Here is a 72,089-nt window from a genome sequence, read left to right as displayed (position 1 = left end):
AACACCAGAGGGTTAAACAGGTAAAACAGAGCGAACAAAATTTTCCAGCATGGGCCGCACGTGTAGCTGTGAGCCCCGCACGTGCGGCAGTGGTTCCCGCACGTGCGGCTGTGAAGCCCCGCACGTGCCTTTTTTCCAGTAGCCAAAGACCGAATATCCTCTGTTTTCCGCACGTTTGGTCAAGACTTCTGTACGTGCGGCAATGCTCCCATACGTGCAGCCATGACCCTCGCACGTGCGGCGATTCTGCCCTGTTTTGGGCAGTCGAATTCAACCCAAAATTCAGCAAAACCAACACATTTTATGTACAAAATAAAGGTAAGTAATTCAGTAGGTTAACTCAACATCCTCATAACATGAATCACAATTATGATATCACAAAATAGACATGATTAGAAGCTTAATTGGGTCACAACTCTTCCTAATTTCATCTACAAAATCCAATTTCCTTGTGTTCATAAAATATACACAATACATATGTATAATTACATGGGTTGGGCATGAAAACCAAAGTTTAAAGTGTAATTCCTACACAACACTTAAATTAAGTCTCAAAACAACCAAATAATGAGAACAACTTTTCAATCAAGCATGAATCACACATGACCCTCAATCACAAACCCTTCCTCAAGTCCAAGTGAGGGTTAATTAAGATGGATTGAGCCTATCTTGAGCTTAAATCCCACAACTCTCTTCAATTTGCCAATCTTCCCTTGTTGAACTTCTTCTCCCCTGGTTCTTTTTCTCTACACTCTCTCTTTTCTCTCCCAGGAGATATTTGAGTTAAAGTTCATAAGTCAAATGTCTAGGGAAGCAAGTATATATAAAAAGTGAATAAAGACGAAATCCAATCAGTTTAATCATTCCAAATCAAATTTTTACAAAAATGCATATTATAAACTAAAAATCATGCTGATCACATGTATAAAGTCTATTTCAGCTAATCAAGCTTCTAAGCCTTCAATTTCTGATCTAAACATCTCAATTGTAACAAATTTTCCTCCTAGGTAACAGATATAGTTCCATAACCATATTTTTCACACAATTAAGTTTAAGCTCACACGGGATTCCACATTAGCCAGATAAATACACAATATAAGGGACAGAAGGTATACCAGGAAACATATAGAGGGTCGGGTTATTAAAGCAATAATGGAAAAGCATGCAAATAAGTGTAAACACATGCAAAGTTGTGCGGTGCACAAGAAAGAATTTTAACAATGTACCAACTAGTAATGAAAACATTAAAACTAATAATTGTAAAAGTGGCATAGTTATCTTGGATGATAACTTCAATGTATTCAGCAATTGCTTTGTTTTAGAAACTAGTCCCCAAAGCAAAATTTTGCATTATAAATCATAAAATAGTACAGGATTAAGGGAAAAAAAATTATTACACGATGTACCGCTTGCATTTTTGCCCACCTATGGTCAGGAGCTGTGAACAAACCCGTCTCTTGGTCATACCCAAGTCCTGTCAAGCCTTGGCTGGCATTCTCTAGCTTCTTCCACGCAACCCAATCTTTCTTCAAGTTGTCATACTTGTTTTTCATTTGTTTGGCTGAATATAAAAGGCCGGTTTTGTCCAAGAACTTGTTCGCAACGTTCTTATACCCACTCATCGACAATCCGCACGGTTGTCGGTTACCCGCGTCCATTTCTGCTATGATGAGTTGTAGAAATAGCTTTGTATTGTCATTGTCAAACTGGCATTTGTGGACTAGTTGTTGTTCGGTTGATGTAACTGCCTTACCTCTGTTCTTCGAAGGGGTATGGGGTGACACACGGTTCATTGCCATGGCAAGTGGGAATGGTGTAGTTAGAGTTATGAGAACTGCAATCCTGCTTGTACAATTAATGATGTATCAGTTTAACAAAATTGGAGTGTATGTTTTTCATGTCCACATCAGAAACCCAAGTCCATAGAAAATTAAATAAGTTCTACATTTACTAGTACAAAACCCCAACAGCGAACGATAGTCTTTATAACACTGGGGTAAAATATTATGCCATAAAGGAAGAACATAGTACTGAAAACAACAACATAGGTTATACAAAACAAAACGTACATGTCACAACATCCATGACAAGGCATCACATACAAAACAGTGACACAAAAACAACGACACACAAAACACCCACGACAGTCCTAAGCATACGTAGGCTCTGATCTATGCGAATAACGTCCACCCATAACCCCATATCGACAACATTAGGTGGGTGGTCAGCAGCAAAACGTTCACTGCGAAACTCGTCACACCAACCAACCCACGCAACACATCGCTATCGCACAAAAGTGAAAATACATAGTTAGACTGCATGATATGCGCCATAATAACAAATGAACAAGCACATGACTACTTGCATAAGAGAGGGACAACACAAATGCACCGTAGGACTAGGGCAAACATAGTACGCATGCCCTGGGTTTTTAGCAGATCTGGAAATCTTGACAACGTAATGTCCAAAGCCACATGCACACATTATTCGTGGCTATGACGAAGTGGCAGTTGACATAGAGGACGGCATCTCCGTAATCTTAGTTTTTATGTTGCCGACCAGTCAATCTATTTTTAGCTGCAAAATAGTATCAATGGTTAGGTCCAAGGTGTTTTGTAAGGGTGGTTTGCTTATTTTCATTTATTTGTGACACTCAGGTTCATTACTTTCATTCGTTGTGTTTCTTGGGTATTAGTTGAAAACCATTGTACAGTGAATAGTGTGGGTAATTCTGTAGTAGTTCTATCCCAAAATGTGAATTTAAAATTTTTTAGGTACAAACAGTTCACCCTTGGTGTACAATTTTATGTAAAGAATTCATGTCATATATTAGAGTCAACTACCACGTTGTGTATGAGGTTAAATAAGCTTCTCGTCTAACGAACAACTATAAACACAAATACACGCACTCAGTAATAGAGGCTACGTCATTATTTTGTTCTAAAGTGTGGACAAAGTGAACACTTGCAAATCCACACCATTTGACGTACGAGATAATGTCCGGAAATTAGGGATTAAAATTATGTGCCATGAATCTCTGGAGAATGGTCTTCGTATAAGTCAATGAATTAGTTTCAAAGGTAAAACCACTATATATCATTGTAGGTTGTGTAGTTTGAAATGTACACAATATTTTTAAAACAATTTCACTTTAAATGTAAACTCGAACAATTAATCTATCTATTATGCTGATGTGTCTTATCCTAATTTTTATTTTAAAAAGATTAAGAAAAACATACATAACAAATGTTCCTTATGAGCCTGTAATTATAGTGACATTGCAAGTACAACACTATTGCATGAGATCAACATTCATGTAAGTGAACAGATCATCAAGATAATTGATTACAACCTAGGTTAAACACACACATGCTAAGACCTTATGATTGGAGGGGCAAACATGTGAAACAACTAAGCACAAGAGAGCTTTAACAAAAGAAAAAAACAACAAAACCAAAAATGAAACTTATAACCATGTCTGTCTAGCTTCTACAAAACCCACATAGGGACTGCTCCACTCTAACTACACATCAATGTAAATCTACACATTATAAATGAATTACAGAAAATTATGAAAGTATGTAGATGTTGAAGGCTTAATTGAGCTAGAAGCAAAACACACAAAGCTCACAAGAACATGAGATAAAATGGTTTTCATACATAACAAAATAAATCTGGCGTTAAAGGCATTGTAATAAAAATAATGTTGTTGTACTTTGGGGATGAACCACTCCATCTTCTCTTCTCTTCTCTTCTCTTCTCTTCTCTCTCCACACTGCAATAACCATTGTGTTCCTCTTTGTCTCCTCATTGATTGCTTTTATTTTTACTAGTTGGCTGTATTGGTGGAGTAATGGGCACCCAGATAATTAAGCAAAGCGATTGAATTTATAGTCGAGTTTCATTGGAGTGCTGGTTTCTACATCCTTTGATGAAGTTTTGACAGATTAATGGCTGCTCATAACTTAATTCATTTGGTTTGTTCTTTAGTTTATTGAAGATGAAGATCAACTTTTTAGTGTATTCATTTGGTTTGTTATAACCCCCAAATATGCTACTCTCATAGAACTTCCAGTTTATTTTATTTTATTTTATTTTATTTTATTTTTCCAGACCTTTTTTTTTTTCTTTCCGTGTGTAACAGAAAGAAAAATCGAACTACAGCTATAGGGGAAGAACAGAGTACCACAAATGAAGAGGTACCTTTGTGTTGTTGTTAGGTCGTATAAACAGAACACGGACGACATATAACTCCGAAATAGAACATGATAGAGGTGGTGAGGGGTGAAGAGGAAGCCAAAAGCCTCAACAATAACGACATTCAATTGATGAAGAAAACAGAGGTGTAAGAGATTGCCGAATACAGTAACAAAATAATTTTGAACCAAAAAAAATGACACATGGGTTCCGTGCTTACTTGATGCTGCAGATCTACCGACGGTGATGACGATGAAGATGACTCCAGAGGAAGCTTCGGCGGTGGATACTTTCGTCTCCGATCATTAGACAGTTCGACAGTAACGGTGAGAAGAAGAACTGATGCTCAAAACAGCGGTACAAATGAGATGTTTTTGCCCTAGGATACAATTTCTAACCACGGAGGGTAGTAGCGTCATTTCACAGCTCACGTTCTGCAAAAGTTGCAAATGGTGTTCTGCGTTTTTAGTCGTTCATGTTGCGTTTTTCGAATGGGCTGAACACAGCGTTCTACTTGTGTCCCAAAAGACCATACAATCACATAAGCATGTTATCACATAGTGTACTATACATACAAATGTCTCTATCAAGCGAGACAAACCATTGTGGTAATAACCACTTGCCACATACCCAAGTATTCAAACTCGGTATGCTCTGATATCAAGTTGTAATGCCTCGAAATAAAGACAATATACCCCTCTCATAACAACCAATAAATAACAACATAAATGAATTGATAAGCTTTCATTAATCAGAGTTTGATATACAAAGAGTGACACATGATATATACATTCATAAATAGTACATCCTAAATCTACAGCATGTGTTATAAGATAGTGAAAAGAAATGAAAGCTAAATAGATAATCATACACCCTAAAGGCTTACATTTTCCAAGACAATGCTTTGGTAGATCAAAAGTGAGTATTAAGCTCAATACAGATAAAGCCCTAGGCTTATACAAAATTAAATACAAAATAACAACACTGAGCCTTCAGCTTCACAATCTTCCCAAGCTAAGCCCTTGGTAGAGGCATATCACTAGCACCTGAAAATGGTTTTTCCCACATAGGGTGAGCCAAAGCTTAGTAGAAATACTACAACACAATGTATAAATCTTAACAAAGCCATAAGGTTTTATGCATATGCAATGCCAGTACGAAGACATTTATAACCTTTTTTTCAAAAGCCGTGCTACACTAGGTTTATATCACAATTCTAAAAACCATGCCCTTTACAATAGAAAGAATGGGGAAATCTCAAACTAGTACAACCTTTCACAGATATTTGGTCTGCGAGAAACCATCAAACAACACCCATGTAAACGTAGCCTATACAAGCGCTACTATTGCCATTTTACAAATATTTCGTCCGGGGGAAACCGTCAAACGGCACCCTTGTAAGCATAGCCTATATAAGCGCTATTATTGCCATTTTACAAATACTTCGTCCGTGGGAGCCAGCACCCATGTATATACACGTTTATGGAGACTTTCACCCTGAACATACAAGCCAACTTAACGTGGTGATACACACTTCTTTCTAATGTTCATTCTTTTTTCTCAAAATCATATACATTTTGAATGTATTAAATAAGCAACAATGTTTAATGCAAATGGATGAGAAATTAGTATTAGTTCACCTAATTTTCATGTAATTTCTACAACACTCATAGCTATCCTCCCCCGATAGCCCAAAATAGATATCTCTAAACAGAGAAATAAATTTCATTAAAGATGCACTATTTCAAAATCTCAAGATGGGAGTGATAATACATATCCAACTCCACCATCATCATCAACATTACTTCAATTTCATAATTCTCAACATCAATTCCAATGTCTCTTTACAATCTCAAACATTCACATTTTAGGGCAAAACCCATTCTCTTTGAAAATCAATTTCAATGTAGGAAATACCTCATATCAACATATTTCAATTCCAATTTCATACCCACAAGCTTTTCCAAGAAACCATTTGAAAACCCCTCTTTTTGATTTCCAACCAAAACCCTAGATTTTTCCAAAATCTCCAAAACTCACAATATTGTTTTAGAAATATCAAATAACTAAATTCAAAATCATAAGAGGGTGCAGAGAATCCCTACCTCAAACTTAGAAAAGGAAGAAGGAAGAAAAGTCCAAAAGTTGACGGTGATGAAACAACGATTTGCTCCTATCAAAATGAAGCCCTTGACAAGCTCTACACTTAATGTCAAAGGAGCAAGGTAAGGAGATGCTTCTAAGTGAGTAGATTTGAAAATCTTTAAGCGAAAAAGTGAGCCTAGAGAGAGAGAGAGAGAGAGGGAGAGAGAGAGAAGAGTGACTCACGGTTTAGAGAGGGAAAAAAGAAGATAAAGTGAAGAAAAGGGCAAGTAAGGGCCCTGTTTGTAGTGCTAGGTTAAAGTGAAATAAAGTCCCAAAGTCAACCCAAAAGAACAAGTCAAAATCCCCAAGAAGTAGGGCCTAAAACTAAACTACAATCTTGAAAAAAAAAACTCACAGGGGTCGACCCCTGTGTAGGTGGTGTCAACCCTTCGGAAGAATTGACGAAAATTGACAATGTTGGTAGTAAACAAGGTGTCAACCCTAGTACCAGAGGTGTCGATATTAAATTCCAGCACCTAAACCTAGATTCTACAGTAGGCAAGGGTCGACCCTTCCCAGACTAGTGCCGACCCTTGAGGCCAACAACAAAAGACAAGTGTTGACACCACCAAGGCTAGTGTTGACCCTAAATTTCAGTAGCTATACCAAGAACATAGCAGTAAGATGGTGTTGACCCTAGGAGCGGAACAAGACAAACAAAATGAGGCAATGTCGACACCAACTAGGATGGTGTCGACCCCTGAAACCTAAACCAAACATAAAGGGAAAGGAATGACCATCACGAATATGGTTTCCCATATTCAAAAGTAATAAATGGGTTGGGTATAAACCAGAATCACTATATTTAGAGATTGTTTAACTAACTTGATCATCCAAATGCCCTTGGGTGGACGAACCACTGTAGTATTCTCATTTTCTTGCTAGCAGGTGGTTGGCTCAATCTATTCTGAAGCGTGCTCTCGAGTGAAGTTTCCTGTTTGGTTGTGTGGTCGAAAATCAACACCCACAATTTGGCACCACCTGTGGGAATTTAGTTAGAATAGATGGCCATTATCGTACAAGATCAACGTGTTTGCAACGACGAGTTCAGCGAAGATGGAGAATGTGTCAACATTCACAAAATTAAGATCCTTCCAAAAGTGATGAATGCAAAAATAAGGGGTCATGAGCGCTCCCGAGGAGATGAAGATGACCTTTAGGTAAAAAAGACATTGGCCTAGGTAAAGTAGATCCAAGATAGAAGATCATGGCCTAGGTGAAGGAAATCCAAGATGGAAGAGCATGGCCTAGGGGAAGCAGATCCCGGATGGAAGAGCATGACCTAGGTAAAGCAGATCCAAGATAGAAAAGCATGGTCTAAGTGAAGCATATCCTAAAAGACAAGATCTCGGCCTAGATGAGTAAGTCTGAGAAGACAAGAGCTCAGCCAAAGTGAGCAGCAAGTCCCAGATCCCAGAAGACAAGATCTTGGCCTAGATAAGTAGGGTCGAGAAGACAAGAGCTTAGCCTATGTGAGCAAATCCCAGATCCTAGAAGACAAGATCTATGCCTAGATGAGTAGGTCTGAGAAGACAAGAGCTCAACCTAAGTGAGTAGATCCCAGATCCAAAAGACAAGACCTCAGCCTATATGAGTAGGTCCAAGAAGACAAGAGCTCAGCCTAAGTGAGCAGATCCTAGAAGACAAGATCTCGACCTAGATAAATACGTCTGAGAAGCCAAGAGCATAGCCTAGGTGAGCAAATCCTAGATCCCAAAAGACAAGATCTCAGCCTATATTATTAGGTTCGAAAAGACCAGAGCTCAGCCTAAGTGAGCAGATCCTAGATCCAAAAGACAAGATCTTGACCTAGATGAGTAGATCTGAGAAGACAGGAATTCGACCTAGGTGAACAATTTTGAAAAGTTTAGAACTTATCGGAGGCGAACAGAGTTGAAATAAAACAAAGCTTACCTTACTTGAGATTAGAAGATCTTGATGGTAAGAAATTGTTGAGGCCTTGGAATGTAGCATAACGAAATTTAGAGCTCAGATTTAATGGTGTCAATAACATCAACCGAAGTATTAATAAAATATTAGTATCGACTTTGTTCATTACAAAATGTTACTTATGATTGTAAGATAAGACTGAAAAAGTCTTAAGGCAATGTTCCCATGGTGAACAAGGCGATTAATTTAGACTTGCCATGATGGCAGAGTTGAACTAAGTATAAGGCAATGCTCCTATGATGAACAAGGCGATTAACTTAGATTTGCCATGATGGCAGAGTTGAACTAAGTATAAGGCAATGTTCCGGTGGTGAACAATGCGATTAACTTAGACTTGTCATGATAGCAGAGTTGAAGTAAGTATAAGGCGATGTTCCCGTCAAAAAGAAGGCGATTAACTTAGACTTGCCATGATGACAGAGTTGAACTAAGTACAAAGCAATGTTCCTGTGGTGAACAAGGCGATTATCTTAGACTTGCCATGATGGTAGAGTTGAACTAAGTATAAGGCGATGTTTCAGTATGAAACAAGGCGAAACTTGCCATATTTTGGTTGGTTTGTGCGAAAAGTTGAGGTAGATAGTACTCTCGGTACACTAAGGTCAAGCCTCAAGTGTTTAATTTGGGCGAGCCAAACGCGATGACCTCGGTCATGGATGTGTAAGTTAGACAAGAATCAGGTGATGCATCCCATGGTGAATAAGACGATTAACTTAGACTGGCCATATTGGTAGAGTTGAACTAAATATAAGGCGATGTTTTAATGTGAAAAAAAGGTGAAACCAGTCATGTTTTGGTCGATTTGTGCAAAAAGCCAAAGTAGATAGTACTCTCGGTATACTAAGGTCAAGCCTTAAGTGTTTAGTTTGGGCGAGCCAAATGGATGTCTAAGTTAGATTTAGGCAAGAATCAGGCGATGCATCCTTAATGTGAACATAAGGGACCCTTAGGTTCACATTGGGGGGGTAGGAAGTATGAATGAGTATAACACTTGTGAAAATTTTTGGAAAAATATAACAAGTTGAAGTTATCCAAGATGATAGACAGAAGTTCTATCCGAGGCATGATAATCTGAGATGATTAATTATCCGAAGTGTTCTCAAATGAGATGATTCATTACTATCTGAAGTGTTTTAGCCCGAGACAAATGTTCAAATTATGCAACTTAGAAAGACGACAAAAAGTCCAAGTATGAAAACATACAAGGCATAAAGAAAAGGCCGTAAGCATATAGAAGCAGCATTCAACACTTAGACAAAAAGAGGAATTGCATTAAAGAAAGAACTTGTTCCATTACAAAAGAAGGCACAACGGCTCGACATGTTAGAAATTGTTCTACAAAAAGGATTACAACTGTTCAAAGGAAAATAAAAAGTACAAATGGAAAGAAAAAAATTCCTAAGTATCAGGAGCATTGTTCTTTGACTGATTGACCTCGACATTTGGCATTGTATCGGCCATGGTGATCAATGCATTCTTTTCAACTGCTATCTCAATGTCAATTTGTAGCATGTTGACCCTTGAGTGGGGAACAACCGCTGAGTGAGTTAACTTGGGCTTGCCAAGAAGGTAGAACTAAAACTAAGTTTTAATGATGTTCTAACGAGGAACTATGCATTTAACTTAGGCTTGTCGGGAAGACAGAGCTAAACTAAGTTAAAGAGATGTTTCAGAAAGAAACAAGGAGAAACCAACTATGATCTGGCTAGTTTGTGCAAAAAGCCAAGGGGGCAGAAAGGAGAGATGAGTTAATGAAGACTAAGTCAGTGATTTAAAAGTGATACTTGGTGAAATTTTCAAAAAAAAAAATTAATAAATAAGTCTTGGCCTTCTTGATAGGCCTTAGCGTCTACTCCTTGCTAGTTACTGCCTTTGCTAGTTTCTTCTCAACTTTGACAGCTTTCTTTTTAGCGACCTTAGTAATGGTCTCGGCTTTGGCAACAGTAACTTGGTCCTTTTGCTTCATTTGCTTCTCTTCTGAGATGTTGAGTTGCTAGAGGCATGAGCATGTTGGATTGACTATACGGAGATGGAGTGTATTGTATAGTTATGACATCAGGGATGTCAACAAGGTCTTCTATGACAAGAGTGCGAGACATGTCGGCATTGGTTATGGCAATGGTTACTTGCAGATAGGGGGATTGCAGGATTATCAAGGTCTAAGGTTGGGAGCTTATGACCTCGGTCTTTCCTGTTCCTAGTTCTAGCTGCAAGATTGTCGCTATGTCGGTGTTTGCACTGCCATTGAGATGGAGGGTTGATGCATGGAATAGCTAATTAAGTGCTTGGCTACTAGTCTTCAGCTGGTAGAGTTTGAATCTCAGGCACGAATAGAGTATTCATAGTAATGAATGCTTCTAGAACAACGATGATGGTTTGCAGAGGCTAAGAGAGAGAGAGTCTTGGGACACAAAGAAAGACGAAATCGGAAAGTGAAAAAGTTTTGCTAGAATGGAAAGAGGTAACAAATTGTAATGATTCAAGTTTCTTGGGAGACGTGTGATGGCTGATGTTAGGTGGCGTCTAATTGGGCGGTGTGTGTCAAATATGGGACGTATTGGGAACCAATGATGAGGTGACACGTCATGATGTTGGTATGACGATTGAGATAACATATTTTGAATCTTCATGTTTTTCAACTATCGAGTTATGACCTTAGCTAGTAATGCGATCTTGGTTGAGAAGTGTGATCTCGGTTGAGATGATGATTTCAGTTGAGAAATGCGATCTTGGTTGAGAAGTGCGATCTTGGTTGAGATGATGATCTCAGTTGAGATGTTGATCTTGGTTGAGATGTTGAATTTGGATGGGACAGAACTTGTTTATTCTTGGTTCCTAATGAGTTAATACTGCATGATCTCTGCTAGTAGTGCGATCTCTGTCGAGATGTTGGACTTGGATCAGATAGAACATGATGGTTCTTGGTTCTTGGTTCTTGGTTCTTGATTCTTAATGAGTGGACATGATTTTGGTCGGAAAAGTATCTCTAGAATGTTGTTTAGCCGACATGTTGAAAGATGAAACGATGTAGGTTCCATCACCTCAGATTGCCGAGATAATAGAACCTAGGGGTAGTTGTGGGGACATATTTTTTGGGTTGTCCATGTGGCCGAGATTGTTGGCCGAGGTGCCACGTGGATGGACCAAGTCGCCGAAATATGATGTGATCATATCTGAATCCGAGATATTCGGATAGAGGACAAGAGTCCTAGATGACATTAAGCTACTTGTTTGGATAGAGATGGGACTCTTGAGGAAGTCCATCTAATCTAAGTAGTGTGAGTTATGATAGATGTTATCCTTGTAAAGGATAGAGTCCCATGAAGTAAGACTTCTAGGAGAAGTTGGACACTGACTGTTATAAAAGTGAGGCACCCCGTGGGTCTAAGTTATGCTTTTATTTGTGACGCTTTTATTTGTGCATTGAGTATTTGTGTGAGATTTTTGAGAGATTGTTTCATTAACTTGATTGTCAGAGTGCCCCCGGGTGGACGAACCACCGCGATATTCTCATTTCCTTGTTAGCAGGTGGTTGACTCAATCTATTCTATCACGTACTCTCCAGGTAAGTTTCCTGTTTGGTTGTATGGTCGGAAACCAACACCCAACATAAAATAGTAGTAAAAAAGTTAAAAGTCATTAAAAATGTCAAAAAGTCAAATAATTATACAAAAAGTTCAAATTTTATTTCTTTTCTCTATTTACACGTTTTTTCGAAAAAAAGTCAAAATATCATCTCATACATACTAATTTTTTTTAGGAGTTTTCTTAAGTGTGCAAGTGCACACCATGTGCCACTTACACAAAAAGTGTAAGTGTAAGGTGTAAGTATAAGTATAAGGTGTAAGTGTAAGGTGTAAGGTGTAAGTAGGTTGCACATGGTGTGCAACCTCAAAAAAGGTGTAAGTGTAAGGTTTAATTTTTTACAAAAGGTGTAAGTGTAAGGTGTAAGTGTAAGGTATAAGGTGTAAGGTGTAAGTTGCACACCATAACCAAACCCTTTTTTTTAACTCATATTTTAGCCAAAAAGTCAAAAATTCTATTTCTTCTCTACTTTTTACACGTTTTATCGAAAAAAGTCAAAAAAATCATTGTAAACATATTAATTTTTTTCAATTCATATTTTGACCAAAAAGGCACAGAGTTACTAAAATAGTTAATATTACAAAAAGTTATGTTGCTTTAAACATTGGGCACAATATTCTGTCTCTAAAATTTTTATTTTTATATTTTAATAAACTCTAAACAATATTATTATGTTCTGAAAATTTTATATTTTGAGATTTTCATCACATCAAGTAGTTGAGAGTGCAATAGAAGATAAATGAATATAAATTTCAAAGACAATCTTAACATTGGCAAGTAAATCAATATGACCTCAAGTTGTCTTACAAATGTGTACACTAAGAAAAAGATTCATACTATAACTAGCATTTTTTTTTTTAATAATTTTTTTCCTCCATAAATCTCAATATCCAAACAACATATAAATAAATCTTGAGACCACGTAAGAAATAGTTATACCATTCAAAAAGAAAAAATAATATTAATAAAAAGAGAGCCCGAATCTTTTAGCCAACTACACTATTTTTTGTCCCATTCTCAATTTTATTTTGGTTGCATTACAGTAGTTCCCTTGTCTTTTACATAATGTTCAAAATTGGTAACTCTCAATAATAATAAAAAAAGGGGCATTGTTGTAATTCCATTGAGTTAAATAAGAAAAAGGCAAAAAGTAGAGTGCTAAAAAGGGTGTGTAATAACTGAAGGGGTTGGAGAGAGAAAAATGACCGTTGGTGAGATCCTGAGTTCCAGTGAGGCCCGGCATGACCATGGATGTTCCAAAGAAGAGAAAGATCATCTAGTTCGAAGCACTAAGAAGATCAAAAGTATATCTGATTTAGTTGATGATGGTATGGAGGTACAGAGCTCGGTGGATGATACTCAGGGGAAGGCGAACCCTACCCTTTCGATACCTGAGGAACCTATGTTGGAGGCCCCCCTGAGCCAGCAAAGGGAAATTAGCCTGAAGCTCCAGCTTCTCCCATGGAAGGGCATTCAGACCAAGTTCGATCGTTCAAACAAGCTTTGCTGCGATCTCGATTTAATGAATGTGGAAATGAAAAAAAATTTAACTGTGATGTTGAGACACTCTCTTCGGATGAAGATGATTTGGCCAACGACATAATTCCTGAGGGCCACATGGAGATCAATGAAGAAAATAGGATAGGTATTCCTAAAGTTACCATACCAGCAAATCTACTAAAAAAAATTAGGGATCCTTGGAAAAAAATGTTTAATTGTAAGGTTGCTAGGGAAGAAAATAGGGTAGAAACTGTTTATGATCAAAATGACAAAGATCTGGGGCCTTCAAGCTGACTTTGAAGCCCTGGACATTGGAAATGGTTTTTTTATTGTCAAGTTTGATGTGATGGAAGATTATACAAAAGTGTTCACAGGTGGCCCATGGGTTGTTCTAGATCACTATGTGACGGTGAGAAAATGGCAACAAGATTTCAAATCTGATGAGCCTGAAGAAGATACCACTGCCATCTGGGTGCATTTTCCTAATCTGCCGATTGAGTATTATGATGAGAAAGTTCTTTATCATATCGTGAAGATCCTGGGGGTGCCTCTGAAGGTGGATATAAATACGACCATGGCAGCTAGGGGGAAATATGCTAGAGTTTGAGTGGAAATTGATCTTTGAAAACCACTGATTTCTCAGTTTTCTATAGGTAAGTATACATATGTTATAGAATATGAACACTTACATACTCTCTGTTTTTCTTGTGGCAGGGTGGGACATCGTAAAGAAAGTTGCAGCGATAATTTTTCACTGGTGACCCCCATCCCTAAGCATGACCCCACCGGAGAAGACAACCTCAGGAAGGAGGCTACTATAAATGGGCTGGACTCACATAATGGAAGAGATAAAGAAGGGCCAGAGACTGATAAATATGGGCCTTGGATGAAGGCCACCACAACGAGAAGAATGAAAGGCCCAAAAAATTCTAAACGGCCCAATGCCCATGTACATAATAGATTTGAAGCTCTGAGTAACGTAGAAGCCCTACCACGGATGATAGAAGCCCAAAATCCTTCAAGATCAATTCCTACAAGGCCAGACCAATCTGATTTGGGATTAAAACACAAAGACCATTCTGCCAAGCCAACAGACAATATGCTTAATTTGGGTTCATCAAGTGAATTGGACATGGATAACCGGAGAGAAGAGATTAGACAAGGCAAATAGAAGAGTTACACTACTGTAACAAGTTTTCAGAAGTCAGAACAGGAAGTAAGGAGGTCTATGTCATCCATCCTAGTCCCCAACAGCCCCAGGACTTTTTAACAAACTAAAGGAAACCTTAAGGTAAAGTTTAGAGAACCACCAGATCGTAATGGAGGAAGAATGAGAGAATTATCCAACAGAGAAGCATATTCTGAACATGCACAGAGTCTTGTTAATGCTTGCACCAGACAAAGAAGTGTTTCACCTTGTCACCTCAGAATGGTGGATAGAGGGAGCAAAGCTGAGAATCCAACCTTAGAGATAGATCGAAGCCAGCCAGGAGTGGCACTTCATAGCATTAACACCAACATTGTCAATGGAGGACAACCAGAGTAAAGCTAAGGGTTTTCTGGGCTTGTCTAACCAGAACACTCTCCCTACCCTTAACCAGTCATCTATGAATCTGTTGGTTTGGAATTGTAAAGGTGCAGGCAACAAGAAGTTTCATAGGAATATGAGGAAATTAGTCCAGATTAACAAACCTGATACGCTAATCCTTATGGAAACTAAGGTCGAGTTCAACTCTATGGGCATGTTCTTTAATATGATGGGTTTCACTACATCTTCTCATGTGGATCCCATTGGCAGAAGTGGGGGTATTTGGTTAGTTTGGAACCCCATCCTAGTGAATGTGAGAGTCACTGAGGCCAGTTCCCAGTTGATCACTGCCACCATTTCGAGGCAAGACTATCCTATTGGATTTTATCTGCTATATATGCTAGTCTTATTAGTCAAAAAAGGATGAGCTGTGGAATAATTTGGAAAGAACTTCCCAAACTATCACTGATCCTTGGCTCTTAGCTGGGGATTTTAATGATTTTACTTCTCTAGATGAAAAAAAGAACCATGTCTGGAAGCCAAAACCAAAGTCAAAACCAAAGTCAAGACCAAAGGAGAGCTCGGAAATTTACTGAGAGGGTGAACAATTGTAACCTGATGGACTTGGGATGTACAGGTCCTAAGCTCACTTGGTCTAACAATAGAAAGGGGTGGGCCAATACTATGGTGCGACTTGATAGAGCCATGTGCAACATTGAATGGAGGACGAGCTTCCCTGATGGTTTGGTCCAGAATCTCCCTCGTACATACTCTGATCATTCTCCTTTGATGATCTTCACTCAAGGTAAGCACTCTTTTAACCATGTTTGTAAACCCTTTAAATATGAAGTTGCTTCATCTCTCATGAAGAGTTCCAGTCAGTAGTGGATTCTAATTAGAAGTCCCCCTCTTCATCCTTGTTGGATAAGCTTGATAACCTTACTAGTAAAATCACTGTTTGGAACAAAGAGGTGTTTGGTAACATATTTCGAAAAAAAAGATGGTTACTTGGTATAATTGAAGGAATTCGAAAATCCCAACTGTGTAAATTTTCCCATAACCTCCATCTCTTGGAGTTGGATTTGGTGGAACAATATAACAAAATCTTGTACCAAGAGGAGCTCCTTTGGTTTCAAAAATTGAGGTCTAGATGGCTTACCCTGGGGGAAAGAAACACTAAATTTTTTCATCTTTTTGCTTTAGCTAAGAGGAGGAGGTGTAAAATTGTCATGCTCAAGAATGATGCAGGGACTTGGATTAATCAAACTGAGAGCCTTAAAACTCTGGTTATTGAGTATTTCAAGAACCTATTTTGTTTCTCTTCTACTGTTGGTTTGGCTCATTGGAATAATCACATTGCTTGTAAAGTTGATGTTACTGATAATCATTCTCTCACTAAGTCTGTGACTAATGAGGAAATCTGGCAGATTGTTAAACAAATCCAGGCTTTCAAAGCTCCTAGGAGAGATGGCTTCCAAGCTATTTTCTACAGTACTTATTGGCCTATTGTTGGGCCTGATGTCTGTGCATTTGTTCAAAATTGTTTTGTCAACAAGTGTATCCCTCCTGTTATCAATAGAACATTTGTGGCCCTGATTCCCAAAACTGAGAATCCTGAGACTATTAAACAATTTAGGCCTATTAGTCTTTGCAATGTGACTTATAAAATTATTGCCAAAATCATTGTTAGTAGAATCAAACCCCTTTTATCTAAACTTGTCAGTCCTTACCAGAGCAGTTTTGTTCATGGGAGAACTACCAATGATAATATTATCATTGCCCAAGAAATTATCCATACCTTGAACCAGAGAACAGGTAGGAATGGAGGGATGATTCTTAAAATTGACCTTGAAAAAGCCTTTGATCTTGTTTCTTGGGATTTTTTAGAACAAACTCTGGTGGAATTCAATTTTGAGGCTAATTTTATTGTGCTCATTATAAGCTGCGTGACTTCTGTGCAAACTGGCATTCTCTGGAATGGTGAACCTCTTCAAGAATTCAAACCTAGAAAAGGTTTGAGGCAAGGAGATCCCCTCTCCCCATATCTTTTTGTTTTGTGCATGGAAAGACTCTCTAGTATGATCATTGCCACCTCTGAAGGCAATCATTGGAAAGGCATTAAGACCTCCAAGTATGGTCCCTGTCTCACTCATCTGTTCTTTGCTGATGATCTAATGTTGTTTGCTAAGGCTGACTTGGCTCATTGCAATATTATCATGAGGATCATGTCTGAGTTTTGTGATTTATCTGGTCTTAAGATTAATGCCCTTAAGTCCAAGATATTTGTTTCTCCTAATGTTGATAGACATAAGGCAAAAGATTTGAGTGACAAGTGTGGCATTCCTTTAACTTCTGATTTAGGGAAATATTTGCGAGTTCCTCTCATTCATGGCAGAGTGAGTTGGAGACACTATAATGGCATTCTAAATAAAATGCAAATGAACTTGCTAGGTGGAAAACTAGTGTTTTATCACTAGCTGGCAGAACTACTTTAATCCAATCTGTTAGCTCTGCTCTTCCTGCTTATACTATGCAGACTGTGGCTCTTTCTAAAAAGGTTTGCAATGATATTGATAAAATGAATAGAAATTTTCTCTGGGGTGATACCCTAGAGAAGAAAAAAATTCACTTGGTCAAGTGGGATGTTATCTGTCAGCCAAAAAGGAATGGTGGGCTTGGCACTAAGAAAGCCAAGGATCAAAATCTTGCCTTGCTATCTAAACTTGGCTGGAAAATGATTAGTCATGAGGATGGTCTTTGGAAAGAGGTTCCTAAGTGTAAGTATATGAGGAACAATTGTCTTCAAGCTTGTTCTAGAGGTAAGAAAGCTTCTCATATCTGGAGAGGCATTCTTAACTCTAGAGCCATCTTGAGGAAAAGGGGTTAAATGGAGAGTTGGTAATGGTGCCACTATTAATTGTTGGAAGGACTGGTGGTATGGAGATAAGGCTTTTGAGGATCTTACCCTTAGTAGCTCTCAGTCTGCTCCCTTTTGGGAGAGTGATGTTAATGTGAACAACCTGCTATCTGAGCAAGGAAGTTGGAATGAAACTGTTATCTGTGTTATGTTGCCTCCTGCATTAGCATCTATCATTCTGAACAGGCCTTCTCCAACCTCTCTTGAACCTGATGAACCTAACTGGAAAGGCTCAGTAGATGGGATTTTCTCATCTGCTAGTGCCTATGTTCTGGTGAGTGGTAATCAGCCCCAAGGTGAGGATTGGCAATGGCTCTGGAAGTTACGGATTCCTCATAAACTGAAAGGGTTCTTGTGGTGTTGTATCCATGGGAAACTCCTCACAAATAAGCATCGTTTGAAAAGGGGTTTATCTTTGAAGGCCACTTGCCCCCATTGCTATAAAGAGGAGGATATGAATCACCTCCTAAGAGACTGCTTTAAAGCAAAAGAAGTGTGGTTTGCTATTTTTGGAAGGCATTGGTATTTGAATATGAGTAGCAAGCCTTGGAAGGACTGGCTTATTTGCAATTCAAAAAATAAAATCATTTTAATGATAATCTTACTGTCTGCACTGTTTTTATTGTTACTCTTTGGGCTATTTGGAAGAATAGGAACCACAAAGTCTTTAACAATAGTGTAACTGATATTCTTGACAGTGGCAGGTTCATCATGAATTACTCTAATGATATTCATCAAGCTTTTGTTATGTCTATTGTTAATCCAAAACCTGCTTTTAGACTCATTTCATGGTCTCTCCCACTTGCAGGTAGACTGAAGTTAAACACAGATGGTTGTAGAAGAATGGGAGGTAAAGGTGGATTCGGAGGTCTAATTCGCGATGAAAGGGGGACATGGGTGTGTGGCTATTATAGGGAGCTTCACAGTGGCACTAGCTTGGAGGCTGAACTATGGGCGATCTACAAAGGGGTCACGACGATTCTACAAAAGGGAATGAACAATGTAACCAATGAGACAGATTGTGAGCAAGCAATGAAGCTGCTAAAAGAGGAACCAGATGCTAAATGCCCATTCAAAGGACTGGTGGAGGATGCTCGTATCATCATGAAAGGTTGTGAATGTACTGTGCAACATGTGTATAAAGAAGGCAACCACCTTTGTGCTGATGCTCTAGCCAAATTTGGTGTTGCTCAACCTGAAGAGATCTTAGTGGTTAATGAACCACCAGCTGTTATTAGGGAGTTCCTAGTAGCAGACATGATTGGCATGTCTTGTGAAAGGGGTTAGGCCTGTGTTTTCTTTTTTATTTCCGTTGTACCTAAAAAAAAAATAACTAAAGGGGTTGTGACATTTTGATAAGATTTTAGAATATAAATTTTGGGATAGATTTTTTTAATATTTTTGACTTTTGTAAAAATATAAAATGATTATGGATTAAGTATGATATTTTATCTTATTTAACTAAAATAATTTATTTTATTTTATATGATTATTTTACTCCAAATGAACATTCCAAATAAGGTTTAAATGTGGGAAGAATGGAACAAGGAATTTAAAGGGTCAGTGTCATTAATAAATGTATGTTTATGATCTGACTGACAGGACAACGGAGTTTCAACTACCTCTGAGAAGCAACAAATTTATCACACTTTCTTATTTTTTTGTTTTTGTTTTTATGGAAATGGCGAAGCTGATGCATAGCGATGACTATTGTACGGTTAATAGGGTTTATCATGAGTTTTAAATGAGTTTTAATTTGGTGATTCAAATAAATTTATTTTTTTAAAATTTATTGATTAAAATATATTTGAAAAAAATTAAATTGATTAAATATTAATAGTCATTTCATAAAATTACATTTGTATTAAAAAAATGAATGGTAAGCATAATGTTAAATATAAAATTAAATGCAAATATAATTTAATGAAATGATTATTGTTATCTAATCAACTTAATCTTTTTATTGGTATGTTTTTATTCAATATATCTTAAAAAATAACTGATTTAAATTATCAAAATAAAATTTAAAATGAGTCTCATTGACTGCACAATAATGACGATTATACATATCCCATTTTCCTTTACCATTTTTATAATTGTTGTGCTGTGTATAAATTTCAAAATTAATAATACTATACTTATCATATATATATATATATATATATGTCAGAATTATTTTATTTATTAATATATTTCTCTAATGCAATGTTAATAACTAAACTTTTGAGAACGTTAATAACTAAGCTGAGCAATCAAATGATAAGAAAAGGCGATTGAAATAAATGATAATTATAATATTATTGTAAAATAAAAATAAAAAATGTTAGTGTGACATTAGCGTTATAAAATATCTATTGACTTAGCAGAGATGGAGATTCATAATCTATATATCGTGATGTTTGGACAATGCACTATTAAATTTATCTTAAATTATTAACAGAGATTAGCTTTGGAGAATCGACATTTTTTTTATTTTTTTTAATATGAAGATGTGACATTGCAATTGCTATTAGAGTAGATGAGATGTCTTATCATTTTGCACTTATTTAAACCAAAGTTGTTGGAATCAATTTCTCACCCGATTTGAATTGGCCTATAAAAATTATCATTTATTTTAATTTTGTTTCATGCATGATCTATATCAATATCTGTTAAGAAAAATAAATGATTTCCTACAAGTAAATCAGTCAATAGGAATAAAAACTAATGCGGAAAAATTAAATCAATAACGACACAAAAATTTTTACGTGTTCCCTCAATGCGAGATACGTTCATGGGATCGAAATCCGATTCCACTATCAATCAAAAAGTTTCCAAACGATTACAACTGAGACACGAATGGTCCCACAAATCACCCTTAGGTGAATTTCAAATAATCACAAATAATCAAGAGGAAAAATCCCATCAAATAGATGAACAAAAGTCTTCGAAACAGAATTGAAAAAGACCCAAAATAATAATCAAAATCAACTTCACCGAACCATCCAAAGATGCACTAAAACAGAGAACCCTTCGAAGCCAAACCGTCAGATTTTGACCATGCACTGTTGAAACTAATTTTTTTGCAACCAAACAAAACACCATCCCAATTGATCAAAAACTGTCGTAGCACACCCACAGCAAAAACAAACCAATATTGATCAAATGTTGTTAATTCTTAGGTTTTATATCAAAATCCCAGTTGCCACCAAATAGATTATTAATTACCTATTGAGTCTCCAAAAGTTAGATATAATATATTGAAAATATATTATAACCAACACCAAATCAAATCAAATTCTTTTAATAAACCAATTGGGTCCTATACTCCAATAAGAAGGAATACCCAACAATTTTCCCCCTACCGACTTAGGTAGAGACATCAACCATACTCGTCAAAGTTCGACACTTCAGATGTTTGTCCCTTGACAAAGTCTTAGTCAACATATCCGAAATATTATCATCCATGTGAACCTTTTCAAGTTGTAACAATTTTGAATCTAATACATCACGAATCCAATGGCATATCACATCAATGTGTTTCGATCTCGAATGAAAAGTGGAATTTTCACTCAAATGAATAGCACTTTGACTATCACAATAAAGAACATACCTTTCTTGCTTTAAACCCAATTCTTGTAAAAATTTCTTCAACCATAACTCTTCTTTGCAAGCTTCCGTAATGGGAATAAATTCAGCTTCGATAGTTGAGAGAGCAGCACATTTTTGTAATCTACCCCAAAGTAGATTTCCTAGAATTAACATCATCGGCCATGTCAGAATCTGTGAACCCATCAAGCATTGGCTTTCCATTCCCAAAACACAAACACACCTTCGATGTCCCTTGAAGATACCTTAGAATCCATTTCACCGCTGCCTAATGTTCTTTATCCAAATTAGAGAGAAAACAACTCACGACACCAACAGAGTAAGCAATATCTGGCCTTGTACAAACCATGGCATACATCAAAGAACCAACTGTTGAAGTATAAGGAATTTTCAACATCTCTTCTCTGTCTTTCTCACTTGTAGGACATTAATTCGAACTAGGCTTGAAGTGACCTGCAAGTGAACAACCAATCGACTTTGCTTTATCCATGTTGAACCTCTCAAGAACTTTTTCAATATAACTTTCTTGAGACAATCAAATTAGCCCATTTTTACAATCACGAACAATTTTCATACCAAGTATTTGTTTTGCCGGCCCCAAATCTTTCATAGCAAAAGACTTGCTCAACTTTAATTTAAACCTGTTAATCATAATGTAATCTTGACTCACAATTAACATGTCATCTACATAAAGTAAAAGAATAATAAATTTACCATCCGAAATTTTTTTCACAAATACACAATGGTCTGAAGTGGTTTTAGAAAAACCATTATTTATCATGAAAGAGTCAAATTTTTTGTACTATTGTCGTGAGACTTGCTTGAGGCCATACAAACTTTTCTTTAATTTGCAAACAAATTTCTTTTTCCCTTTCTCTACAAAACCATCCTGTTGCTCCATGTAAATTTCTTCTTCAAGGTCACCATGAAGAAATACAGTCTTCACATCAAGTTGCCCAACTTCAAGATTCATACTTGCGGTCATGTTGCCCAACTTCAAGATTCATACTTGCGGTCATGCCAAGTTCAACCCAAATAGAAGACATTTTCACAACCGGCGAAAAAATCTCATCAAAGTCAATACCTTTCTTTTGCCCAAAGCCTTTCACAACAAGACGTGCCTTGTACCTCAAATTCTTTCCATCATTCTTTAATTTGAAAACCCACTTATTTTTTAGAATTTTCCTCTCCTTAGTCAACTTCACTAAATCATAAGTGTGATTTTCAAGTAAGGAATTCATCTCCTCTTCTATGGCCTTTTTCCAATCATCTTTCTTTGTATGCTCAATTACTTCTTGGCAGCTCTCAGACTCCCCTTGATCGGATATCAACACAAATTCATTGGGGGATACTTTTTCAAAGGTTGTCAGTCCCTTATAGATTTCCTCAACTCAAGTTGTGGTGATGATTTTTGAGTTGGATGTTCTTCCTCAATTTCTGGCTCAACTTCATTTGGACTAGCATCATCATCTACATCTTCAAGAGGTGGCTGTACATCTCCCCCATTTTCATCATCAACTAAAGATGAAGGAGATTGATCAATGTCAATGAGATCACTAGTTTTTGGCTCTAGTTGATAACCTTTGCCAAAGTCTTCAATTGTTTGGTCTTCAAGAAACACAACATCACGACTTTGAATGACTTTCTTATCGACTAGATCCCATAATCTATAACTAAATTCATCATGCCCATAGTCAATAAAAAACATTGTCTTGACTTGCTATCAAGCTTGAACCTCTCATCCTTTGGAATGTGAACAAAGGCTTTGTAACCAAACACTCTCAAGTGCTCATAAGACCATCTTTGCTGGTCCAAACTCTTTCAGGAACATCACCATTTAAAGGCTAGGAATGAGACAAATTGATCACATAAACCATTGTCTCCATTGCCTTACCCCAAAAGGATCTTGGCAATTTAGCATGTAAAAGCAAACACCTTGTTCTTTCCACAATGGTGTGGTTCATCCTCTCAGCAATGTCATTTTGTTGAGGAGTCTTCTTAACTGTGTTTTGATGCCGAATACCTTGGCTGCGACAATACTCATCAAATGGCCCAATGTATTCATTACCATTGTCTATTCGAATGCACTTCAATTTCTGCCATGTTTCTCTTTCAACCCTGTCTTGAAAATGCTTAAATACATCTGTAGCTTGCTTTTCGTGCTCCTTTTGGATACGACTAGCCCTAGAGTTCGGACTCCCGTGGTTTTGAATCTGATTCCACAAGTGTAATGTGAAATAGATACACACAAATGAGTCCAAATCCGGCAATTCTTTTGGAAAATCAATTTTGAATCAAAATGCCAAAAATAGAGTGCTTTTCTAGATACAGAGTCGCCACCTAAATATTTTTAAAAAATTTAGGAAGCCCGTGACTCGCACCAAAGGCCACGTGTTCGTCATCACCAAGATTATCTCGGCTCGGGAACTTAGGTACGAGAGAGAAAGGTCATACAGTAAGCACCTCACTCGTCCGATCAAAGATTGGCCTCTACTAATCATGATGTGATTCTTATTTACATTATATGCTCTTGTTCCGATTATTTAGGCTAGCATTACTATGTGACGCACACAAGTATAGATTAATTTGCAAAATTGGAACACTTTGATTTCATATTTGTTTGAAAATTGTTTTGAATATGCGTCACTTGAAAAAGTGAGTTTGCATGTACATTAATCAATTTATTCCAATTCAAGCAATTAGCCTTCATCCACCATCATTCAAACAGATATAACTTAAGCACTTAGCCTTATAGAATCATGTTTTGATGACATGGAAACAATCACACGCATGCGGTATACTAAAGCAATTAACTGCTCACCTAGTACTTCGGGGCAAGCCAAAAAGATAAAAAAGTTAGAAAAAAAAATGTGTGATCCTAACTAATGCAATATGACTAATACAACACATACAATTATGCAATTAATGGGCTCGGCTACTAACATGGTATTTGAAGTAATTTGATAGTATACAGTCTAAACACGTATTCAAAGAATTTAAGCAATAACAATGCTTGGTTAGAATGATGAACCGAGCTTTTATGTATGCAAGATGAGTGGATGCTTTAGACATGGAAAATGCTAATTTAAAACGTGATGCTCTATTCTACCATCATAAGCAGAGAAATAAAAGGGAGAAAGAAATGGGGTTGGAAGACATACACACTTATTACAATTTTGCTCTCATGCAAGAGGGTCCGAATGAATGTCCAAGTGCTCGAAATAAACTAACTATTACAAAACCAAACGAATGAATAAATAACTAATTAGCTAAGTTATTACAACAAAGGTCAATAATGAGTAGTAAACTAGCTACCTAATTTAACTAGCTATAACAATTACAAATAAGCCAGTACTACAACAATACTAATTACAACAAGAATAATTTACAACAATAAGGATTACAATAATAATAATTAATTGCATCAATAATGAATTAAAGCAATGCATGCAAAATCTGTCATGTTTCAGAAGCCACTCTGTCTACCTCCTTGGGAATCTGCCCAGTTTCACCTTCAGCCACTGCCCTCTGTTTCTGTAAAAACATATTGTTTACCAAACATTGGAGCCCGGCCAGCCCCCAATGAGGCCTGGCCGGGCCCAAACAAGGTCGGTCGTGCCTTGATTTCATGCAAAAGTCTGCTCTATGCTCTAAGGTGAAAACAGTGCAGATAGAGTTTTTTCTGAGCTCTGTTTGTCCCTTCTTCTCTTCTCTGTCATGGAACTTCAAGAGAAGAACGGATTTGGTTCTAAAATCACGAACAAGAAATTAATGAATTTGGACAAAAAATTAATGATGGCTTGATGATTTCGAACAGAATTTGGACAAAAAATTAATGAATGCAATTAAAATGACCAACCCTTCCTCGCATCATGGGAGCTCAAAGAGGGAGACAAACATGCCACAAATTTCACCAACACATCATGAATTGACGACTCTTGACAACGGCCGAATCCAAGCAATCTAACTCATTTTCTTTATATCAGTTTCATTGGTTCAAAGCCCATTTTATTAGTCCTTTCCATTCTTTAATCAATATGTCCAAAGTGATAGTTAAGTCCACTACATGAGAAGAAATGTCAAACGAGAAGTGATCTGAAGCATGAAAGAGGGACTACGCCTTGACGATGAACCTCCGAAAAGGTTAAGCCATTGAGCATGGGTCTCTTTCTCATGCCTTGAATAACCATCAATCTTTTGAAACAACTCTCAAACAAAAGAAAAGAAGAAAAGAGGGAGGTTGCAGACATGATTGCGAGATTGATTATTAGAATGAGACTCTTGACATAAAAACCAAGCAAAGGAAACCAAAGGATAATCAAAGCATGGACAACACAACATGTGGGAGCCGAATATGGGTTCATGGAGGAAAGCCAAATGAATTTGAAGAAAATTAGGACATATACACTATTCGGCTCCACGGCTCCATCCTGGGAGATCCTGAAGCCGAATACTCAAATCCTGAAGCCGAGTACGAATAGGCACAAGACCAAATGGCCGAGTGAGCAATCGTGCGCTGGATTGAAAGTGGTCCCAACTCCCGAGATTATGAAAAAGTATAAAAGACAGGAGCATCAACCAAATAGTGGTATGTGAGAATAGACTAAAGGAACTTAAGACACAAGCATACAAGTGACATATACTAACTTGTCCATTGGAGTGCTAATTCCGGCACCCCCGACCGAAGTGTTAATCCTTTTTTCCGATGGCAATCAAAGGATCAGGAACGTCCTTCAGGATTTGAGTGTATTTCCAAACCACCTCACCACAATTGGCGCCGTCTGTGGTAATACTCAAGTACATCCATGGAGGGCATAACAGAAAATCCTCCAATAGTCGCTGACGAAACTACGCCAAGAGACATGCTTGGACCGGAAAATATCGCCACACGACGGGCCTTAAATTTCGACTCAGTAACTCAGACCACACCCTCAACTTCAGTGCATGAGACAATGTAGACGATTATGGATCAAGCAAAGCAAAATGAGCTGCAGCTGGAGAACAAGATAGCTAAGAACGAGTGCCTGCGCCAGGATTTAGCCTTGGAAGTGGCAAAATCTCAACAGGCCGCATGCCAAGACCGGGGTCAATCTTTGGGAAAAAAAGATGGTCGATGACATCGACTCCGGAAACGCGATGATGACAATGATTCTGACTCATCATCCTTGGAACCTAGAAAGAAAAGGTGCGTTGATGTATCTAGCTCATCTGAAGGAAGTCCATATGTACGGCATAAACGAGGGAGAAGCGATGATTCAGATGAGAAAGATAAACATGACCCTTTCGTACGACGAATTGCAAGGGCTGTGCTACCCAAAAAGTTTAAGGCACCATCGTTCACCCTTTACGACGAAAAATCAGACCCCACCGATCACATTCGTCATTATAAGCAAGCAATGACGCTCCATGCTGACGACGAAGCCCTCATATGTCGAATATTTCCAAGCAGTCTGGGACCATTGGCCGTCAGGTGGTATTATAAACTAGAGCCGGTATCGATTAAGAGCTTCCACCAACTCCAAAAGTCATTCAGGGCGAGATTCATCACTAATGAGATCCATCCAAAGCAAGCTGATTCTCTCTGGGTCATGCAAATTAAATTGGATGAAACTCTTCGTGAATATTCGGTCCGCTATTGGGAGTGCTTTAATCAGGTAGATGATGCTTGCAATGACTCCATGGCTATCACCGCCTTTAAGATGGGATTGCATCCTAATAGTCCTCTCCGCAGTTCATTAACCAGACGGCTCCCTAAAACAGTCTGGGCGTTAATGAAGAAGGTCGAAGAATATTGCAAAGTTGAAGACGACGCCTTGCAGGTCAAAGCCGGACGTAAAACCATTGAGACGGCCATGTCGGGAATCATTCAACCAATTAGCGTTGTGCCATCAAGAAGCCCCGAGCCGCAAAATCAAGCCAAACGAGACAAAAGGCGTGACTCGCGCCGATTAGACGATCGATGTTCACATCGAGCTAATGAACAGTATCAAGTGGATAGCAGACGCACAAGGCACTCAGGCAAGAAATACACGGAGCTAACAGAGCCGATCAGTAAGATTCTGTCAAAAGTACAACACCTTCCGTTCTTCAAATGGCCGCCCAAGATGACGGGACCTCCCAATGCAAGAAGACGGGATAAATGGTGTGAGTATCATAAAGACCACGGTTATGACACCGATAGTTGTTATGCACTAAAAGATCACCTGGAAGAGTTGGTGTAAGACAACCATCTTAAGCAGCACGTCCGAAAGAACAACTCAACAAATACAGTAGCCTTACGACCGAAGTCACCTCCTCTTGGTGTAATTCATATGATATACAGCTTGCCGACATCATCCAAGGTGCATACAATTCAGTTGCAGTCTAGCCCCCATAGCCCCATCACGCCAGCGAAACTGCCCCATGAAACTGGAAGGATTAGTTTCGATGATAGTGACTTAGTTAGAGTAACTCAACCCCACACTGATCCTCTCGTCATCGAGCTACGCATAAACAGATTCACCATTGAGCGTGTTCTCATTGACCAGGGCAGCACTTCGGAAATAATGTATTACAAAACTTTTGTCAAACTTGGCTTCACTGACTCGGACCTATTCCCGACTGATTACCCATTATTCGGCTTCAATGCTAACCCGGAGTATCCTTTGGGCAAAATCACACTACCAGTATGGGCGAGCACAGATCAGAAGATGTAAAATTTTTGGTCGTCAAGCTTCCTTCGCCGTATAACCTCATCATGGGAGGAACTTGGTTATATACAATTTCGAAATTGAAGGAAATCCTGACAAATTCTTCATGATCGACGCTTCCTTGGATAAAGTTATAAGGCAAGAGTTAGTATCCTTCTTACTCGGCAATATTGATGTGTTTGCATGGTCACCATACGAGATGCTAGGAGTGGATCCATCTGTGGCCCAACATCGCTTAAATGTTGATCCAAAATGTAAGCCAATTATTCAGAGAAGTCGACGGTCAGCCGTGGAGCATACTTCGGCCGTTATTGAAGAAGAAGATCGGTTACTTGATGCCGGGGTGATTTGTGAAGTAACCTATCCCACATGGTTGTCCAATACTGTGGTTGTAAAGAAGAATAATGGCTCTTGGCGGGTTTGTGTGGATTTCACAGACTTAAACAAAGCCTGTCCCAAAGACTGTTTTTCCTTGCCCAAAATAGACCAACTCATAGATGCAACAGCACATCATCAACGTATGAGCTTCTTGGATGCCTACAGGGGCTACCATCAAATCGCCATGCATCCGGAGGACCAAGAAAAGATTGCATTCCTCACCCCAAGAGAAACCTATTGTTATAAGGTCATGCCTTTCAGGCTGAAGAATGCGGGGGCAACTTACCAAAGACTAGTGACGGCCATATTCAGGGAACAACTTAGTCGTACCATGGAAGTATACATCGATGATAGGGTGGTCAAATCAAGGGAAAAGCGTGCCCATCTAGTCGATCTGGAAGAGACATTCGGTATCCTTTGAAAGTACAAGATGAAATTGAATGCCTCAAAATGTGCATTTGGCATCGGATCCAGAAAATTCCTTGGCTACATCATTAACCACCATGGAATATAAGCCAATCCGAGGAAAATAATGGCAATTCTAGAGCTTGGATCCCCTCGGTCAGTCAAAGAGGTTCAGAAGCTGATGGGAATGGCCGCCGCACTCAATAGGTTTATCAGTCGTTCCACAGATCGCTGCCGACAATTCTTTCACACACTTCGGCAAGGCAGAGCATTTGAATAGACCCCCGAGTGCCAGGCCGCTTTGGACGATTTGAAGTCTTATCTCCGATCAATACCACTCTTGGCAACATCTGCAACAGGCGATCTACTTATTTTGTATCTGGCAGTATCCGACCGGGCAGTCAGTGCCGTATTGTTAAGGGAAGAACTTGGGGAGCAGCGACTAGTTTACTATGTGAGCAAAGCAATGGCCGATGTCGAAACGCGTTACCTTCCATTAAAAAAGCTTATCCTTGCTCTCGTTATGGCTGCAAGAAAACTGATGCACTACTTTCAGGGGCATACCATTGGGGTACCAACGGAATATCCCCTCCGATCAGCGCTCCGCAGCACGAAAGTGTCGGGGCGCGTTTCAAAATGGGCTCTCGAACTCGGCCAGTAGCTTTTACCCAAAACTTCCATCAAGGGACAAGTGCTTGCCGACTTTGTAGCTGATTTCACAGGATCCCTCTCCGACTTTAAGTCTGATCAAGTACAACCTAAGCCCAACTGGAGAATGTATGTTGGAGACGTTTGGCAGATGTATTATGACGGGTCATCCAACTAACATAGCAGTGGGGCTGGCATAGTAATCATGACCCCCGAAGGGGCGATAATAGAACAGGTTGTCAAACTGGGCTTCGATGCATCAAACAATGAGGTTGAATATGAAGCATTGTTAACCGGCTTACGGAATGCACTTCACCTCGGCGTGCGGCGTCTGCTTGTTTTCTGTGACTCAAAGCTAGTAATCAACCAGTTGAAAGGGGAATATACAGCCAAAAATGACAGCATGACAGCTTATATGAAAACGGCGAATTCTTTGCTCACAAAATTTGATCACCACGAACTGAATCAACTAACCCGAGATCAGAACACGTATGCGGACGCCCTAGCTTGCCTAGCCTCTGCCATCAACTCAGAAGTTAAACAGACAATCGAAGCAGGGTTCGTCCTTGAGCCGAGCATTGCCTCTCTAGAATCAGTTCAGATCAACGTTATTGAACCAGGTCCAAGTTGGATAGACCTTATTGTTGTATTCCTATCCTCAGAGCAGCTCCCGATAGATAAGAAAGAGGCACACAAACTGCGAAACAAAGCCCTTTGATACTACTTGGATCCACAGGGGAAGTTTTACAAAAAATCTCTCTCTGGGCTGTACGTAGAATGTGTTCACCGGATAAAGTCGAGGAACTCTTATCTGAAATACACGAAGGCAGTTGTGGTGCCCATTCGAGCGGACGTTCTCTGGCCCATCGAGCTGTAACTCAAGGGTACTATTAGCCGACCATGCGAATCGATGCCAAGTGTTATGTCAAGAATTGTGAACAATACCAGAAGTTTTCCCCCTTAACTCATCTGCCTTCCAAGGAGTTAAACTCCATCACTAGTCCTTGGTCATTCACTTAATGGGGGCTTGCTATCATCGGACCGTTACCATGGGCTCCTGGGAACAAGCTATTCCTAATTGTCGCAACGGACTATTTCACAAAATGGGTCAAAACGGAAGCACTAACACATATTCGAGATGCCGACGTTAAGTGTTTTGTATGGAAAAACATCATAACGAGATTCGGCATACCAAGAGCGCTTGTTTCGCACAACGGTACCCTATTTGATTGTGGCTTGTATCGAGAACTATGCAACACTTATAGTATCCGGTCCTACTTTTCCTCACCGACTTACTCACAAAGCAACGGTCAAGCGGAGGCCACCAACAAAGTTATTCTGGATGGCATCAAGAAAATGCTAGAGAAAGCTAAAGGTAGATGGGTCGAAGAGTTGCCCAGCGTGCTGTGGGCTCATCGCACTACCCCAAGGCGATCCACTGGGGAAACGTCTTTTGCTCTATGCTTTGAAACCCAGGCAATTATCCCCCTGGAGATCGGCCTTCCAACTTTGAAATCGAAGGCTTTTGACATGGGCCGAAATGACATGATGTTGGCCTTGGACTTGACTATGATTGAAGAACGCCGAGACCGTGCCCTTGCTTCCATGGCTCGATACCAGCAACAACTTGCTAAATCGTATAATCAACGTGTACAGCTACGACGTCATACACCAGGAGAATTGGCCCTCAAGAAAGTTCTTCCCGCTGCTAGGAATCCCGTTGACGCAAAGTTGGGTCCTAACTGGGACGGCCCCTATCAGATTGACTCAATTGCAGGGACGGGAGCATATCGGCTCAAAGACATGACTGGAAGAAGTTTGCCACGTCCCTGGAATTTCACACACTTGCGCAAATTTTATCATTAAGCAAACTTGAACGTCATTATAGCTTGTTTTGAATTTTCGCCGTGTACATCTTTCATTTTTCCAATGCAATGCCTTTTCTCTCGTCATGTGAGCTATTTTGTAACAAAAAGCCTCTGAATTCGGAGCCCCATGTGTGAATGACACACTTGGGCCGCATAAGCCTCCAAATTCGGAGCGCACTTCGTGGATATCATGATTGGCCAAGAAAAAAGCAAAGCCTCCAAATTCGGAGCACCCTTCGTGGATATCACAATTGGCCAAGAAAAAAGCAAAGCCTCCGAATTTGGAGCCCCATGTGTGAATGACACGCTTGGGCAGAATAAGCCTCCAAATTCGGAGCGCCCTTCGTGGATATCACGATTGGCCAAGAAAAAAAGCAAAGTCTCCGAATTCGGAGCCCCATGTGTGAATGACACGCTTGGGCCGCATAAGCCTCCAAATTCGGAGCGCCCTTCGTGGATATCACGATTGACTAAGAAAAAAGCAAAGCCTTCAAATTCGGAGCCCCATGTGTGAATTTCATGTTTGGGCCGAACAAGCCTCCGAATTCGGAGCGCCCATCGTGGATATCACGATTGGTCAAGAAAAAAGAAAAACCTCCGAATTCGGAGCCCTATGTGTGAATGACACGCTTGGGCCAAAAAAAAGAAGCCTTCGAATTCGGATCTCCATGTGTGAATGACACACTTGGGCCGATTAAGCCTCCGAATTCGGAGCGTCCATGTATATTGCGATTGACAAGCGCAAATGCGATTGATAGTAGATGGTCATGAATTAATTTACAAACATTGACTGAAACAATATACGGACATTCAAAATAAAATGTTTTATTAAATAGATCGGGAGTACAATATTTACATAAAAATGGAACAATGTACATAAAAATTATTCGGCTCCATCTTCGTCATCAGTCTTCTCGGTGTCGAAAGCCTCAAACGGGAAAGTATAACTCTAATATAAAGGTGACGCCGAATCAACGCCCGCGTCCTGGAGAGCCTTGATCAATCCATGCTTAAATCCATGATTTTCGCACTGACAGACTTTCTCAGCTAGTTTTTCCTTCATCTTGTCTATTCCAATTTTTTGACCATCATGGAAGCCTTTTTCATAAGACTTCGTCTTCGCAGCTTCTATTGCGAACATATTTTCCGTTTCTCGATCAGCATTCGCATGATCCTAAATTCGCCGATTTACTCGTTCTGGGACGATCAGGTTCACTTGACTCACCGACTGAGTTTCAGAGGTGTTAGCTTTCCTCAGCTCATTTTCGGCCTTCTCTGCCCGAGCCTCCAAGCTTCGAATGCGACCATCCTTTTGTTCTATCTCTCTTCACGCGGCACAGAGACACATGCCAATTTCATAAGAGGTATATAGCCCCTTTACTGCTCCATGGACTCTCTCCTGAAAAACTTTCAAATCAGGTCAGCCGACCATCGACTGCTGGACTTCTAGCGAAAAAATCTGTCGAGCAAACTCGACTGCCACGTTTGGATCGTGGATAATTGAATTCGCTTCGGTCATCGATTTGTTCCCAACAAAGTCTAAAAAACTCAACGGGCGCGGTGCCCTTCTGGTTTCGCCTCGCGAGCAGGGGGAGTTACCTCGTTGCTGCTTTTCCTTCCTAAGTGACCTACTTCAATGACGAGAAGAGTGACGCATCTCACGCTCCCCCGACATCCTACTCCCCGTGCGCATAGGTTCGCCACCTCAATTCATCTGTGAGTCCAGCTCAGCAAGTGTCCTACCCTCCCCTCTGCTGTTGAAGAATAGTCTTCTCGACATCAAAGTTCATCCAGCTTGGTTCGACACAATGCTCTTTTCCCTCTCGCACTTTGTTAAATTTGAACACAACAATGGAGCCTACGTGAACGCAGCCCCCACCCCACTTATTAATTACGGGTGCAGCAATCCCGAAGTGATCCCTTCAATATTTTTCGCCAATCCATGAACTACCGATATCTGACGGTCCAGTTCATTAGCTGGGGCAAGGGCATATTTATTAATCCATTTGGCTAAATCCCAAAGCTTTGCGCCGCCAAGTAGATGTGCCCCAGCCAATCCATAAACTACCGATATTCGACATTTTTGCTTATGAATCAACTGGGGCAAGGGCAAATTCATTAATCCATTCGGCTATATCCCAAAGCTTTGCGCCACCAAGTGGATATGCCCTAGCCAATCCATGAACTACCGATATTCGGTGTTTCCGCTTATGAATCAATTGGGGCAAAGGTAGATTCATTAATCTAGTCGGCTAAATTCCAAAGCTTTGCACCGCCAAGTGGATGTGCCCCAGCCAATCCATAAATTACCGATATTCGACGTTTCCGCTTATGAATCAACTAGGGCAAGGGCAGATTCATTAATCTAGTCGACTAAATTCCAAAGCTTTGCACCCAAAGTGGATGTGCCCCAGCCAATCCATGAACCACCGATATTCGGCGGTCTAGTTCATTCATTAGCTGAGGCAAGGGCAGATTCGTTAATCCATTCGGCTAAATTTCAAAGCTTTGCGCCGCTATGTTGTGCCCCAGCCAATCCATGAACCACTGATATTCGGCGGTCTAGTTCATTCATTAGATGGGGCAAGGGTAGATTCGTTAATCCATTCGGCTAAATTTCAAAGCTTTGCGCCGCTAAGTTGTGCCCCAGCCAATCCGTGAACCACCGATATTCGGCGGTCTAGTTCATTCATTAGCTGAGGTAAAGGTAGATTCGTTAATTTATTCGGCTAAATCGCAAAGATATGCAGTTATCTTATCAGATGTTTAATTTACTCATTTCATGATCTTACATCCTACTAAAACGTTAATTAGCACATGCAGCAGGCAGAAAAGCAAAGGAAATTTTCATTAATAAATTGAGTGCAGATAGTAGTCATTTTACACATGAAAATTACCTTACATTTAACTTCTAACCGAAATAAATAAACAAAAATCTGTCAACAAAAATGAAAATCACATCCTAGTCAATCTTCAAGGTCAGACTCCAGCGACTCAACGTCCACCTGTTCGTATGGAATCGGATGTGCAAATGTCATATTAGCAGCAGTGAGGGCTTTGAGCCAACCGTGTTTGAAGCCCCGATTCTCGAACTTGGGTACTTCCTCCATGTAGTTCTCCAAGGCTGCATCCTTCCCAGATTGGAATGCTTTGGAAATCTTGGAGTCGGCTATTTCCTTTGTCTTCTTCGATGCTTCCAAATCAGTTTCCAATTTGGGAATCACCTCCTTGGCTAACTTGAGCGCGTCTTCATTCGCGTTTGCCCTCTCTTTGACGGCCAACCTGAGTTGGTCAGAATTCTTGGCCTTTTCTGCCTCGGTGTCGGCCTTCATACGTTATTCCGCCGCTTTCATCACCTCGGACTCGGCTCTTAGAGAGGCCTCCACAGCCTTGCGTTTTTCATTTTCAACTTCGGCTGTGAGAAAGCCGATTTGTTCAATAGCATCATGTTGACGATGGCCAATCTCGGCTATCTTGCCTGCCATTTGCAAAACAAGGAATTAGAGTTAAATAAAAACTAAAAATAAAAAAATATAGGCGGAAGACTGCAGACAAGGCTCAAGTCATGTACCAATATGGCTGGTTGAGTGGCTAATGCTATTGACAGCAAATCCAGCTCAGCCCGAAAGGTTGCTCTGTCAACCGGCAAGGAAATTGAAAAGGTCTTGCTTAAGGCCACAGTAGGGTCTTTCACAACTGATGCATCAGAAACAATCGGCACGTTCTTTATCCTTGGTTGAACGATAAATGGCACAACCAAGTCCGACTCCTCTATGCGCTATCGTTTATCGGTTAGGTTTTCTGTAGAGTTGACTTCTTGCTTGGCAAGGTGCTTTTCCCCCCTCTGCCCGGCCTCCTGACTGCCCCATTGGTTAACAATGTTCTCCATTTCGGCCATATCAATATGAGTGGTTTCTTCCACTGGAGCAAGTGGAGAAGACTCAATCAAGGCAACAGGTGGAGGTTCAGATCGACTAGACTCGGTCTTCTCCGAGCGGCCATCCGAGCGGCGTTCTTTTTCCTGGCCATCTGTGTGAGCGATTCCCCAGCCATGTTCTCAGGATATGTGCCGGAAAGGTCCCCTAAGTCAGTAAAGATATCTTCAAATGAGACATCCACTCGGCCTGAAGTGAATAAAGGGTTGGATAGATTAAGGTTGGCTTCCTTAAATGCCATATTTAGAGCCTCGTCAACTTCCTCTCCGAGATTATCGGATCTATCCAAGGTGGACTGATTCGGCTGCTCAGCGATTTCTACAACTATTTGCTCGTCCGCCAACTCTAAATCTGAAGCTTCTAGACCAATCTGCCTAAGGTTTTTGAAGTTCAAGAAAATGAGCGCCGTAAGCTGTTGTTCGCCCTTTGGGATCGGAATGTTATCTGTGGCCAAAAACGTAGAGTAAATCGGCTCGTATCTCAGAAGTATGTGGGCTGCCCTCCCTTGCTTTTGGAGGTTTGGACGGCCAAAGAACTGGAGCGCGGTTTTGATTTGCACAAGTACAGCGTCGTTGACCGAGACCAGAACTTTTTTTAGATCGTTGCCTGCATAAATGAAACGATAAGTGCATAGAATATAAGTCGGGTAAATATATAAAAAATACACATAAGGAACTAAACGGCCACCTGGTTTGCCTTTTCATCTAGGCATAGAATCTAGGCGATCTTCGCCCTCACCGAATTCCCAGTTGCCTCGAACAACGACCATGACATCGTCAACACGCTTGCCAAAGCTGGCAAGCATAATCACCAAATGATGGTCGGTGTCCTTAGCCTTGAGAAAATAGCACCCTGCCAGCCAGAGGATTTGGCCAAGGCATAACAATGCCGAATAGCAGGGATACCAAGATTAAGCCTAAGGCGTCGGTTTAACTCTACAACTCCCATTATGATTCGATAAAAAATTACGTTAGGCTGAGAAGGGATTAGAGCCCAATGGCGAAAGACGGCCCTTAAAAATGGGTGAAGGGGGAAACAGACGCCGCCCTCAGCGATTGATAGGAGAGAAAAGATGATTGTACTCTCATCAATCCTCTCCATATCAATTACGCTCTCTGCCATGAGTGATAGATGGACATCGTCAAGAATGAAAAATGGCATCGAAAACCAGAAACTCGATCCGCAGAAAGAAGGGCTTTCAAATGTTTTGCCATCCTAGCCAGTTTAGGAGGTATGCTAAACTAAAAACAAACAAGGAAATGGGAGTCAAAATGAAGGAGAAGAAAACTTACAAGAAGCGGAGAAGACAATGAGAAACGAGAGGAAGTTGCAAAGGTCGTGAAGTGAGGAGGTATACTGAAAGGCAAACGAGAAGCATTGTGTATTCAAAAAACATACATTCAAAGAGGCAACATAGTTTCAAATCACATTAAATGAATGAAGTGTACGAAGGGGCGGGAAATTGTAATGATGCCTAAAAAGCATAGACGTTCTGACACTTGTGTTGGAATGAGCTAAACCGCCGTATTTTTGACTTTCCAAGTGCGAAACCAAACATGCTGATTAACTGGCGTTAATAGGATGTTTGGGGGCAATTGTGGCAGCCGAATATGGGTTCATGGAGGAAAGCCAAATGAATTTGAAGAAAATCAGGACATATTTGGCTGCACAACTCCATCCTAGGTGATCCTGAAGCCGAATACTCAAATCCTGAAGCCGAGTACGAATAGGCACAAGACCGAATGGCCGAGTGAGCAATCGTGCACTGGATTGAAAGTGGGCTCGACTCCCGAGATTATGAAAAAGTATAAAAGATAGAAGCATCAAGAAAAGAGAGGTATGTGAAAATAGACTAAAGAAACTTAAGACACAAGCAAACAAGAGACATGTACTAACTTGTCCATCAGAATGCTAATTCCGGCACCCCCGACCGGAGTGTTAATCCCTTTTTCATGTGGCAATCAGAGGATCAAGAACGTCCTTCAGGATTCGAGAGTATTTCCAAACCACCTCACCACACAACGCAATAAGTAAGATATGAAGACTTTCAACACAACAAGTAAGGTATTCAAAGTATATACTAATTAAATAAATTAGGACAGCCCTACAACAGCCCCTAATATGTAAAGATCAATGACTAAAATAATGTTTAAAGAGTATGAAAAAGATAGGAAATAACATGGAATCACAAGACTAGTGAACAAGAGCAAGGAGAGGTGGCTAGCCTCTCCATTTTTGAGACTCAAACACTGTTTTTTTATCCTTTTTTGAACTCTGAAAATTAGTTTGAAGACGAAAAAAAAATAGTGTAAAGACAAGGGTGTGAGCTATGAAGTAAGGTGCAAGAAAGAGTATTAAACCTTTCTACCTTTGGTAGCTATTCAAACTCAAGTTCCAACGCTTGAAATGGATCCAAAACAATACAAGAACACAAGAAATTGATAGTAAGAGAGAGAAATGAAAGTAAGGGAAAAGATGGTAAGCTTATACCTCTTAAAGACGACAAGATCTTGTTGTGAATCAAACTTAGTCCAAACACACTCGCAAGATTAAATTGTGGTTCTCAAGGCTTAACCAAGGCTCCAAGGTTAAGGTTTAAGGATGTGTATGGTGTATAGGTATGACTCAAAGATGGCTTGCACAAGAAAAAGGAGCTTTCAAGTAAGTGTATAGGCTCTTTAGAAATTGTTCAACCCTCTCGTATTTATAGAATTTAAGCAAAATAGGTCAAAAATATTTTTAAAAATAGACAGCTGGTGGGTTCCCGTCCAGAACAATGTTTATCGCCACCAAGGCACGGCCGGCTCCCATTGAGGCACAACCAGGCCCCAATGTGCTCCCCTATTTCTCTGTTTCAAGCTCAATGTAGGGTGGCAAAATATTCAAAAAGGGACCTCTGAAGTATAAACAAGGTAAATAGGAAGGTGTTAGGATTGTTTCAAAACTCGACCTTGGAGCCCTTCATTGAGCATTCAAATCACACACAATGTAACTTTCATCATCGAGTGCACATAACAAAGCTCTCAAGTCTTAGTTTTTAGTGCAAAAGCCCAAACTTTCCTTGAATAATCATCAATGAAAGTAACAAAATAAAGAGCACCATTTTGTGTTCTAACTTTTAAAAGACCACAAACATTCAAATGAATCAACTCCAAAATATTTTCTTTTCTAGAAGCAACATTTTTATGAAAAGAAACTCTATTTTGTTTACCCACTAAACAATGAACACAAGTTTTAATATGTGTACTGTGGACTCGCCTTTTTCCGTGCTCCGCTTTTCGGAAAGGGTTAAAAAGAAGGCCTCACAGTTCGGACTTCAGCGGTTCTGAATCTAGTCTCACAGAGTGCAATGTGAAACTGATAATCACCAAAGAGTCCAAATCCAGAAAACCTTTTTGGAAAATTGATTTTAAATTAAATAATGCAAAAATTGGACTATTTTTCCAGATACAGAGTCGCCACCTAAACATTTTATTTTGGGGAAATTTAGGAAACCCTGACTTGTGCCAAAGGCCACGTGTTTGTCATCACCAAAGTTGCCTCGGCTCAGGAACATAAGTACGAGAGGGGAAGGTCCTAAAATGAGCACCCACGCTCGCCCAATCAAAGATCAGCCTCTACTAATTATGATATGTTCTTTTATAAATATTATGTGATCTTGTTCTAATTATTAAACTAGCTTTACTATGTGACGCATCCATACAAGTATAAACTAGAATTGCAAGAATTAGAACAACTCAATTCATGTTTGTTTGCAAAAATGGTTTGAATTTGCCACCCTCAAGTGGGCTTAAAGGATACGGATTTGCCACCAAACACAGTGGGCTTAAAACATGATTTTGCCACAACAAAGTGGGCTTAAAATTTACATTCATTGAATTGTTCCAATTCAAACAACAAGCCTTCATCCACAGACATTCATGCAATTTATCAAATAAGCACATAGCCTCAGTGCAAGCATGCGAATCATGGCAATATGGCAATCACACTCATGCAAGTATGCTAAAGCATAAAAACTCACCGAGTACTTCAAGCCAAAATAAAAACTAGTTAGAAAAATGCACGATCCTAACTATATAAAATGCCTAATGTGACACATGCAATAATGCAATTAATAGGTTCGGCTACTAATATGGCATATGATCAATACAAGACATGCAGTCTAAGCACGTATTCAAACAGGTATTGAAATTGCAATGCAGTTTGAATGATGCGCCGAGCCTCAGTGCATGCAAGACAAATGAACGGATGCAAACATGGAAGCATAAGGTATGCTAATTGAAGATGTCCCTAATCTAACCATTGAAAGCGATTAAATAAAAGGGAGAAAGACGTAGGGTTAGAAGACATACACACATGCACGCACACTTTGTTACAACATTATGCCCCCGCGAAGGAGGGTCCGAATGAATAAGCTAACTAGCTACGCTGATTAAGCTAACTATTACAACACAATGAAACTAATTAACTATTCTAAGCTAATTAAATATTACAAAACGAATTAATTAGCTAAACACTTTAACTAAATAATTACAAAGCAAGTAAATTAGCTACCACTAATTAACTAAATAAAGCAGTTAAATGGCCTCGAGGGGTGAGGGATGCATGCATACTCAGCTTTTCCTCCCGAAAATGCCACCGCCTTGCCATTGTAGCCTCTATTTGCACATGCTTGAACACCAACAGTGCTGCCAACTTCCAGAATGCCTCTACTCCAACTCAGGAACACACTTGTGCAAAATTTCATATTTGGCCGATCGGCTACCAATGGTGGCCGTCGACTACCATTGGTGGCTAGTTGGCTTATGCTGGTGGCTGTCAGCCACTATTGGTGGCCCGTCGGCCACCCCTCCTGAACTTCTTTTTTGCTGCAACAGAGAGCAAACAGAGGCAAAGTAGTGTATTTTCAAGGAGTGTATGTATTGCTACCCTCCTTGTCATCACACAAGCTCAAAGGAGTGTAGCTCTTGGCCCTCAAACCACTAACCACGCATTTTTCATGCATGATGGCTAAGGAACCAAGCTTGTACAAGCTTAATGAGTGCAAAACAAGACTCAACAAAACCATAACCCTATCATGTATGATCAAGGGTGATGATGACCAAGAAAAGTGGCACGTTTTATCACTTTGAGTATGAAATAACCCATTTTTCTTGTGTTCGAATTAACGTCCAATTGGAACGCATGCAATGCAACACAAAAGATGTTTTATCTTGCCTCTTTTACTTGTTCATTTTTATTTACTCATTTTAACTTACCAATCCATTCTTTAATTGATTAGTCCAAAAAGTGAGTGTCCTCTAATTGAAGAGGTGTCAACCAAGGGATAATTTAAGGCAAGAGAGAGGTCATGCCTTTGGTTAGTAGAAACCCCCAAAAGAGGATTAAAACCATTAAGCACGAATCTCGATCTCAAGCTTAAACATAACCCGAAGGTTAACCAACCCTCAAAGCAAATGAAAAAGTGAAGAAGTGAGAGAGGTTGCAGATATTTAGGTGCTGGAATTAGGCATGGAAAAGCATGGAAACATGCAATCAAGGCACACAAATGATGCTCAAAGCTTAAAAACAATAAGCTAGTGAAAGAAATTGCACTACAATCATGCAATACAAAGCTCAAATGACTTAGCCAGCTCAAAACAGAGTTAAAACTAGTCAAAACAGTACCAAAAACATGCTGAGATCAAGTTACAAAATGCTAGAAAAACATGCTCACATGTAAGGCAACTAGGCATGCAATCAAGACAACAAGGAGGGGAGGCTAACCCCTCCAATTTTGGTCCTCAAAACAAAGTTTTTGTCACTGAAATAACTCTGACTTTCAGTGGTTAAAAGGCCCAAAAAAGTTTGATTTGAATGTGCTAAAAGATGGTGCAAAAGTCTACACAATTTAGCAACAAGAAGGGTAGACCACCTCCTAACTCCAAAAGGTCTTAAACCACCATTTTTAAACCATAAAAATAGAGTTTTTTGGAGTTCAAAACCAGCTCAAAAAATAGTGTAAAAAGAAGGCAAAACAAGTATGGAAATTAAGCTTAAGAGAGGTAAATGCAATACCTTTGAAGAAAAATGCAATTCAGCCACAAACTCAAGCTCAAATACCCTTTTAAGGCTCAAACAAAACTCTAAGAGAACTCAGCTCAAAGGTAAGAGTGTTTGGCTAAGGGTTGATGTGCAAAAGTCTAGAGAAATTAGACTTTAAGGCACAAAAATAAGAAGATAGAGAGAATTCTAGAGAGAGAGAAAGAGAGAAATTTGATCCAAATTTTCTAACCTCTCCACATGGGGGAGAGCACCCCCTATATATAGAAAACTAAGCCTTAAGCTTGAAATCATCCTACCATACACGTGTATAGAGATGCACTTTAGTGAACAACAGCTGGCACAGCTGGCAAACAAATGTCTAAAAAAAGAGACAAATGGCCGTCGGCCACCACAAGTGGCCGACAAGGCCTAGGACTGGCCGACAAGTTCCCTCCCCCTTTCTGGCAAGAGGCAACAAGGTTTTGGTCCAAAAACAAGCACAAAAAAAGTCAAGGTTCAAGGCTCAAAGTCAGGGCGTTCCGCCGAGGACTTCGAGCGCTCAAGACGAACACAAACAAACACAATCATCGAGTGCACAAACGATGACGTCCAAGTCTTAAGGACGGTCAAAAATTGGGTGTCTACATGTACCTTTCAAACCGGGTAGAAACTATTTCTTGAACAAAACTTGTAGCCCATTTTTACTCATGTACCCAAGTCGCTTGTGTCACAATGTGGTAGAAGTATCATCTTCAAGTGCATTGACAACACCTTTACAAATATTTCCTGGCATCGAATAAAGTGTATGAGTCTTCTTGCACTTAGCCACCACCAAAGAACCCTTTGTGTGCGTCCATATTCCATCACCAAATTTGTTGTTGTAGCCTTCATCATCTAGCTTCCTGATAGAGACCAAATTGAGACGAATGTCATAAACATGCCTCACATCTTTAAGCAACAACTTGCAGCCCAAATTTGTTTCCAAGCAAACACGACTCATGCCAACAATCTTGGACAAACCTTCATTACCCATTCGAACACACCCATAATCTCCTTTGGTGTAGGTAGTGAAGAAATCAACTCGAGAAGTTACATGAAAAGAAGCACCAGAATCAATCACCCAATTGCTCTCTTGGCTTACAAAATTGATACAATCATCTTCACAAACAACCATGAGACCATCAGTAGTAACTGCCGTTGTGTCTTATTGCTTTTTATCTACACTTTTGTCACGCCTTTTCACCTTGTTCTTGAGCTTTCGGCATTCCCACTTCATATGCCCTTTCTCATGGCAATAATAGTATTCAATGTCTTTCTTTGAAAAAGAACCATCTCTTGATTTCTCATGGCTTTGATCTCGACCATGAGGACTCATATTCCTTTCCCTTGTTTTGCTTCGACCTCTCACAACAAATGCTTCTGAATGAGAGGAACCCGCTGATTTCTTCTAGTTTCTTCATTCAACAAGCTACTAGTGACTTGGCTCATTGTGACAACTCCATTGGGTGCTCAATTACTAACCGTCACAACCAAAGTCTCCCAGCTTTTGTGAAAAGAACTAAGTAGCATCAAAGCCTGCAACTCATCATCAAAAATAATTTTCATAGAAACAAGTTGGTTAACAATACTCTTTATTTCATTCAAATGTTCCAGAATGGAGTTGCTACCTTTATATTTTAAATTAACCAACTTATGAAACAAAAAAGTTTTATTTGTGGTTGATTTTCTATCATAAAGACCTTCTAATTTTTTTCATAAATCGTGTGCAGAAGTTTCAATAGCAATATGATGAAACACACTATCATCAATCCATTGACGGATAACACCAACGGCTTTTCGATTAAGTATCTTCCAATCATCATCTTTCATACCCTCGGGTTTGCCACTATCACCTTCAATAGGCCCATACAAATCTTTGCAAAATAATAAGTCCTCCATTTTAGTTTTCCAAGTTACTCAATTGCTTCTATTGAAGCTAGACATACGACCCACATTTCCCTCCATTAATTTACACAAATAAATAAACTCAAATAAACCGTAAGCTCTGATACCAGTTGTTAGGAAAAATAGATGATTTCCCACAAGTAAACAATCAATGGGAATAAAAACTAATGTAGAAAAATTAAATCAATAACGGCACAAAAAAATTTTATGTGGTTCCCTCAATGTGAGGTACATCCACGGGATCCAAATCCGATTCCACTATCAACCAAAAAGTTTCCAAACGATTACAAACGAGACACGAATGGTCTCACAAACCACCCTTAGGTAAATTCCAAATAAGCACAAATAATCAAGACGAAAGACCTCACCAAATAGATGAACAAAAGTCTTCGAAACAGAGTTGAAGAAGACCTAAAATAATAATCCAAATCTGCTTCACTAAACCATTCGAAGACGCACTAAAACAGAGAACCCTTCAAAGCTAAACAGAGTAGCAAAATAGTCCTTTTAGATTTTGACCATGCACTGTTGAAACTATTTCTTTGTGTAACCAAACAAAACACCATCCCAATTGATCAAAAGTTGTCGCAACACACCCACGGCAAAACAAACCAATACTGATCAAATATTGTTAATTCTTGGGTTTTATATCAAAACCCTAGTTGCCACCAAACAGATTATTAAATACGTATTGGGCCTCCAAAAGTTAAATATAACATATTGAAAATATATTCTAACCAACACCAAACCAAATCAAATTCTTTTAATAAACCAATTTGGTCCTATACTCCAATAAGGAGGTATTATAAAAAAATTTAGATTATCGATGTTATGTTTTTGTTATTGACATTCATGTTTAACAAAATTCATTTCAGTTATAATTTTATTTACTCTTTTATTTCAGTGAAGCTATGAATGTTTAGAGGTGAATCTAACCTGAATTGTGCCTAGGCAATCGAAGTTGTTTAACCGCTCGAGCGGTCATTTGTGCGCTCAAGCGAATAAAAGAATCGTCCAGTACTTTTGTAGAATGCATGAACTTTTGGGAAGAAAGTTTTACCGTTTGAGCAGTGAAATGTGTGCTCGAGCGGTCTTCACGATTCAGTTTACTATAAAGTGTGCAGTTTGCTATTTCTAGGGTTTAAGCCATCCTAAATCTTAGAGCTAAAGAAAAAACAAAGTGTTTTCTTTTTGAGACTGTTTTATATGAGTTTCCTTGGTGATGCAAGGTGATCGATTGATCAACGAATTATAGATTATCAAATAATAAGGGTTGTTCTTATTGTTTCGTTCACAAAGGAGAAAGTTATTCTTCAGTGGATTCTGAGAAATTTGGGCTTGAAACTTTGATGGATTACGCAGTGGCTCATCGTCGTGGATTTAACATCGGCGCTGTGGATTCAACATTGGGCAAGACAATTTCGAAGTGAAGACGGTGATGGCAGAGACGCATTAGGGTCGGTTTCAATTCGGGCGTAGATGTACTAGATAATTGAGAGTACACTTGTGTAATTCTTTTTTGTCTTCTTAGTAGATTGTTTTGTGATTTTGACCCATGATTTTTTATCACAATTGGAGGCGCTCCAATTATGATTTTTCCACGTTAAATCATTATGTTGATTTATCTTTAATTGTTTAATTGAAATTGTTATTTATTATTTAAAATTAAAATATAATCACAAATTAATATCAAAAGAATTTTTAACTTTTTCAATCAAGAATAATACTCGTAATGGACCAATGAACTAGACGAGCCTCGTTCATACTCAGACAGAAGAGCTGACCCAAAAATATTTAAATTACGAGGAAGGAAAAGTGATGTTTCATTGTTTAATAAAGTTTTCCTAAGATATATGTAACAAAATGAAGAAAAAATTAAAGTGAAGATCTCGAAGTTACTGCTTCTTATTTGATCATGTTTAGGCAATGCTTTGGAGTTACTTAAAGTGTAGATCAAATATTTCTAATACGACCCATAACACTTTAATATTTGAAAAAAAAAAATGTAAAGAAATTATAAATCAACCTACAAGACCAAATGTATTTACTGGGTGAAAAACATACTAAAACCTTGCACCATACAAGAATTGCACAATTTTATAATTTTGTGCCTCATTTCTTACTGACCTATTGTTCCCTAAAAAATACAATCATCCAACATTAGGCGGCCGCTTCGGCCTCCCGGATCTTGTGTAACAATTAGACCCCCAAATGATTTAATTCTTATGCTAGGTTTGGTTTATTGAAATGGACTAAAATGAAACAATAATTTCAACATTATGTTTACTTCTAAGTTTGGTTCGTTAATAAAATAATGAAAAATATATCACAAATAGAATCATCATTTATAATTGTAAGAGAATAGTAATTTTATAAAGAAGCTGAGGAATGATCATTCAATTCTATTGAATTTCATTCTAGTGAACCAAACATTATATTATTGTATTAGTAGTTAAAAATAATGTTTCACTGATTTTATTTATTTATTTTTAAATAATTGAAGTGGTGAATTATTTGATAGTAATGGATGGTTGTTTGCTAAATGTATGGATTGTTTATATAATATTGTCGGCTATACAAGTTACAATTGCCTCTTGAGAAATTTTATTTTATTTTATTTTATTTTTTTGGGTTGAAGTTGATCATATTGTACATTCAATTAGCTATGTTATAAAAAAAAAAAATTAAATATAACGTTACCCATAAAAAATGTCCAAAATCTTTTAAATAATTATGATTTATGTCTATCTCAATAACAATGATTTATGTCAATTATAAAAATCATATGAAATTGCTTCGGAAATACAATGCTATAATTATTGTGAAAAATAAAATTATAATCGAATTATTCACTGCTATAATATTTTTAAATTAGATTTATCATCTAATATTTTAAATATTTTTTGTTCATAAAAAACTTTTTTAAAAAAAAATGTAGTTTTAGTATTTATAAATGCAAGCAAATTTTGTCTCCGTTCAAGTAAGACGAAAACATTAAATATTACAATTAACACATTCATTTTCACATTGAAAATATAATATATGGTCATGTTCTAATCTTCATTAACATGCAAATAGATAAGTTTGACACACATAACTGACATCCATACCCAAATTTCATGTAACATAGAACATTTTGTTTCTTTTTTCTTTTCTCATTTTCTTATCGTTTATTCTCTTTCATTCGTTTATTTTATTAATTTTATAATAATCCAATCCAATTGGTGATGGTAACTTAGCGGGTCTTGTGTTTTGTGTCGTTGGAACTGCATGACATAATGTTGCTTTGCTCACAAGAATAAAAACACTTCATTCCTCTCCCAAACAAAGCCTTAAAAATAATGAATTTGTGACTAAGCACGGATCCTTTGACCTGTCTTTTTCTTTTATGGGTAAATTACACTAACACCCCTAGAGTTTATATTTATTACAGTTCTCCCCCTCACCTATCGGAAATTACATCTCCTTCCCTAAGATTTAAAGTTTCATTACAGATTCCCCTTTCAGCAAATTAATTTTTTTAAATACCAATTTTGCCCTCACTGGATAAATTACATTGACACCCCTCACATTTTAGAAATTACAATCCCCTCCCTAAGGTTTAAAGTAGTATTACCAATTGCCCCCTCGGTTAACATTAGTTAGAAAAAAAAATTAATTGAAAAAAAAAATTATTTGAAAAAAAATTAATTGAAAACAAAATTTATTAATAAAATTTTTAAATTTATGTTTAAAAACCAACGTAAACTCATTTTTTGAATTTATGTTTTTTCCTCAAATTTACAAACTGAGACAACAATTTATAAACCAAAAAAATCATCAAACAAGCTTTTATGACAGCTTTTTAAATTTTTGTAAATATAAATTGAAAACGAAATAGTTACGAAACAAGCCTCAGATGGTAAAAATGTCGTAAAATTAATAAATAATTAAATAAGTTACCAACGTAAGAAATGACTTATCAAAATATTCTTAGGCTATGTATGATTTGACTTTTAGAATTTTTTTTTAAAAATTAAAAATTAATTTGGTTAAGAAATAAAAAATAAAAAATAAAACATAATTATCATTTAACTTTTGGGAAAGTTATATACGTACGTATGGTTGCTTCAATTTAATTTGTAAAAAATTATTTCTAGCCACTCGAAAGATAAAAAATTATATAAAAATGATAATTTTTTTATTTTTTATTTCTTAACCGAATTAATTTTTAATTTTTTTCAAAAAAAATCTAAAAATCAAATCATACATAGCCTAAGAATCTTTTGATAAGTCATTTCTTACGTTGGTAACTTATTTAATTATTTATTAATTTTACGACATTTTTACCATCGGAAGCCTATTTGATAACCATTTTGTTTTCAGTTTTCAATCTATATTTACAAAAATTTAAAAAAATTGTCATAAAAGTTTGTTTGATAATTTTTTTGGTTTATAAATGGTTGTCTCGGTTTGTAAATTTGAGGAAAAAACGTAAATTTAAAAAATGAGTTTACGTTGGTTTTTAAACAGAAATTTAAAACTAACAAAAAAAATTTTCAATTATTTCTTTTTTAAATGAATTTTTTTTTCCAACAAATTATAACCGAGGGGGCAATTGGTAATACTACTTTAAACCTTAGGGAGGGAATTACAATTTTTAAAATGTGAGAAATGTCAATGTAATTTATCCAGTGAGAGCAAAATTGGGATTTAAAAAAAATTAAATTGCTGAGGGGAGAATCTGTAATGAAACTTTAAACCTTAAGGAGGGAGGAATAATTTTCAAAAGATGAGAGAGGAAACTGTAATAAATATAAACCTCAAGGGATATTAGTATAATTTACCCTTCTTTTATTCTCTTCATTGTTTTTAGCAGTGTCAACCCACTTTGCAGAGATGTAAGCAGATTGTGATTGTTTTTTAGTTTTAGGTATGTAATGGAATTGTATTCGATTTTGTGTGTGTGTGTGTGTGTGTGTTTTATTTTTTCACTTAGTTTTGTGGTTGGTTAAAAAAGAGTGATACACAGCTTTATTCCATTTTTTGAGAGGTTAAGGTTGATTTTGTAATTTGAACTCGCGCCCCACAAAAAATTGCTAACAAGTTTTAGGTGAAGTTTGACGTGATTAAAAAAAGATAAAAAGTTAAAAAGTCACTATTCTATTTAAGTCACATCATCTTATTTAAGTCACATCACCTCTCTAACACATCACTTCAAACTCAACCCAAACCCAACTTATATTTCATAAAAAGTCAAAAAGTGCACTTATTTAGTCTTCCCAAACTAGGCCTTACTATGGGTATGGGTTGGTTTTCCTCCCGTTTCAGATTAAATTGAAGGGTGTTGTTAGGTCTATGAGAACCTACTAAGATTCTGTTTTGATAATCCAAAACGTCCAATATATAGAACTCATTGAGTACTATATGTTTATAAAACATTACGTTAATCGGATATTGATAGTTATGTGATCAAATCCATTTTGTATTAAAAAAAAATAGACGGTAAAAAAATAAACGGTTGACAGAAAACTGATCTGATGAAATAACTATTGATATCCGATCAACGTGATTTTTTATAGACATATAGTACTCGACGAGTTTTATATATTGAATGGTTCGAATTGTCGAAACGGGACTCGTAGTAGGTTCTTAAGGGCCCAACAGGACCCTCCAGTCCGATTTGGAACTAATGGAAAGTCAGTGCCTTTTACTCTAAAAATACTAATAAGTTTTATTTTATTTAAACAAGTTATCTACTCTCGAAACTCAATTAGGCTACGCATGAAAAGAGTTCAAAAGAATTTTAAGGAGTTGCTATGTGTCATATCGTATCTATATGGTTATGCTTTTTATAATTACTTCGTGTCTATGGATGCGAATGTTTGGAATTCACTTTTTTTAATGACATTTTTGTTAGGTTTTTTTTTTTTTTTTTTTTCATTTTTAGTGAATTTCTTTTAAATGTTTTTTTTTTTAATTTTACGCTTTTGAGATTTACTAGACTAGATAGATCAGAAAAAGAAATTTAAAAAAAAAAATCTAGAAAGGACAGGAAAAAAAAAAAGAAGACAAAAAACAGTTATATTTTTTTTGACATTTTTGTCTTTAGTGTTTTTTTTTATTATTTATTTATTTATTTATTAATAGATTTGTCTATACAAGATAGACATGGAAAAGTTTTTTTTAAAAAAAAATGACTTAATTTAAAAAATTTCACTAAAGATATTTTTTTTAATTTTTTTTTTAAAAAGAAAACTATATGAAATTTTTTATTGTATGCCAATATACATAACTATATGGTTAACCATGCTCTATGGTGGCAATGCTTTCAACATTATCTAACACTCCAGATTTGTATAAACATTGGTCAAACAGTTAAAGAATTCACACAAATTTGTGATTCCAAATAATGTGAGATACGAATAATGATGTTCAAAATAAATAAATAAAGTGACTGATGGGTGCCTTTGAACATGTACCTTATCTTATTCTAAATTATTGCGCCCGTGGGGAGAAGAAAAAATTTGGAATCTGTCTTTCTCAACAACCAAACAAAGGGCATGACATGACTACTTTCTAATGGCACGTCACATGGATTTACTACGTCAAAATTAGGTTTTAACGGCGATTTTTTAGGTTGTAAAATTGCCGTTAAAGCCTTTAACGGCGGTATTAACGGCGGTTTCGTTACCGCCGTTTATGCGTGTGTCGGAAAAAGTGAAACCGTCGTAAAAAGACAAATTACCGTTGTTAAAAGTCGACCAAAAACGGCGGTTTTTTACCGCCGTAAATAGGTTCAAATTTTTCAAAAAATAATTCTTTCTTCTTGCACTCCCCAAGTTTTGAACCCAAGACCTCTCATCCACCAACACCAACCACTCTGCCATAGCCACTCTTTAGGAAATATATTCCCTAAATAAATATTTAAACATTACTTTTACTTTATTGTAGATGGTTTCGCCGGAGTTTTGCCGGAGCACGCCGGAGTTTCGCCGGAGCTCCGCCGGCAAAGACCGCCGTCATTAACGGCGGTAATGATTAGGCATTAGCGGCGGTTTTGTTACCGCCGTTAAAAGTGGGCATTAACGACGGTTTCGTTACCGCCGTTAAAAGTGGGTTTCATTACCGTCGTTAAAGACACTTTTAGTGGCGGTTTTTTAACGGCAGTAACGAAACAGCCGTTAATGATACATTAACGGCGGTATTAACGGCGGTTTTCGTTACCGCCGTTAATAGTACCTTTAACGGCAGTTTTCGTTACCGCCGTTAAAAAAATCGCCGTTAATGCCCTGTTTTGACGTAGTGATTATTAGATTAATGATGAATGAATGCTTATTCCATTGCTTTTCCAGTTTTAGTGCAGTGATACCTACCCATACATATAAAATTGATAACAATACCAAACATTTTGCACTCCATGAAAATTTTGGATTGAACTTTGAACTTACTAGAAAAAGATGCTCAACAGCCATATGTGATGGGATTAAGATGGATTTTCTAGTGGACAATAATCTAGCGACTCACTGATACTTTAGTTATAGCAAAATTATAATTCTTTTTTCCAATTCTCACTTAGGCTATGTTTGAATTTTGAATTTAATAGGGATTTGTGTAGAAAAAGGAAATGGAAAGAAAAATATGAATGAAATTAATATAAGTTAATTTTAAAAGCAAACATTTCCCTCTTATTTTCACAAGTTGTTGGAAATTATGGTTTTCATAAGCTTATTTTGGATCACCTTTGAGCCTAAATTTGAGTATGGACCACATGTCTTTTGGGGTGAGTCCAAAGAGGTGACGTGTTCCTTACCGCGTGACAAGTCACACGGTAAAGACGGTTTGTCAAAACTATTTATGAGTGAATGAAAAGCTGACGTCGTTTTCGGGTTTGTGAAACGGGAAGTTGAAGAGTCAAATGTGAGTTTTCTTAAATTGGATATCCCATATTGAAACTTTAAGAGAGCTAGTATGAATATATAAGCTCTAGGTATACACACTAGGGTTGGGCCTCAAGGGGTACCTCAAGTTTTGTAAGAAGGGGAGTTATAGACAAAATGGGCTTGGCCCAAAACCACCATACGCACGCCGCCGTCCGACCAACCATGCGCGGGTCGGATCCTAGCTTTAATTTTTTGGACAAAATTTGTTTGAATTATTTATTTATTTATTTTATTTCCACAGATCTTGCGAGAAAATTTGAATTCCTAATGGGAAAAAATTCAAACACTTGCGCCAGATTTTCAAATTCAAACCTGAACAGTGACATCCCTTCCTTCTCCGGTCACCTCTCTTCACTCCGGCAGTTTCTCAATTTCACACCTGTTCGAGTCGCTTTATCGCCTATAAATACAGGCTTTCTCCAAACATTTCCCTAATTCATTTTTCCCTTCATTTGCTTCTCTATCCTCTACATACTGTTTGCATATTGTTTTTATTTTCTATAAGAGAGAGAGAGAGAGATACAACTCAGTCTGTTCGCCAGACCCAGATTGTAGTGCTGCAATTCTGGAATAGTCGTTGCATCCTAAGAGGTCGGCGTCATCTGTTCTTGAGCACCGTAGCGAGGACGTAACAATCTTAAGGAAAGTGTGTCCAACACACTCCTCGGTTGTCTTTCCTTTTTGCATTTCTACAACAGTAATTTGAAGATTGTTGTAAGTACATTAATTCTGTGTTTTTTTTCCAGAGTGTATTCTTGTTCTAGTTTTAGACTTGAACAAGAAATATCTTTCCTTCCCTTATTTTTCAGAAACTTTTCTTTTCTGAGTTTGGGAATTAAAAATTTACATTCTAAAATTTAATTTTAGAATTTTTTTTTTTGTTGTCGTGGTTTTATTAAATACACACAGTTTGCTATTTAATTGGAAAAGACATTTGTTTTTCCTACAGCTTAAGATCGTTATCCAATTTTGTTTACTTTGTGTGTATTTATTTTGTTTCTAAAATTGTGATTTTCAAAAAAAATAGCAACAGATAGTACTGAGACTATTTCGACCTTGACCCCAACACTCTCGATTCCACCACCAGTGACTCCTACGGTGCCAATAAACCATGGAGAGAAACCGGAAAAATTCATTGGAACAGAGTTTAAGAGATGGCAGCAAAAAATGCTATTTTATCTTACAACTTTGCATATGGCCCGGTACATCCCTGAGGAAGCCCCAAAACAGACAGAGGGAGAGGACGCTGATCATCAACTTGTTGCTGCAAAGCAAGGTGACTTTCTGTGTCGAAATTACATACTAAATGGACTTGATAATTCTTTATACAATGTATATTATGTAAAGAAGACGACCATAGAACTTTGGGAATCTCTTGAATTAAAGTACAAAACTGAAGATGTCGGTGCAAAGAAATTTGTAGTCGGACGTTTTCTGGATTTTAAATGTTAGATTCCAAAACAGTGGTTGGCCAAGTCCAAGAAATTCAGTTAATAATACATGACATCATTTCCGAAGGAATGATTCTGAGTGAATCATTTCAAGTTGCTGCTATAATTGAGAAACTTCAGCCAATGTAGAAAGACTTCAAAAATTACCTTAAACACAAATGCAAGGAAATGAAGTTGGAAGAACTAATCATGCGACTGAAGACTGAAGAGGACAACTGGAAATCCGAGAAGAAGTTTGGGAACCATGTCATGCAGGCTAAGGCAAATGTTGTGGAATAAGGATAGAGTTCAAGATTCAACAAAAAAAAGAAAAGAAAAGAAAGCATGATGGCAAAGGGTCCAAGCAAGGCTTCAAATGTGAGAATTACAAAAGATTCAAAGGCAAGTGCTATGTGTGTGGTGGTGATGGACATCGAGCAAAGGATTGTCGAAACCACAAAGATGGAGCAAGTTCTAGCAAGAAACTGGCACAAGCTAACATAACTGAGGGATACAATCTTTCTAAGGGATTGCCAGACATCAAAATTTCCACAGTGGTGTTTGAGGCTAACTTGGTGGGCAACCCTAAAGAATGGTGGGTGGATACTGGAGCAACTCACCGCATTTGTGCCGATAAGAAAATGTTCGCAACCTACAAAGTGGGGGAAAATGGCGAACAACTGTTCATAGGAAACTCCTCCACATCAACTGTAGAAGGACAAGAGAAGATAGTCCTAAAGATGATCTTAGGAAGGAACTCACTCTCAACAATGTACTCCATGTTCTGAAAATTCGCAAAAACTTAATTTTTGGGTCATTGTTGATTAAGAACGGGTTTAGGCTAGTATTTGAATCTGAAAAAGTTGTACTTACTAAAGCTGGAATGTATGCAGGTCGTGGGTATATGACTGATGCGTTGTTTAAGCTCAATGTGTTAACTGTTGTACCAACTATTGCTTCTAATAATAAGAACATATATTTTGCTTATATTGTTGATTCTTCTCATTTTTTGCATGGTAGATTAGGACATGTAAATTATGGTTCTTTGTGTAGACTTGTTAATCTAAAATGTTTACCTAAATTTAATCTTGCTCCTAATCATAAATGTGAAGTTTGTGTTGAAGCTAAAATGACTAGAGCATCATTTAATAAAATTGAGAGAAGTACTGAACCACTAGCTTTAATTCACATCGACATTGGTGATTTAAAATTTGTGCAAACTAAAGGTGGTAAAAAGTACTATATAACTTTTATTGATGATTGCACTAAATATTCCTATGCATCCTTTTTACGAAGTAAAGATGAGGCCTTAGAAGCTTTTAAGCAATATAAGGTAGAAGTTGAAAATCAACTTGGAAAAAAGGTTAAGGTTGTAACAAGTGATAGGTGAATATGATGCACTATTTGATGAGTTTTGCTCAAAACTTGGTGTTATTCACCAAACCACCTTACCTTATTCTCCTCAATCAAACGAAGTGGCTGAAAGGAAAAATTGCACTTTTAAAGAGATGATGAATGCCATGTTGACAAGTTTGGGTTTACCCCAGAACTTGTGGGGGGGGGGGGGCTATTTTATCAACAAATATATCCTAAAAAAGATACCCCACAAGAAAATTAACCAAACACTTTGTGAATTATGGAAAGGTCATAGACTTTCTTATAAGTACTTAAAAGTGTTGGGATCCTTGGTAAAGGTGGCTGTCCCTAGTCCTAAAAAAACTAAAATTGGACCAAGAACCGTTGATTGTGTATTCATTGGCTATGCAAATAATAGTAGTGCGTATCGATTTTTAGTAATTAAATCAAGTATTTCCGATATACACACAAATACTATTATCGAGTCAAGAATTGCATCCTTTTTCAAACAAATCTTTCCTTGGAAAAAGGATGAAGAAAATCAAATTCCTGTAGATATAGAGACAATGGCTGAACAAGCCGAGTCATTTGAATTGGAAGAGCCAAGTTTTAATAAACGAAATTTTATTGACGCCATGGAAAGTGGCAAAGACCAACAAGAAGATGAGCCTAGACGTGGAAAGAGACTACGGACATCTAAGTCTTTTGGTCCAAATTTTCTAACTTTTTTGTCAGAAAATGAGCCTCAAAACTTTAAGGAAGCAATGTTAGGTCCTGAAGCACCATTATGGAAAGAGGCTATAAATGGTGAAATTAAGTCCATTCTACAAAATCATACTTGGGAATTGGTTGATTTCCTCCAGGGTGCAAACCACTTGGATACAAGTGGATTTTCAAAAGGAAAATGAAAGCGAATGGGTCAATTGATAAATACAAGGCTTGCCTTGTAATCAAATGGTATAGACAAAAGGAAGATCTTGACTACTTTGACACCTATTCTCTTGTAACAAGAATAACATCCATTCGTATGTTGATTGCTATAGCAGCTTTGTATAACTTGGAAATATATCAAATGGATGTTAAGATCGCAATTCTAAATGGAGATTTAAATGAAGGTTTGCAGACTTGTCAAATCCTTATATGGATTAAAGCAAGCACCGAAATAATGGCATGAGAAATTTGATCATGCTATGATTTCAGATGGGTTTAGAATAAACGAGCGTGACAAATGTGTCTATGTCAAGAATACCGACAAAGGTTATGTAATCATTTGTTTCTATGTAGATGATCTACTCATCATTGGTGACAATATCAAAATGATAAAAACTACCAAGAAATTGTTAAACAAAAGGTTTGACATGAAAGATATAGGAGTAGCAGATGTCATACTTGGAATAAAAATTTCTAAAATATTTGATGGGTATGCTTTATCTCAATCTCACTATGTTGAGAAAATTCTGGGAAAATTTGGGAAGTATGACAATTGTCCTGCTAAGACACCTATAGATGCTAATGCTCATTTATTAAAGAATACAGGAGAAAGCATATCACAAGTAGAATACTCCCAAATCATTGGAAGCTTGATGTACTTAATGAATTGCACACGACCTAGCATAGCCTTTGTAATCAGCAAAGTAAGTAGGTACACAAAGAACCTAGTGAAAGATCATTGGACAGCTATAATTAGGGTACTTGGATATCTAAAACATACCCAAAATTATGGTTTGCATTATACAAAATATCCAGCAGTACTTGAAGGATACAGTGATGCAAATTGGATTTCGGATACCAATGATTCAAGGCCACTAGTGGATATGTCTGTACCCTGGGAGGTGCAGCCAGTGGCAGAGCCAGAAATTTAATATAGGGAGGGCACGTATTAATTACAATCTCAAAATTTTTCTTCCCCAGTCAATAACAATAACATAATAATAATTTTTCGAGCTAATGTTAAACATTAAAAATTAATATTCATTACAAATAGTTTTTAATTTTAAATTTTTACAATTAACCTCGTCGAGTTTTCATCTTTTGAAATCTTTCCATAATAGTATCATTGTCAATTCCATAAAAAATATCTCTCTTAATGTAGACAACTAAGGCCTTGTTTGGGAAGTTGGCTATTTGGCTTTTTGACTATTTTAGCCCGGCTAAAAAGGTTGTGTTTAGGAAGTTTGTTAGCTTTTTTTTTGTAGTTGATTTGATATTTGTAAAAGAAAAAGTGAAATGATTATGGATTGGATGTAACATTTTATCTCATTGTCTATTTCAGCCTATTTTGTCTTTTAGTGGGCTATTTTAGCTCTTCCCAAACAAGGCTTAAGCTATCATTAATCCATTCATCACCCATTCGGTTCCGCAACCGATTCTTCACAATATTCATAGCTGAAAACACCATCTCAACAGTAGCAATTGCAACATGTAAGATTAATGCTAAAGTCAAGAGCAAATACACCAATGGATATACTTTGTCTCTTCCAGTCGCCACAATTTTCTTAGCAAGATCGGCAATTCCATTCAACATTGAGAACTCACTACTGCATAGCATGTCGATAATATATGTGTCAAGTTGATTATTAAGTACCATGAGCTCCACTGAAGAAAATTCTTTGGGATAAAATTCAGCAAGATGAATTAACTTTTTCCTGTCAAAACTAGAGAAAGAGTTAGATGGATTCAAACATGCCACACAAAGGTACAACTCAGTGTTCAATTCAGTGAAACGAGCATTTAGTTCTTGAATTTGCATATCCAAAACAGTGTAGAATAACTCAGCGCGATAGTGATGTAAGTTTTTAATTTCTTGAGCATTGCGCCTTTTTCTCCCTCGAGCTACAAATATATCTTCCATTTGGGGAACATCAATTTCATTCTTTTCACAAAAAGACAAAATGTCATCCAGTAAAGATGTCCACCCACTCTCCCTCATCTTTTGGAACCGTACTTTAGAAATTTGAACTAAATTTATGGCATTAACAATATCCTGATCTTTCCTTTGTAGTGCTTGTGATAACTCACTTGTAATAGCCAATATCGTTTTCATCAAATGAAGGTTGAATACAAACTCAAATGATTGAATTGAGTCCAACAATACATTTGCTTTTGCTCGTTGTTCTGAATTTGAACCATCTTCCAAAATCATTTCAAGCACATCAATCACTGTTGAAAACATACTAGCCAAGCTGACTAAAGTACCATAATGTGAACCCCAATGTATATCACCAGCATGTTTAAGATTAGTTTCTTGATTTAAGCCTTGCCCACTGAATAGCTCTCTAGTATTAAGTGCCTCAGCAACTTTTGCAGCTTGCTTCTCCCTAACAATATCTCGACGTTTACATGATGCTCCAACAACATTCACTACATTAGAAACCAAAGTGAAAAGTAAAGAAATTTGATTATGATTCTTTGCCACGGCTACAAGTGCCAATTGTAATTGATGAGTAAAACAATGAACATAATATGCACAAGGATTCTCTTTCAGTATAAGTGTTTTAAGACCATTGAACTCACCTTGCATATTACTAGCCCCATCATATCCTTGTCTTAGAAGAGATTTGACACAATCAACCGATGAATTCAAACGGGCTTGATACTCAATTCGAGCTTGATCAGATTGTTTGAAAAAAATCGTTTGAATATGTTGGCTTTGGTTTAACAAGTCTTGACATTTACTCAAAGCTTGATTATGAGCACTATTAGGACCTCCAACATGAGTCTGAATTTTTTTTTTTCCTTCCAATTTGAGAAACCCTTACCAACAAAAGAATCACCACTAACTTGATCTCTAATAGCGGCGTTTGAAAGATAACAGCATAAACAAAATGCTGCATTTTTGGCTACGCTATACTCCAACCAATTAGGAAGTTTACTAAACCAAGCCTGATTAAATCGTCAAAGTTTTTGTCCAAATAGTATAATTGCAAAGCAACAAAGGGAGACAAAGAAGACAAAGAAAATACGAAGATACTTAACAAGTACTGTGAATAAATAAAAAAACAAAGAATTTTATACACTTTTAGGATTTTAGAGTTTTAGCCTTACTGTAATTGGAGTTGTGTGTACTTATCCAGAAAAAGGTTATATGTCAGTAATTGATTGGGATTGGGATTCCAAAAAAAAAAAAAAAAACGAACCTGGGTGCATGTGTGTCAGTGGGTTTAACATATTTGGAAGGGCTATGTATTAGTATTAAGAGGGGCACTACTGCACAGTGTGAAAGCAGACCCCACTAAAAAAAATTCAAAAGTCAGGAGGGGCACGTGACCCCCTTAAACCCCAAGTCCCTCCGCTACTGGGCGCAGTAATCTCTTAGAAGTCCTCCAAGTAGACTTGCATAGCAAGGTCCACAATGGAATATGAATTTATAGCTTTAGATAAAACTAGAGAAGAAACAGAGTGGCTTCAAAATTTTCTAGAAGATATTCCAGTGCGACCAAAGCCCGCGCCAACTATATGCATACACTGTGACAGTGAAGCAACAATATAATGAATACAAAATCATATGTATAACAAGAAGTCTCGACACATTCGTTGATGACATAATACCGTTAGACAATTGCTCTCAAATAGTATAATTACCATTAACTATATAAAGTCTAAAGATAATATCACAGATCCGTTAACAAAATGGCTAGCTAGAAAGCAAGCGTTTTGTTTATCGAGAGAAATGGGATTAAAGCTTACTAACTAAGAATCGCCATAATGGCAACCCAACCTAGAAGACTGGAGATCCCAAGAACTAGGTTCAATGGGACAACCAAATTATGGAGATTCCCCAATCACTAGAGAGGTTCTCTCTCCTACCCATTTTCTATGATAAGAAGAGTGATCCTTGCAGTGTAGTCAAGATAATCTTTGCTTTTAATGATTCTTATATCTTGGTTGTCCAAGTGGAGTGTGGCAAGACATTCTTAATAAGAATTTCCTATATGATTGTGAATTAGGCCAGTTCTATGAGAATTAAAAAGCTGAATTCTCTAGAGCACTCACTAAACTAGGTATTGTTCAAGGCCAAAATGAACACAATCGTAGAACAAGACTGTGGTTACTAATACTCTATGTGTAATCTATAGTCTTGGCTTACACCAGCGGCTAAACAGTTCAAGGTATCACGTCCACTGGACAGCTAGTAAAGTCCGATAGGTTTTTCACTAGGGGAGGTTTAAAACCAAAAGCTACCTATTCCGAAGTAAGGTATCTCCTAAATGCACTCTCTCGCATTTTTTGCATATTGTTGCATGTCCGTTTCCGTCAACTCCATTCATGTGGGGGATTCCTGGAAATTATGATTTTCATGGACATATTTTGGGCCACCTTTGAGCCCAAATTTGAGTTGGGCCTACATGTCTTTTGGGGTGGGTCCAAAAAGGTAACGTGTTCCTTGTCGCGTGGCAAGTCACACGGTAAAGATAATTTGTCAAAACTATTTATGAGTAAATGGAAAGTTGACATCATTTTCGAATTCGTGAAATGGAAAGTTGAAGAGCCAAATGTGGGTTTCCTTAAATTAGATGTCCCACATTGAAACTTTAAGAGAACTAGTATGAGTATATAAGCTCTAGGTGTACACACTTGGGTTGGGCCTTGAGGGACACCCCAAGTTTTGTAAGGAGGGGAGTTATAGACAAAGTGGGCATGGCCCAAAACCACCACACACGCGCGCTCGTGCTGACGCCGCCATCCGTCTGACTGGTTGAGACAAGCCTGCGCGGGTTGTGGGTCGAGCGCAGGCTAGGCTAGGCTCGGCTCGGGGTCCTAGCTTTAATTTTTTGGACAAAATTTGTTTAAATTTATTTATTTATTTATTTTATTTCCACAAATCTTGCTGGAAAATTTGAATTCCTAACAGGAAAAAATTAAAACACTTGCGCCAGATTTTCAAATGGCATCCCTTCCTTCTCTAGTCACCTCTCTTCACTCCGGCAGTTTTTCAGTTTCACACCTGTTCGGAGGGCTTCCAAACCCATCCAAATAGTCACCTTATTGCCTATAAATACAGGCTTTCTCCAACCATTTCCCTAATTCATTTTTCCCTCCATTTTCTTCTCTATCCTCTACATACTGTTTGCATACTGTTCTTATATTTTCTGTAAGAGAGAGATACAACTCAGTATGTTCGCCAGACCTAGATTGTAGTGCTACAATTCTGGAATAGTCGTTGCATCCTGGGAGATTGGCGTCATCTGTTCTCGAGCACCGTAGCGAGAACATAACGATCTTTAGGAAAGTGTGTTCAACACACGCCTCGGCTGTCTTTCTTTTTTTGCATTTCTACAGCAATAATCTGAAAATTGTTATAAGTAAATTATTATTATTATTATTATTGTTATTATTATTTATTTATTTTTTATTTTTCCAGTGTGTGTTCTTGTTCTAGTTTTAGACTTGAACAAGAAATTTCTTTCATGCCTTCGTTTTTCAAAGACTTTTCTTTTTTGAGTTTGGGAATTAAAAATTTACATTATGAAATTTAATTTTAGTATTTTTTTTTTCCCTTGTTGTGGTTTTATTAAATGGGTTTGGCTTTGGTTCAGTCCACCATCGGATTGGACCGTGCTGTTGGGCCCGTGGGGGCTCACCACGGGTCCCGTTTTGAAAATCTGAACCGTTCAATGTGTAGAATTCTTTGAGTACTATATATTTATAAAAATATACGTTGATCGGATATTGATAGCTATGTGATCAATTCAGTTTTGTATAAAAAAAATGGACGGTGAATAAATTAACGGTTGACAAAAAACTGATTTGATCGCATAGCTATCGATATCCGATCAACGTGATTTTTTACAGGCATATAGTACTCGAAGAGTTTTACACATTGCACGGCTCATATTTTCAAAACGAGACCCGTGGTGGGCTCCCACGGGCCCAACAGCACGGTCCAGTCCGATGGTGGACTGGACCAAAGCCAGACCCTTATTAAATCACACAGTTTGCTATTTAATTGGAATGGACTTTTGTTTTTCCTACCGTTGTTGTCTAAATTTATAAATTAAACACAACTTAAAAATTATAAAAATCTTGAGGACAATGGAAAAGTAATTCCAAGTGTCATGATTCTATAATTTGGAATGTATTTGATTCCGAAACCCCATGATAACTTCAAATTTCAGCTCAATTCACAAATATACATTCCATTCATATATTTTAAAAGGTTAAATCAAACACTTAAATCCTTTACAAATTTTTTTTTTTTTCAAACTAAGATTTATAAATTATTCAAACACTTGAATGAGATTAGCAGCATTAAACTATTAAGTTTTAAATTTTAATAATGAAATTCTCATTTCTCTCTAAAATTCTACCAACATAGTTGGTCACTTCAGGATCATTTATTCAGTCCGATTCACTTGACCATAATATGAGGGACATGCCCTAGGACTTGACCGTCTGGGGTCCATAACCACAACGGTGCCCCTCCTCATCTGTACCCTTCAATCAATAATGCTCTCAATTAATTGTTTTGCGTGTTTTTATGGGATTCCCTATCCTCTATCCATTCCCTCATCCAAACATTTTCAATCTCCTATAAAGATAAAGTTGAGTCTTGCGACAATTCTTAATTGAAACTCCCCAATTTCACTTCTAATAGTGTGGCTGTAAAATTCACATTCCTTTCTCTCTCATTTTTAGCCCCTAACTCTACATCATTAAGGGTGGAATTAAGAGGGCAAAATTAAGATAATGAATCATTTTTTTCATTAAAAGTTTGTAATAATAACATGAGAAATGTCCTATCCCCTCATTTTATCACCCCAATTACATCTCTAATGATGTGACAAACAATAACTAATCAACTTTCTTTAAACTCTTCTCTCTCTTTTCAAAATTGTTTCTTTACCACCTCATTAGAAGTGTAATTGAGAGTGATGAAATAAGGGATGTAGCACAGCTCTGTAAAGCTTAAATAATAGTTCATTTTTCTTTTTCACCTCTTCAATCTCATGCAACTTCTAACTTCATCACCATACGTTCATTTTTTTTTTTTTTTGGTACTTAACTGTGAATTAAAAATAAATAAATAAATAAATAAATAAAAGATTGAATGAATCATTTATGGAGGAGAGGGATTTTATATAAAAACATTGAATGAATCATTTATGGAGGAGAGGAGAGGAGAGGAGAGGAGAGGCGAGGGGAATGGAGGAGGGAGGCGGCCATCTTTATGGACCTAAATTTAAAAGGTTCATGGGATCTTACAATTGAAATGTAATGTTTATTCTTCCCAACTGTTACCAAATCATTAATTCTATTAAAAAAAATGTAAAAATAGATTTGTTATATTATTAGTTTGTATAATTACAATAAGAAAAATAATATACAAGTTTATTTTTTAAATCTATTTTTTAGAAAGTACTTATACGATTTGATAAAACAACTACAGAATAAAAGTTCAAAACTCATATTAGGCATGAGACTCTCTGTCTTGAAATTGTATTATTCATCAATCTTACATTTTTAAGCTACACAATCGTATTTTAAGATTTTCATCACATACTACTATAACTGTAAATAAGTGTTTGTTTAGAAATTGACTATTTTAATTGACTTTTCATTAAAAAAAAATATGTAAAAATATATAAAAAAAAAAGTTGAATTTTTAGTAGTAATTTTTTTTTAAATTTTGATTATTTTCTCACTTCTCAACAACCTCTAAATGTATTAGAAAATAGAACATAAAATTTTAGAGAAAGAAAGAGGATCCAATCCTCCATATTGTTCTCGACAAATGCTTGAGACTCTCACCTTTTAGAGATCCCCACACCCTGTTTTGAATTTCAACTATTGATGTATGTATAGAATCTACTCATATATATGTGGAGCCCACGCCATCAGTGATTTTGTGAAGGTCTCAAAAAAATAGAGGTACTTTTAACCACAGGTGTGTTGGGAGGAGAAGTGGGTGGGTCAACAGATTGGTTTTAACTTGTGGGGTCAAACAGCATCATAATTATCCCCATCACCTGAATATCTTTGGCTCAGTTTGATAAGCCTCTCAAATTATAGTTTTACCTATTGATTTGAGTGTGGTGTTTGTTTTGAGCTTTCAAATTATAATTCTACACCCATTTCTCAAAACTCAATTCAAAACATAATCATTACTTTTCGAAATTCTTAACCAAACACATAATTCAAAACTCTTTTCAAAATTCAATTCAAATCAATATTTTAATTTTTTAAATATTTTAAAAATATTTTAATTTTGTTAAGATTTTAAATATTTTAATATTTAAATATGTTAGGATTTTTTAAATTTTTTAATTTTTTGAATATTTTTAAATATTTTAATTTTTAAATATTACAATTTTAATTTTTAAAATTTTAAAATATTTTATAAAAATAAATTCAAACTCTATTTTATAAAAATATTTTTAAATATTTTAATTTTTTTGTTATGTATTTGGTTACACTTGAGTGTAGAATTATGAAAGTAGTATAGAATTTCGAATTATGTGTTTGGTTATGAGTTTTAAAAATAATTTCTTAATTGAGTTTTGTTTTATGTGTTTGGTTACGATTTGAGTGTAGAGTCGTTTTTAAATTTAAAATATTAAAATTTAAAATTATTTAAATTTTTTGAATATTTATTTTAATTTTTTACTTATTAAATTTTTTAAATTATTTAAATTATTTAAATATTTATGATTTAAATTTTTTGAATATTTATTTTGAAAAAAAATTATTTCCTTTGTAGTATTTTCAATTAAAAAATTGATCAATGTTATTTTCTGTTAATAATAAATTTTTTTAATTGAATTTTAAAAAAAGTTTGGTTATGAGTGTTGATCAGAATTTTCAACAGTGTGAAAGTGGTGTGTTTTGTTATGAGTTATAACAATTTGAATTCAGTTTTGAAAACTCTTTCCAAAACTCATAACCATACAAATTTTCTTACTTCACATGTCACATCAAATTTTCAAAACTTTATTCCACACTCAATTCAACACTCTATTCAAAAATCATAACCAAACAAATTTTCTACACTCAAATCATAATTTCAAAACACACAAACTCAAAATACAACTCATATTCTCAAATCATAGTAAGAAAGTCTTACCAAAGGGAGCCTTTATTTTTACTGATACCAAAGACCATTTTTGTCCAAACCCAGTAATCAACTTCTTCAATTCATGTAGTTAGTAATATATTAATAAAAAATAAGTGGGAGTACTAATTAGTGCTATAACTAATGATGTGGCAGTGGATGGGACCCACAGCCACAATGTTTTTGTGCCTTGTTTTTTTTTTTTTTAAAAAGTGGGTGACAACTCATTAGTGGTGATTTAGAGCACCACTTTTTAGTGAGATGTAACATTGCCACAATGTTTTTGTGCATTGTTTTTTTTTTTTTTTTATGTTTTTGTGCATTGTTTTTTTTTTTTTAATGTTTCTGTGCATTGTTTTTTTTTTTTTTTTTTTTTAAAAGTGGGTGACAATTCATTAGTGGTGCTTTAGAGAGCACTAGTGAGATGTAACATTGCTGTATATTAATTCACTGAGTTGGAAACTTCTGGTCTTTGTTATTCTAACTAATCATTTATCATAAGTTAAACAAGAAATTTAAACAAACCATGACGTTGATGTCACAGTATATCTGGTTTCAGACTTGGTCCAACCTCTATATTTTAATCATTTTTACAAATTCTCGATATCTCAGATGAACTGTCAAGAAAGATTAAAGAAACAAAGCTTCCTTCAAGGTTTCTGTCCCACTGTTCTGTTCTTCATCTATCTCACAAGATGCAGATTTCAAGGTGAGAGAGTTCATATTTTAATACTTCATACATACCCTTAATTTAATCTCTTCATTTCTTCTCACAAGCCCAAACAGAAAAAACAAACCTCCAAACTCTCTCTCTCTCTCTCTCTCTCCACCATGAGAGACATAGCTTCCTGTTTTGGTGAATGTGCAATACAAGTATCTGATCCTTCTTCTTGTTCTAGTCTTTCAAACCATTCTTTCACCTCTCCAAATCCAATACCTTCAATCCAAAACACAATCACATGTCTCTACAAAATCTCTCTTTCCACACAAAAACATCTCTTGATCACAACCACTTGGACCAAGAACAACATAACTAATCAAGGCCTAACCATGAATTTCAGCGAAAACCCATCAACCGCATTCAAACTCAACACAAATTCCAGGCTATTCAGGAAAAAGAAAGGAAACAAAGCATTTGAATTCAACAATTCAAAGTTTGAAGTCTTCTGGGACCTCTCTGCAGCAAAATACAATGCTGGTCCTGAGCCAATTGCCCAATACTATGTTGTAGTCATGGTTGATTCAGAATTAGGCCTTTTTCTTGGTGACTTGGCCAAAGAAGCTACCACCAAGAAGCTCAAATCTGGTTCAAAATTGGCCAAATTTTCATTAATCTCGAGACAAGAACACTTCTCTGGCAATACCCATTACTCCACCAAGGCTCAATTCTGTGATACTGGGATTGAACACGACATTTTGATATGTTGCATCGAAGAAAATGAGGGTCTAAATCACCCAGCTTTGTCAGTTTGTATTGATAAGAAGACAGTGATTCAAGTAAAGAGGCTGCAATGGAATTTTAGAGGGAATCAGAGTATTTTTGTTGATGGGTTGCTTGTTGATCTCATGTGGGATGTTCATGATTGGTTTTTCAATCCGGGTTTTGGGTACGCGGTGTTCATGTTCAGGACTAGGAGTGGGATGGATAGTAGACTGTGGTTGGAGGAGAAATTGGTGGAGAAAGAGCAAGGGAAAGTTGAATTCTCATTGTTGATCTATGCTTGTAAGAACCCATGAAACAAACTCTTGATTTGTGGTGTTTTTTTATTTTGGGTTTTCTTCTTTCATTGTATCAAATTGCTTACATATTTCTTTAGTTTTGTTTAGTATTAATGGAATACTTGAATTCTTTTGATCAGTAGTGAAGGGAAAATTACTTGGTATGAAGATTTCTGTCTTTCAACTTTGTTTAGAACAATTCTATGGTTTTGATATTTCTCACTCACAGGATTTTCTGCTGCAAAAGTGTATGATAGACTAGAATTTGTCTTGTTGATTACTTCAATTATCTTGAGAAGTGTCTAAAAAATTAAGTAAATGGTGTAGATTTAAATTTAGTATGGACAACACTCGTAGTGAATTTGGTCCACATTTTATTTTCTGAGTACTTTTTCCTAGTGCATAGTATTTCTAATCATGGAATTCTCTCTGAGTCAAATAACTGATAATTGTGTAGAAGTTTTACTGGAAAAATGGTGAAAATTGAAGGTACCCAAATGAGCTTTTGGGGATCTGGAAAGTTTCTATGAGGATTTGCCAAATTTGCTTTTGGTGATTTGGAATGATTTCAACAACAATTGATGCAGGTCTTGAAAGGAAAAAGTTAGGCTGGGAATCTCCTAATAATGATGAGTACAGTATAGTCCATCTATATCTAATCATTTTCTCTGTATTCAATTGTATTTAGAGGTTTTCAAAATCTACTCTCTGTTAAATAAGCCAAAAAGAAAAAGAAAACAGATTAATTATAAAGAAAAATCCAGAAAAAGAATACATTTGATTTGTTAGTATTGGTTTCTTTTTACCAAATTTTGTAGCACATACAGTCCCGCCGATAATATGGTAGAATGATCTGTTCAATCCATGAAATAGAGTGGATGTGAATCCAAATTGATAATGATGGTCTCGAGACTTGCATTGTCACACATCTCTACACAATGGGGACTTGGTTCAAATATAGATCCATTAAAATTTTCTTTTCCCACTTGTTCCTGTAGTTCATTCACATGGTTCACACAAGGTTGAGCACTCTCTGTTCCAAAAAAACCTATTTTCCTCTGTTTTTGATTAATTTGTAGTTGTTTGATCATGCATAGAGATTCTCATATTTTGAGATTGTCGCATGATTCAATGACTTTGAGTAAATTGAGAGAGAGGGACAAAAGATTTTTAGACAAAAAGATCCCTGGTCCTTGTGGAGTTGGTCGGTCCCCTAAATCCGACATTGAATGGCAAAACATTAGCATCTTTTGAACATTAGCACAGTTGTGAAAGGTAGGTCAGCTTGAACAAGTGTGTTCTGGTGAGGATAGCAATTGGACAGATATAGGACACTGGTTCGTTGTTGTTGTTGTTATTGTTTCCCATTAAAATTTCCAGTCATTTTTCAGTTCTTTGGTAGGACATAGAGAGCCAATCTTGGTGAAGAAAGTATTAGAGTTAAGCTAATATTAGACCATGTCAAACTCAAAATGACCCTGTAAAAAGATGTGTTAATGGGGGCAGTGTAGTGTTAATTAATCATATTAAAAATTTACCATATACCAAGCTCTAATAATGTGGAGTCATTTCACATGACATTAATGCCAAAGTATGAAATTGTACTACTGTGTCTAAAAATTGATCACTCATATCTGGCATTCATGTCTTCTGTTCAGATTTGAAATGTGTTAGCACTGTCATCGTACAGGAGTGATTTTTAACAAGGACTTGTGGAGTAGGATTACTAACTACAAACAGTGCATAGGATTCAAAAGTCCAGGTACTGGGTCCAACTACAAAATTAATTTTAGGCATTATATTCAAAAAATAAAAAATAAAAAAATATATAAAAAAATAAAAATAAAAATATATAAAAAAAATAAAAAAATAAAATATATATATTTTTTTTCCCCAAAAACATAATATAAAAGTAGTATGTACTACTATTTAAATAAATAATAAATAAATAAATTTAAAACACTATATGTACTTGCTCTTGAACCCTAAATAATGTTCCAGACTACACATGGTTTTAAATGAAAGTGAAAACGATCATATCAATCTTGAGATTCACTGGTTTGATCTTATTAGACATTGCTAATTTTCTACAAATTAATCACTTTCCTTCAAATTTATTGCGGAGAAAGATAAAAGAGTTTTAAGCAGTGTTTAGATTTTGGATATGGAAAATAATTTCTGGTAGAAAAACAAAAAAATTAGAAAAATGCGAATGAAATATAAAGGGGTTTTTTTTTTTTTCCACATCTTCCTTTCCTTTCCTTTTTCTTCCAAAAATCTCTACCCAAATCTAAAATCTGAACACAACTTTAGAAAATTTATTAGTGCTTGTAAAAATAGGAAAGAGTTTCAACAAATTAAGAAACAACGGATTGTTATCTCGAAAATTATGCCACAACCACCACGAATCTTCTCATTCTTCATCCAACTCTCCATAACAATGAATGCACTACCATAAACTTAATTTTTTTCCACAAATAATAATAAGCAAACAAATAAAAGTGTCAATTGTGCCAGTTTAAATGGGCGAATTCCCTTACTTGTTAATCAAAAATGAAAAAGAGAAAGGTTAATTGTTTGAAAGTTTTGAGGCAGAGAAATTATTTACTTTGACAATTTCTATAATTTCTTTTTGCTTCATTGGTAGAAATTATGTATTACATTTAAATTAATTTTTCCACTCATGAGGTGCAACTAATACTGTGTTTGGTGGGGGATTTGAGGAGAGATTTAGAAAGGAAAATAGAAAAAGTAGGTGAAATGTGAATAAAATATACTTAGATTTCACATAATTTCACACACTTTTTCTCTTTCCTTTTTTAAATCTATTCTTAAACTCCCAACCAAGCGTAAGTGTCTACAACCACCAAATATAGTTATCATATACTGTGCCATTCGGGTTTAAATTTTTTCCCCCCTCTTGAAACAACCATTTTTAATATGCCACATCACCTAACATGTAAATTCGGGACCACCAAACCAAACTTGAGCGGTGTTAGTTAAGGAATGAGGTATTCTTTTTGAAGTCAAGGCCTCAATGTTTGATTGTAAATCAACCTTTTTTTTTTTTTTTTTTTGAACTTGCCTAACTTCATAGCATGCTATTATGTTAAAGTTGAATCTTTATAATTGGATTCAAGTCGAAAAAATGCACGATGGTTGTATATCAACCTCAATTTTAGTCTGCTTTTGTTTGGCAAGTCTTCAAAGACCTCTTTTTCATATAAACTGTGAACGTCATTTGGTCAGTAATGGCTACAATGATGCTATCTTCCTTTGGTTGTTAATTCAAAATATAGTGGTGAACATAAAAATGTGACAATAGTACACTAAGACCAAATATACAATTGGTAAATTTATTATCAGTTCAACTTAAGTAGTTCAATAATATTCAATTGACAATATTATTATCCCAAATTTTGAGCAATTTTATGAGAGATGGATGATATTGTGTTTGTTAGGCTTATTGTATGCCCAATGCCGTGTTGAATAATTTTACATAGTTAAATATCCTGATGTATTGTGTCAATGTCGTTATATTTGTAAAATATCTTATTGACAAAAAAAAAAAAAAAAAAAAATCCCATGTCACTATTAGAGTACACGGGCTCCACTCTTTCAATTGGCTTACATCTAAATCACAAAAAGATCAATTAGCTTACGCCTAAGTCACAAAAAGATGGATTCAATTGCCTTACATCTACATCACAAAAAGATCAATTTGCTTTCGCCTAAGTCACAAAAAGATGGATGCCAACATGTGGATACACTACCACCGGAGGTGGTAGCCAGTGGAGAACACAATTCTCTTTATAGGGGTGATTTAAGTTTGAATCTTGGAAGTGCGAAAAATGGTTGGATTTCAGCTGATTCTCTTTGAGATCTTGTACTATATTTTGGTCGACTCTGAGCTCTTCTATGGTCTGTGGTTGGACTCTATTGGTGCCTCAATAGTGAGTCTCTTCCTATGAATTGAGTTAAATCTGGTTGGTAACCAATTATTCGGGATTGGGGTCCATGGATGTGGTGACGACACCATAATGTAAGAAATTAATGTACATATAACCATAACAATAATGCGGAATTGAACGTTGTAGGATCTTGAATTCAATACAACTTAAGAATAAAACGAGCATACCTTTGTCAGTCATTGAATTAGAGAAGTTGAGAAAATAATAGTTGAATCTTGAATTCTTGACTCACTTTATTCTCTTAAGATGACTATAAAACTTAGAGTGATGAAAAAATTACTTATATCATGAAAGGGGAGTCGCCCATCCTAATATAAAGGAGAGAAGAAGGCCAGATACACTCCATTAGAAGAATTATTGTCCATTAAGGTTTCCTTCTTATCTTAGAAGAGTAATTATATTAAAATCCTAATTACTGAACTTTATCTCAAATATTGGCTTTATCTAATTGTGGAGTCCAAATAAAATAAAACATATAAAAATATGTAGGCTATTGGGCCATACTAAAAAATAAAGGGGAACTTACTGATAAGTCCCATGTATTAAGTTTAAAACCCAGCTAATCCCAAAACAAAATACTTGCACCAATTAGTCCAATATAATTTTAATTGTTACCAAAAAATCCTTTTTTTTTTTTTAATTTACAGACACTGTTCACATCTTACTATCGTCGGACTTCCGTCAAACGGTCGCCGGAGACTCGTCGGAATGTTCAACATCGCCGGAGACTTGTCGGAATGTTTAAAACATGTAATGAAACTGTAAAATTTTACAGTTCTAAAAAATGTTATAAAACTGTAAAATTTTACAGTTTTAAACCATGATTCATTCCAGCATCAAAAAAAATTTGAAACTGCAAAATTTTACAGTTTTCACCGCCTGTAACTAAAACTCGAAAATTACTTGTTCAGAATTCGAAAATTTTCTCATTACAAATCTGTGTGATATCTGTACAAATCTGAGTCATTACAGATCTGTTTCAATGATATTATAGATCTATTTCATCATCAACAACAACAACCATAGATCAACAACTATCCCAAAAAAAATCTGTAAATAGAGAGAGAAAGAGAGAGAGAAATTGACAAAGATATATACACAAAGCTGTTCAATCTAAGCACAGATCTGAGGATGGGCATCTTCTTGTTCTTGTTCTTCATCGTCTTCTTGTTCTTGTTCTTCATTGCCTTCTTGTTTGACTTTAGGACTGAGATTAGGGTTAGAGGAGGCGTAAAGAGGGAAGCAAAAAGCAGAGAGAGAGGGGAAAGGACTTTTGGGTGTACTCAAAAAGTTATGGGATTAAATGGTGTCTACATGTTCCACATGGGACCTATGGGTAATTTCCCCAAAAATAAATCCAACATTCTTTTACTTGGCCCATTAAGCCGATTCTTATGCAACTATGAGTTTTTTTTTTCTCTCAAAATATGCAATTTTCAAAAAAAAAAAAAAATGACTCATTGGATTCCACACTAAAAATTTTGACACGTGATCACGAATTTTAAAAATAGCCAAAAAGTTCAGATATATTAGAAATTATAATATTGTGATTACTTCATATCACCAATGTGAGTCATAGCGGTTATATAACATTTATGTTATATTTCCTTCTATGCATCATACCATTAATAAATTTCACTAACTCAGTCTATTATCAGGATATGTAATTATTTGTTTAAAAGGCTCCTGTAATTTGTCTTGTTAAGACATTTTCTGTTTATCAATATTCAAATTAATGTGTACACACACTTTTAGAACATGAAAAATAGAAACAAAATTATTATTGTGCAAATAGTGTCAAAATAAAAATAAGTACTCAAGATTATCCATACACATCATAGGTTGCTTAAAAGACTCATCCTAATAACATGCTCTTTGTATTTCTTTGGTGGCAATCCCTTTGAGAATGGATTAGCAATCATAATAGAGGTGCTTAACTTTTCAGTTAACACTTGTTGTTTTTGGACTCTTTCTCTAACAACTAAGTACTTCCATGTGTTTGGAACCACCGGAGTACTTTTCATTCTTAGAGAAGAAAACTGCTGTGGTATTGTCAAAATATATCTTCAGCGGCTTGGCTATAGCGACTTCGGTTTTGACCAGACATTTTATTATGTTCTGGACTCGGGTTTCATGACTCAATGTTATTGTTTATCTTTTTCCCCTTGTTGTTTCTTGGTTTGGTCATTCGGATGGTAATTGTGTATTTGGAATATGTTGGTTGCTTGTTATTCTAAACTTGTGTTGCCTAGATTTTTGCTCCTCAGCTCGAGTAGCCATTCTTGCGCTCGAGCGGGATTTGTAAATTTTGGCCTTCCGCTCGAGTGTCACTTCTTGCGCTC

The 72,089-nt window shown here is 36.8% G+C and overlaps 4 protein-coding genes across 4 annotated transcripts; 3 read left to right on the top strand and 1 right to left on the bottom strand.

The window, feature by feature from the left end:
- The first annotated feature begins 14,903 nt into the window (after positions 1-14,903).
- Positions 14,904-19,109, top strand: LOC145807110 (uncharacterized). The gene is made up of 6 exons (XM_082905040.1): positions 14,904-15,183; positions 15,543-15,710; positions 16,109-17,301; positions 17,442-17,672; positions 17,833-18,344; positions 18,476-19,109. The coding sequence occupies exons 1-6, from the start codon at positions 14,904-14,906 to the stop codon at positions 19,107-19,109; spliced, it is 3,018 nt and encodes a 1,005-aa protein (XP_082761166.1).
- A 10,626-nt stretch (positions 19,110-29,735) lies between these two features.
- LOC145807109 (uncharacterized) lies at positions 29,736-30,248 on the top strand. Its single transcript, XM_082905039.1, has one exon. It carries the CDS (start codon positions 29,736-29,738, stop codon positions 30,246-30,248), a length of 513 nt encoding a protein of 170 aa, XP_082761165.1.
- A 25,785-nt stretch (positions 30,249-56,033) lies between these two features.
- Positions 56,034-57,529, bottom strand: LOC145807108 (uncharacterized). The gene is made up of 2 exons (XM_082905038.1): positions 56,356-57,529; positions 56,034-56,047 (listed from the first exon to the last, which is right to left on the bottom strand). Exons 1-2 carry the CDS (start codon positions 57,527-57,529, stop codon positions 56,034-56,036), a joined length of 1,188 nt encoding a protein of 395 aa, XP_082761164.1.
- Positions 57,530-64,536: 7,007 nt separating this feature from the next.
- On the top strand, positions 64,537-65,944 carry LOC114272374 (uncharacterized). Its single transcript, XM_028214062.2, has one exon. The coding sequence runs from the start codon at positions 64,889-64,891 to the stop codon at positions 65,792-65,794; it is 906 nt and encodes a 301-aa protein (XP_028069863.2). The 5' UTR covers positions 64,537-64,888; the 3' UTR covers positions 65,795-65,944.
- The last annotated feature ends 6,145 nt before the right edge of the window (positions 65,945-72,089 follow it).

The sequence above is a fragment of the Camellia sinensis genome, chromosome 14 (genome assembly GCF_055761805.1).
Source record: "Camellia sinensis isolate YWXY chromosome 14, ASM5576180v1, whole genome shotgun sequence".
Classification (NCBI taxonomy): Eukaryota; Viridiplantae; Streptophyta; class Magnoliopsida; order Ericales; family Theaceae; genus Camellia; species Camellia sinensis.
Note: the sequence above shows the minus strand (reverse complement) of the source record. Positions and strands in the feature narration are given on the sequence as shown.

Excerpts from the sequence above, each read along its gene's own strand:
- LOC145807109 (XM_082905039.1), top strand. The coding sequence starts at position 29,736 with ATGACCCCCGAAGGGGCGATAATAGAACAGGTTGTCAAACTGGGCTTC.
- LOC145807108 (XM_082905038.1), bottom strand. The coding sequence starts at position 57,529 with ATGCAAGGTGAGTTCAATGGTCTTAAAACACTTATACTGAAAGAGAAT.
- LOC145807110 (XM_082905040.1), top strand. The coding sequence starts at position 14,904 with ATGGAGGACAACCAGAGTAAAGCTAAGGGTTTTCTGGGCTTGTCTAAC. Across the intron at positions 17,302-17,441 it reads TTCCTCTCATTCATGGCAGA|ACTGTGGCTCTTTCTAAAAA; the intron begins GTGAGTTGGAGA and ends TATACTATGCAG. Across the intron at positions 17,673-17,832 it reads AGGATGGTCTTTGGAAAGAG|GACTGGTGGTATGGAGATAA; the intron begins GTTCCTAAGTGT and ends AATTGTTGGAAG.
- LOC114272374 (XM_028214062.2), top strand. The coding sequence starts at position 64,889 with ATGAGAGACATAGCTTCCTGTTTTGGTGAATGTGCAATACAAGTATCT.